We start from the raw sequence: 60,948 nt of genomic DNA, 5'->3' as shown, positions 1-60,948 counted from the left end.
AAACTCTTATTGTTCTGCCCCTAAACAAGGCAGAAAACCCACTGTTCCTAGGCTGTCATTGTAAATAAGAATTTGTTCTTAACTAACTTGCCTAGTTAACTAATGAAATATTAGTTTATTTGTCACATGCAGAGGATATAGAAGGTGTAAAAGGTACAGTGATAAAAGGTACAGGTCATTTGCATAGTGGTTTCTTTTGTTTGGACATGTAGCTAGCTAGCTAACCATAATCCCAACTAACGCTGCGTTCAAAACAATTAGGATTTGGAAAAAACTATTTGAACGGTCATCCAACTCTGGAACTCGGGCCTCTTTCTAGAGCTCTGACTTTCCCACCTGAAATTCACTGATGTCATGATTTGAACTCTTGTTTTTTCCCACTTGTTTCGAACGCGGCAATACTACCATGCATGAACCTGCAAGTAGCTAAAGCTAACCAAATAGGTTCAATTTTAGCTAGCCAACATTAGGCTATAACTAGCAATTCAAATGGCTTTCTGAGATACAAATAATATTACGACACAGAACATTCACAAAACGTTAGCTAGAGAGCCAGCCAGCTAACATTAGCTAGCTAGCTAACAGTATACTTTAACTTGCTGCATACTGAGCAGCTCATGTAATAGATAAGACCATGCTACATGGCAGACATATCCAAACTCATTTCTCGGCATGTCCAGCCCTTCCATTATCTCAGCCAATCATTGAAAGCAGGAATGTTCCTGTATTTTCTGCGTCAAAAACTACTATGCTCGTAATTTAACAATTTTATTTGTATTTACAGATGGCATACACGTGTATTATTAAGGCACAGGAAAGTTCACATGTTCCAGAAGACATTTTCTGCCAAAAGCCCAATGGAACTGTCTAAATGTTTTTGTGTTTTTTTTTTGCAGGATGATGATGTGTGGTGACCTTGAGGGAAAAAATTGTCAGATGTTTTAGAAATGCCTGAGTCAACTTCTGGTGCCTGGGATTAAAGTATTGTTACGCTACCTAATAATTGTTATCTTTTTCCAAGTAATAGGCAGACTCTGCTCTGTATCAAGCACAACTACAGATCCTAATATGACAACCGCAACAGAGGCACCTGCTACAACAACCACAGCTGTTAGTGCATCTCCTGCTCCAACAACCACAGCTGTAGGTGCATCTCTTGCTCCAACAACCACAGACGCAGCTCCTACAACAACAACAATAACTGAGGCTCTTACTACAACAACAACTGAAGCTCCTACTACGACAACCACAGATCCATTTTCTACAACAGCTCCTACTACGACAACCACAACTGCAGCCCCTACTACAACAACCACAACTACAACTCCTACTACGACAACCACAACTACAGCTCCTACTACAACAACCACAACTACAACTCCTACTACAACAACCACAACTGCAGCTCCTACTACAACAACCACAACTGCAGCTCCTACTACAACAACCACAACTGCAGCTCCTACTACAACAACCACAACTACAACTCCTACTACAACAACCACAACTGCAGCTCCTACTACAACAACCACAACTGCAGCTCCTACTACAACAACCACAACTGCAGCTCCTACTACAACAACCACAACTGCAGCTCCTACTACAACAACCACAACTACAACTCCTACTACAACAACCACAACTGCAGCTCCTACTACAACAACCACAACTGCAGCTCCTACTACAACAACCACATCTACAGTTCCTACTACAACAACCACAACTACAGCTCCTACAACCACAACTGCAGCTCCTACTACAACAACCACAACTGCAGCTCCTACTACGACAACCACAACTACAGTTCCTACTACAACAACCACAGCTCCTACTACGACAACCACAACTGCAGCTCCTACTACAACAACCACAACTACAGCTCCTACTACCACAATCACAACTGCAGCTCCTACTACAACAACCATAACTACAGCTCCAACTACAACAACCACAACTGTAGCTCTAATCACAACAACTGTAGCTCCTACTATGACAACTACAGCTCCTAATAAAACAACCACATCTCCTAATAAAACAACCACATCTCCTACTACAAAAACTGCAGCTCCTAATACAACAACTGCAGCTCTTAATACAACAACTACAGCTCCTACTACAACACCTACAGCTCCTACTACAACAACTACAGCTCCTAATACAACAACTGCAGTTCTTACTACAACAAGTACAGCTCCTAATACAACAACTACAGTTCCTAATACAACAACTGCAGCTCCTACTACCTCAACTACAGCTCCTAATACAACAATTGCTGTTCTTACTACAACAATTACAGTTCCTACTACAACACCTACAGCTCCTAATACAACAACTGCAGCTCCTAATACAACAACTGCAGCTCTTAATACAACAATTACAGCTCCTAATACAACTGCAGCTCCTACTACAACAACTGCAGCTCCTAATACAACAACTGCAACTCTTACTACAACAACTACAGCTCCTAATACAACAACCACTACTGAGCTACCAGACACTACACAAATGAGCACTATAACTCCACCTGCAGGACAGTACACCATGCATAGTAGGTCTGGTAAGTCTGATTTACTCTACTTAATATCTAATGAAATTGGTAATAGTGGTCAACCCTGTCAAGTCTCCTTTTTTTCTTATAGTACGGTACGTGTCTGTCTGTCTGTCTGTCTGTCTGTCTGTCTGTCTGTCTGTCTGTCTGTCTGTCTGTCTGTCTGTCTGTCTGTCTGTCTGTTTTGCTTAATGCTTGTTCGTATTACTGACTCATTGTGTCTCTACAGGATATAAGTTGGTACTGAGGGTGAAATTTACCATGACAACAGACCTTACCGATACTGAAATCTTGAAGCAGGTGAGAGTCACTGTCAAACGTATCATATAATAATGAATTATTATTAATCTCCAAAAATGATTATAGAATGAGAATAATCTCACTCAAAGGGATTTCAGTGTAAGGTTGCTTTAACAAATGAGGATACTGAGTAAAGATGGAAAGTGAAGCGAATAAGTGGAAAGGAGTTTGAAGAGGATAGGAATGTAGCGTTTACACATTTACTAAATGATGCAACCCCTTTGTTTATTCCAGCTTCAGTGGGAACTGATCAGACGAGGGATGCCAGAGACCTTTACACTGCATATGAGAATAATTTCTGGACAGAATACAAAGAGAGTTACAAACCTTAATGACGATGGCCTGTTGGGGGAGGCTTATGAACCCCATGTCATATCACTTAATCCGGCATAGCAAAGACACGACAACAGATACCTTACAATAGATTACCCTCAAGATTACACTCTTACCCCATGTCCTGCCGTAACTGGACCTAATGTATTAGGCAACTAAATATCTATAGTACCTTCAGAAAGTTCACACCTCTTGACTTGTCTCACATTTTATGTTACAAAGTGTCATTAAAAATTATTGCATTGTATTGTTTTGTCAACGATCTACACAAAATACTCTGTAATGTGGAGAGAAAAAGTGGAAGTGGACATTTTTTTCAAACATTTGTAAATTAAATATGATGTATTAATCAACAGTCAGTTGCTATGTTCTCACAGTGAAAGTCATTTAACTCAGAAACTTCAATGACCCAAAAACTTGTAACTGAACTCAAGGCCACTGATATTTTTTTTGTTGGTATTATACTAGGCTAAATAATTTGGAAAATGAGAGAGTTAACAGACTAAGGCAGGGTATAGGCTAACGGAAAACAACACGGTCATTGAGGTGAGAATCACCACAGGTCAACATCATACATGAACTTCTGTACTTGAACTCAACAAACACACATTCACCAGACTTTTGAGGATGAGACGGTCTTATCAACTGAGAGGGAAAATATAACAGAATCCACCAAAACTGCACCGAAATTATAGGTTCATCCAAGGCCACAATGTGGGGGGGGGGACATTATACATTTCATTTTGAATCATTATTATTTTTTAAATAATTTTTATCCAGTTTGATAAACACTCCAAACAGCCTACCCGACCGCTCGGAGGAGTCTGCATGGTCCTAAAGCAATCGTTTTGAAATACATTCCAATGATAAAACTGGTGGGGACAAAAATGCAATTTCAGAATGTGTGGAGGCATGTCCATCCCGAGTGAAAGTTGCGTCCCTGGTTTCATCCACTAGGAGTCGCCATTCCCTAGGCTATCAGTTCACATCCAAATGTGGACAACGCAGCAACAGTATTAATCAGGATATGTAATTAAGACTAACAGAAATACAATAATCAGTTACTGACACGGCATCACGCAAAAGGGAAATTCAATGCAACAATTTATTTATGTACATTTGAGTGTCGTCTGGTTTAGTTGAGGGTCCGTTATGACGCATTGGTACAAAGGGAAAAGAGTCGGTCAGGGGTCCTGGTGTTGGAGCTTTTGGTCAAAGGCCTTCGTCAGAACTCAAGCATAGAGTGTCTTTCTCTCTAAGTTTGTTAGGGTACTCTGTTTTAATATAATGTTGATGTGGGTCCCCTTTAGGGAGCGATGAAGACTCAGTGGTTTGTTGTGAGTAAACAGACATGTGGGTTCAGCGGAGTTCCTCTTTGGTGATTGTTCTGTATGAGTTGAATAAAGCTTCCTCTATCTGTGTTTTGGTTTCTAATGAGATGGATCATCAAACCTTCCAGGTACCGTCACTAACGGGACTGCAAATCTTGGCCCAGAGTGTGGGATCTCATGAACATACACTACATACACTACATAAAAGTATGTGGACACCTGCTCGTCAAACATCTCATTCCAAAATTATGGACATTAATATGGAGTTGGTCCCCCTTTTGCTGCTTTAACAGCCTCCACTCTAATGGAAAAGCTTTCCACTACACGTTGGAACATTTCTGCGGGGACTTGTTTCCATTAAGCTAAAAGAGCACTGATGTTGGACAATTAGGCCTGGCTCGCAGAAGGCATTCCAATTCATCCAAAAGGTTTTCGATGGGGTTGAGGTCAGGGCTGTGTGCAGGCCAGTCAGGTTTATCCACACCAATCTCAACCAATCATTTTTGTATGGACCTCGCTTTGTGCACGGGGGCATTGTCATGCTAAAACAGGAAAGGGTTTTCCCCAAGCTGTTGCCACAAATTTGGAAGCATTGTATGCTGTAGCGTTAAGATTTCTCTTCACTGGAACTAAGGGGTCTAGCCCGAACCATGAAAAACAGCCCCAGACCATTATTTCTCCCCCTCCAAACTTTACAGTTGAAACTATGCATGTGGGAAGGTAGCGTTCTCCTGGCATCCGGCAGACCCAGACTTTCCATCAGACTGTCAGATGGTGAAGCGTGATTCATCACTCCAGAAAATGTGTTTCCACTGCTTCAGCTTTCAATGGCGGCAAGCTTTACACCACTCAAGCCGGTGTTTGGCATTGCGAATGGTGATCTTAGGCTTGTTTGCAGCTGCTCGGCCATGGAAACCCAATTCATGAAGCTCCCGACAAACAGTTATTCTGCTGATGTTGCTTCCAGAGGCAAATTGGAACTCGGTAGTGAGTTTTGCAACCAAGGACAGACAATTTTTTTGGCCTACCACTTTGCGGCTGATACGTTGTTGCTCCTAGACGTTTCCACTTCACAATAACAGCACTTACAGTTGACCAGGGCAGCTCTAGCAGGGACAAAATATGACGAATTGACTTGTTGGATTGTTGGCATCCTATGATGGTGCCACATTGAAAGTCACTGAGCTCTTCAGTGAGGCCATTCTATTACCAATATTTGTCTATGGAGATTGCATGGATGTGTGCTATATTTTACACACCTGTATTTTACACACTGTGTTGCTGAAATAGCCGAATCCACTAATTTGAAGGGGAGGCCACATGCATTTGTGTATATACTTTTTCCACAGGTTACAGCCTTATTCTAAAATGTATTAAATTGTTTTTCCCCCTCATCAATCTACACACAATAACCCATAATGACAAAGAAAAAAAGGTTTTTAGAAATGTAGGATTTTGTTTTCTCCAAATAAAACTAATTTACATAAGTATTCATACCATTTGCTATGAGACTCGAAATTGATTTCAGGTACATGCTGTTTCCATCGATCATCCTAGAGATGTTTCTACAACTTGATTGGAGTCCAACTGTGGTAAATTATTTGGACATGATTTGAAAAGGCACACACCTGTCTTTTTAATGTCCTACAGTTGACAGTGAATGTCAGAGCAAAAACCAAGCAATGGGGTCAAAGGAATTTCCCATAGAGCTCTGAGACAGGATTGTGTCGAGGCACAGATCTGGGGAAGGACTACCAACACATTTCTGCAGCATTGAAGGTCCCCAAGAGTACAGTGGCCTCCTTTATTATTCAATGGAAGAAGTTTGGAACCACCAAGACCCTTCCGAGATCTAGCCGCCTGGCGAAACTGAGCAATCTAGGGAAAAGGGCCTTGGTCGACATCAATGATGTCGCTCTTGCTGCTGGTGATTCTCTGATCCACCTCTACGCAGACGACACCATTCTGTATACTTCTTGTCCTTCTTTGGACACTGTGTTAACTAACCTCCAGATGAGCTTCAATGCCATACAACTCTCCTTCTGTGGTCTCCAACTGCTCTTAAATAATAGTAAAACTAAATGCATGCTCTTCAACCGATCGCAGCCCACACCTGCCTGCCCATCCAGCATCACTACTCTGGACGGTTCTGACTTAGAATACGTGGACAACTACAAATACCTAGGTGTCTGGTTAGACTGTAAACTCTCCTTCCAGACTCACATTAAGCATCTCCAATCTAAAATGAAATCTAGAATCCACTTCCTATTTCGCAACAAAGCATCCTTCCCTCATGCTGCCAAACATGCCCTCCTAAAACTGACCATCCTGCCGATCCTCGACTTTGGCGATGTCATTTACAAAATAGCCTCCAATACTCTACTCAGCAAATTGGATGCAGTCTATAACAGTGCCATCCGTTTTGTCACCAAAGCCCCATATACTACCCACCACTGTGACCTGTACGCTCTCGTTGGCTGGCCCTCGCTTCATATTCGTCTCCAAATCCACTGGCTCCAGGTCATCTATAAGTATCTGCTAGGTAAAGCCCCAACTTATCTCAGCTCATTGGTCACCATAGCAGCACCCACCCAGGGCACGCTCTCCAGCAGGTATATTTCACTGGTCACCCCCAAAGCCAATTCCTACTTTGGCCGCCTTTCCTTTCAGCTCTCTGCTGACAATGATTGGAACGAACTGCAAAAATCACTGAAGCTGGAGACTCATATCTCCCTCACTAGCTTTAAGCACCAGCTGTCAGAGCAGCTCACAGATCACTGCACCTGTACATAGCCCATCTGTAAATAGCCCATCCAACTACCCCATCCCCATACTGTTATTTATTTTATTTATTTTGTGCCTTAGCACCCCAGTATCTCTACTTGCACATTCATCTTCTGCACATCTATCAATCCAGTATTTAATTGCTATATTGTAATTATTTCGCCACTATGTCCTATTTATTGCCTTACCTCCCTTATCCTACCTCATTTGCACACACTGTATGTAGACTTTTTCTATTGTATTATTGACGGTATGTTTCTTTATTCCATGTGTAACTCTGTGTTGTTGTTTGTGTCGCACTGCTTTGCTTTATCTTGGCCAGGTCACAGTTGTAAATGAGAACTTGTTCTCAACTAGCCTACCTGGTTAAATAAAGGTGAAATAAATAAATAAAATAAAGAAGGGCCTTGGTCAGGGAGGTGACCAAGAACCTGATGGTCACTCTGAAGGAGCTACGGAGTTCCTCTGTGGAGATGGGAGAATCTTCCAGAAGAACAACTATCTCTGCAGCACTCTACCAATCAGCCCTTTATTGTAGAGTGGCCAGACAGAAGCCACTCCTCGGTATAAGGCACATGACAGCCTGCTTGGAGTTTGCAAAAAGGCACCTAAAGACTCCCAGACCATGAGAAACAAGATTGTCAGGTCTGATGAAACCAAGATTGAACTCTTTGGCCTGAATGCCAAGCTTCATGTCTGGAGGAGACTTGGCACCATCCCTATGGTGAATCAAGGTGGTGGCAGCATCATGCTGTGGGGATGTTTTTCAGTGGCAGGGACTGGGAGACTAGTCAGGATCGAAGGAAAGATGAACGAAGTACAGAGAGATCCTTGATGAAAACCTGCTCCAGAGCGCTTAGGACCTCAAACTGAGGCAAAGGTTCACCTTCCAACAGGACAACGACCCTAAGCACACAGCCAAGACAACACAGGAGTGGCTTCGGGACAAGTCTTTGATTGTCCTTGAGTGGCCCAGCCAGAGTCCGGACTTGAACCCAATCGAATCTCTCTGGAGAGACTGGAAAATAGCTGTGCAGGGATTGCTGCCAAAGGTGCTTCATCAAAGTACTGAGTAAAGATTCTACATACATATGTAAATTGGATATTTCAGATTTTTATTTTTAATAACTTTGCAAACATTTCTATAAAGCTGTTTTTGCTTTGTCATTACTTGGAATTGTTTGTAGATTAATGTGTTAATACTACTTTTCTCCTCTTGTCATTTTGCTTTATCCCCCTTCTTTACGTCAATGTCCTTCCTCATTCAATATACTTTATTTGTCTGAGCAACTTTACCATTTAAAAGTTACAATTTGACATAGTGATAAAATAATGGATATGTTGAAACCTAATGATACAATAATTCCACTCTGAAACCTTATAACTGTATGAAATTGATTAGAATCATACAATTATAATCTGATGATGTGTGTAGTTTTAGTCTGAATTATATTAAGACAATGTATCTGTATAGTGGAAAAACACAGACTGTCTGAGCAAGGCGTAGCTTAGAATTTGAACTTGTATGTGGGGGCCGAAGAAAGATACGGAGAACAGTTCAACTGTATTTGAAACGACCTGGCTAGGCCTCTGAGGAACCTATGAGAGCATAGGGTGTACTTCTCAAGGTTTCCCTAATCTTAGGGGAATGGAACCGTGATATACAGTGGTGAGATAAAACTCACCTACTGTTTGTGTGGAAGTATGTGCGTAGGATACCTACTGTTTGTGTGGAAGTATGTGCGTAGGATACCTACTGTTTGTGTGGAAGTATGTGCATAGGATACCTACTGTTTGTGTGGAAGTATGTGCGTAGGATACCTACTGTTTGTGTGGAAGTATTTGCGCAGCTATAAAATGGATGTCTTTGTGTAATGGACTTTAGAACGTTCTCTGAATAAACTGTACTATCTTTTTGCATAAGCTGAGTCTTTGACTAATTATTATTAAACCCATGGTCTTACATACCTTAAGGGAACATTTTGACATTTGCCATATGGTTAGTGAGACCGACCACATTGCAAATGTACGGTCCCTTACTAGACGTCCGAAAACGTTTGTAAAATTCACGGACGGCGTCGGGCCGTGCGGCAGGGCCGGTTGTTCCGGGAAGTCATCAAACGAACTCTCTCGGACATTCGGTTTCCGTTTGATAAAATAATAAAATTTTGGTCATTTTTCCGCTGTCCCGGTAATTCCCACAAGAGGGCGAATGCAATAATATTGCAAATGTACAAAACATCACGAATCACGACGTGGCCTTATCTACAAAATGGAAAATATTTTGAAGCCGAAACTTGGTGAGCATAGGTTTGGCATAATGGGCAGTTGGCCCCGAACAAGATGGCGTCTAGGCCTCAACGGTTTTTGAGTTATGGCCATTTTTCTGGGATTAAAGGTCCAAAATGAAAACAGAGCAATTATTTTTCCGCTTCACGTCAAAGTCAAGGAACCTCCAGTTTCAATAAAAAGAGAACCAGCCATTTATCTATCGTCATTTCAGAGAAATCGTATACAATGTCAAATTGGTGATGTTTAAAAATAGGTGTTTTCTTTTTTAACAGTTACAGATCCAGTTGCAGCGTGTTCATACAAATCTTTTTAAAGTGTGCTTCGGAGCTCTGCGAGATTTCTGTGATATTCTGTGATTTTCTGAAATAACACACACTCACTAAACCCTCCGTAAATAAGTCCGTTCTTAACATAAATACTTAAAACTCAAAATTCTATAATTGCCTACCCCAAGGAGGATATGTGTTCACTTTCAGCTTCCTGTGTAAACCGGAAGTGCCTTAAAATGGTGTCATGGGTGCTACAACCCCCATGAACTGTAAGTCAGTCATTTCTCCCAACAGATGTCAAAGAAAAGCTCTCTCTCTCACACGGTCACACACACACACACACACACACACACACACACACACACACACACACACACACACACACACACACACACACACACACACACACACACACACACACACACACACACACACACACACACACACACACACACACACACACACACACACACACACACACACACACACAGCAAGGATGGAGTGACAAAGTGCGGTGCATAAAGACACACAGAGCCTGCAATGGCATTTCCATATTCTCTAGGCCGTGCCGAGTTCAACGAGATGCCCCGCTTGACCGTAGCTCGCTCTGACTGCAGCGACCGTGAAAAAAGTAGGCCCAAAATGAAGCCTGGCCCTAAATGTCATTTGCTTTTGGTTGACAGTGAGAGAACCGTTAGGGTGAGAAGCACAATTCGACCTCAGGTACGTTCCTGAGGTCCTCCCGATCTGTGCAAGCCTAACCTTGACCGTGTGGCATTAAACCTTAACAGTAAAACAGGGTTTTTTGATCTCACAGAATACAATGACATCTCTCCCCATAGGAATACATTGCCTGCTCCTCTAAAGTCAACCTGAAGCCTATGTGGGTTATGAATGCCTTATGAACCTGTCTTCAATGACAGTCCATCAGGACACTATGAGGTCTACCTGTGTCGATTCTAAGCTTCCTGAAGCAACCGGGAAGTGGTTAAAATCACCCTAAACGTGTTTTTCCATACCCAACCAGCAGTTTGTGATAAATAGTGCATTCAACCCTGTGTAAATCGGTCAGTTCTTAACGTAAACACTCAAAACTCAGGATTCTGTAAAGGAATACCCCAATGAGGATATGTGTTTACTTATAGCTTCCTGTGCCAACCGGAAGGGCCATAATTGGTGTTACAGGGGCTGTTTCGAAGGGTTAAAAAAACTTCATATGTGTGATTACGCAACCCCCATGAACTGTAAATCAGTCATTATTCCCATTAAATGTCAAAGAAAAACTAAATCACATACACACACAGCTTGGAAGGAGGGACACATTAGGGTGCGTAGTGACATACACTGCCTGCATTGTAGGGCGGCAGGGTAGCCTAGTGGTTAGAGCATTGGACTAGTAACCGAAAGGTTGCAAGTTCAAATCCCCGAGCTGACAAGGTACAAAATCTGTCGTTCTGCCCTTGAACAGGCAGTTAACCCACTGTTCCTAGGCTGTCATTGAAAATAAGAATTTGTTCTTAACTGACTTGCCTAGTAAAATAAAAAAAATTAGTTAACCTTCTTCAAACTATTAAAGAACCGTCAGACTGAGAGTTCTGAAACTTTAGAAACCTGTTCTAGACCTCAGGTCGATAGTGCGATAGTTACATGGCTCTAGAAGGTTCTCGGACCGAGAAACAGCCTAGTACATTTTCATCACGAAAATGACGACATTTAGAAATGTCCCAGAGTCGCAAGACTAGGTGCATTGCGACCGCCTCGGCCCATATAGACGGACCCCAACGTTTCTGTCCGATAGCTCATTCAAGGACCCCGTAGCAAAGCATGGAAAAAGTGGATTTTCAGCACCAGTCTTGCTCGGACACCAAATGACCTATCGAGCCGAAACTTGGGATTCAGGGTTGCCTCAGCTAGGCCTACACATAACATCAGAACTGGACCCGCAGCTAGAACGTAACTACGTGTTTTACGTTTTTATTATGGTTTGAACAGAAGGCGTTGTGAATTTTGGGCCAGCTCTGAAGTATGTGATAGTTGGCAACTAAACGATTTGGAAAAAATGGGTTTGGTGTCAGTTTGTATCAGTTTGGTGTCAGAATGATATCTAATTGACTGATGGACGGTAACTTGCTGGTGACTATTGTCCATTTGCAATATGTTTAAACAGTGAGGTACCATCACCAAAGTGACATTCTGAAATCAACCCTAACGAGCGATGGAAAGGAACAACTATCACTGCCCAGCCATCCCGAGTTCAGGCTAGTCAATTTCACTTTACTGCAGGATTTTTGAGCATGCCAAATTCGTGATGGTAAATGCCCATTGAAACATATTGCAAATTCACGTGCATTTGCAATATGATTCAATAGAGAAAAAACATCACCAAATGGACATGATGAAATCAACACAACGAGCGATGGAGAGGAACCACTATCACTGCCCGGCCATCCCGAGTTCATCAGGCCAGTCAATTTTGCATTTCTACAGTATTTTTGAGCATGTCAAATTTGTGATGGTACATGGCAAATGGACATAACATCCTGATTTGGCATTTTCAAATCTTTCATATTGCATTTGGACATTTCTTATGGCATTTGGCCCAAAAAAAGTGACTTTTGACTTTGACATTTGACTTCCTGTGAAATCATATTGCAAATGGACAAAACATATGCCTTATGCACAAGTAAAAAAAATGATAATAAAAGTTGACAAAAGTATAGGCTACAGTTCTTACACATGATTCATTGACAAAAAATCTAAAGAATTTTGAAAACGATCTAGAAAGAAGTTTTTTAAGGGGGTGATATGTTTTTGAAAAAAAGTTCACATTTTCGACTTTTGACTTCCTATGAAATCATATTGCAAATGGACAAAACATATGCCTTATGCACAAGTAAAAAAAACATGATGATAATAAAATCTGACTAAAATATGTTGATACAGTTCTTATACATGTGTAATTGACACAAAATTCGAAAGAATTTTGAAAAACGGTCCAGAAAGCACTTTTTTAAGGATGTGTGAAGTTTTGTCAAAATGTTTGCTATTTTTGACTTTTGACTTTTGACTTCCTATGAAATCATATTGCAAATGGACAAAACATATGCCTTATGCACAAAGTTAAAAAATAAATACAAATTATGATAATACATTTGGACAAAAGTATATTCATACAGTTCTTACACATATGTAATTGACAAAAAAAAATCGAAAGAATTTCGAAAAACGGTCCAGAAAGTACTTGTTTAAGGGGGTGATACGTTTTAGATTTTTTTTTTTCACTTTCAAAAGGTTACTTTTGGATGTTGACTTGTGTTACATTTGCAATATGAAAAACCACGGTGGAGCGCACTCGCCACCTGTTGGATTTTTAAAGTGTTACACCTGGCATTTGCCATATGGCATTTGCAATCAAATTTGAACGAAACGACGCCAAATTGAGTGGTATTGGACACCGTGTATATGGTTTGTCCAGTGCCAATGACTTCCCATTCATTTTTGTCCATTTCAGAGGGGTGTTCCCTTACAGATCTCGAGGATTGGTCAGAGCTATTGATGGTCAGTTATTACCATTGGGATTGAAAATTCTCGTGACACATAGACACTAACCTCCTTTAATTAAGACTTGCTGCTTGATTTCAGATTCGGTTAGCTCTGTCTTCGAGGTAAATTTCACCCTCAGTCCAACCACATATCCTGTAGAGACACAATGAGTCAACATTACAAACCAACATGAAACAAACAAACAGAATGTCAGACAGACAGACTGACAGACAGAGAGAGAGACAGACAAACAAACAGTGTATGTTAAAAGGAAGGGACAGGACAGGGTTGACCTCAATTACCAATTGGATTAGATATGAAGCACAGTAAATCACACTTACCAGGTCCACTGTTTGTGTCTGACAGTCCGGGCGGTTGGAGGTATTGTGCTCATCTTTTGAATGATTGGTTGTGTAGTTGTTGGTAGGTCAGGGTTTGTTGTGTAGTTGTGATTTCAGTAGTTGCAGTTGTAGTTGTTGTGGCTGTTGTTGTGGGAGAAGCTGTGGTTGTTGTAGGGGTCGATGTGGTTGTTGTAATAGCAGCTATAGATGTTGTTGGTGTTGCTGTGATTGTTCTAGAGCTGGCAGTGGTTGTTCAGGGGAAACCTGAGGTTGTTGTTGTTGCAGCAGGGGATGTTGTTGTTGCAGCAGTGGATGTTGTCGGAGCGGCTGTAGTTGTTGTCAGGGAAGAGGTGTTTGTTATAGATGCAGCGTTGGTTGTTGTGGCTGTAGCTGTGCTTGTTGTGGGAGCAGCTATAGTTCTGGTAGAAGCTATGCTTGTGGTAGCAGCTGTGGTTGTTGTGGGGAAAGGGGGGAGGTGTTGCTAACATTTATGACAGTAAATTTCAATTTACCAAGCCTGATAAAGGACTGCGTTTTTGTCTTTTGAGCTTCTAGTTATGTAATATATGCAGTTTACTCAATCACTTTGTATACCTATTGTTTACAGGCTTCCTAGGCCGTATACAGCGTTCCTCACTGATTTCCTTGAATTCCTATCAGACCTTGTAGTCATGGCAGGTAACATTCACAGTTTTGGTGACTTTAATATTCACATTTTTTTATTTATTTATTTCACCTTTATTTAACCAGGTAGGCTAGTTGAGAACAAGTTCTCATTTGCAACTGCGACCTGGCCAAGATAAAGCATAGCAGTGTGAACAGACAACACAGAGTTACACATGAAGTAAACAATTAGCAAGTCAATAACACAGTAGAAAAAATGGGCAGTCTATATACAATGTGTGCAAAAGGCATGAGGAGGTAGGCGAATAATACAATTTTGCAGATTAACACTGGAGTGATAAATGATCAGATGGGCATGTACAGGTAGAGATATTGGTGTGCAAAAGAGCAGAAAAGTAAATAAATAAAAACAGTATAAAAACAGTATGGGAATGAGGTAGGTGAAAAAGGGTGAGCTATTTACCTATAGACTATGTACAGCTGCAACGATCGGTTAGCTGCTCGGATAGCTGATGTTTGAAGTTGGTGAGGGAGATAAAAGTCTCCAACTTCAGCGATTTTGCAATTCGTTCCAGTCACAGGCAGCAGAGTACTGGAACGAAAGGCGGCCAAATGAGGTGTTGGCTTTAGGGATGATCAGTGAGATACACCTGCTGGAGCGCGTGCTACGGATGGGTGTTGCCATCGTGACCAGTGAACTGAGATAAGGCGGAGCTTTACCTAGCATGGACTTGTAGATGACCTGGAGCCAGTGGGTCTGGCGACGAATATGTAGTGAGGGCCAGCCGACTAGAGCATACAAGTCGCAGTGGTGGGTGGTATAAGATGCTTTAGTGACAAAACGGATGGCACTGTGATAGACTGCATCTAGTTTGCTGAGTAGAGTGTTGGAAGCCATTTTGTAGATGACATCGCCGAAGTCGAGGATCGGTAGGATAGTCAGTTTTACTAGGGTAAGCTTGGCAGCGTGAGTGAAGGAGGCTTTGTTGCGGAATAGAAAGCCGACTCTGGATTTAAGCATATCCCAGTTTAGGTCACCTAACAGAACAAACTCTGAAGCTAGATGGGGGGCGATCAATTCACAAATGGTGTCCAGGGCACAGCTGGGAGCTGACGGGGGTCGGTAGCAGGCGGCAACAGTGAGAGACTTGTTTCTGGAGAGAGTAATTTTCAAAATTAGTAGTTCAAACTGTTTGGGTATGGACCTGGAAAGTATGACATTACTTTGCAGGCTATCTCTGCAGTAGACTGCGACTCCGCCCCCTTTGGCAGTTCTATCTTGACATGGAGAATTTACACAGGGAGGCCTAATGTATTGATTGAAAAATTTCACTCGGAAAACCTTAATAAGATTAGAAAATGATTTGGTATCACTTTTAAATGCAACCAATAGCATAGGCCAATGAAAATCGTGGATAAACAGATTGTAGGTCTACAATATGAGGAGGAAATTATAGTCCAACAATTGTCCTGTTCCTGTTGTAGTCCACCAACTTTCCTGTTCCTGTTGTAGTCCACTAACTTTCCTGTTCCTGTTGTAGTCCACCAACTTTCCTGTTCCTGTTGTAGTCCACCAACCTTCCTCCTTTCCTAATTTCGAAATATTGCATGAGGCCTTTTAGCTGCTGTTGATTGTTGGGGCGGCAGCTAGACTACTACTTTGCGCGTTGGGCCAGTAGCCGAAAGGTTGCTAGATCAAATCCCTGAGCTGACAAGGTAAAAATCTGTCTCTCTACCCCTCAGCAAGGAAGGCAGTTAACCCACTGTTCCTAGGCTGTCATTGAAAATAAGAATTTGTTCTTAAAAGACGTGCCTAAATAAATATCAAATTGACAACCACACTCAAGCTGTTTGATATTTGCCCTGCAGGCTTCCTGTATGCGTAACAGATTCACAGCAATATTTTTAACGAAGCTATTGATTCTCTAGCTAAATTATGCTTTCTGGTGTAGTATTTTCAATGATTTATTTTATTAATAGTATTTAGTATAATAAGTCATTATAGATTTTGGAGTACCTCTAGCACCCCTTCCGTGTGCTGTGCTCTCCCTGTGGCCCCAAAAAATCAAGACTTCTTCTTCTTATTTTCCCAGCCAGAGATACATTTTAACAAGATATACAGATGGAGATTTAGTTCAACAAATTCATATTGATGGATTATCAGACAAGTCACAGGCTTTTGGTTGGTAGTAGCCTATAATAGTGAAGTGCAAAATAATCCACTGGGTCTCGGCTATGCATTAAATGGCCTCAAAATGTTCTGATCAGTTCTGCTAATAGATGAGCAACTAGACTAATGATGATGAACGCAACAGAGATTCAGTGAAAACAAAAATCTGACATTGATTGATTTATCAAGACAAGCCCCCATGCTTGTCTCAAGTCTCCCCCAATTTGTCTCAAAACAGCACAATGGCGCAGTCCCAATCAAAACCGTGCTGAAATTGGCATCTAACATTAGTTGACCACACACAGCAAAATTAGCTTTGAGTTTATGTTAATGGTTGAATTACTTTTGGAGTTTCACATAACCACGGCTCTATGAAACAAACCACCACACTAAGTTAATTTAAAAAATCAGTGCTGACCCAAAATGATTCTGGGCTAAAGCCCCAAAAGCCCGGTCCTGTGACGTCCCAGCTCTCAGCCAAAGCACCATAGAGTGCTTACAAGGTAAGGAAACTAATGTCTAAATCCATTAATTCGCTGAACTGTACTATTATGTTAGAGTTACTACCTTTAAAGGCCCAGTAAAGCAGTGGCTTGTATTCATGGATGCCAAGGGAAGCCAGTCCCCCCCCCCCCAAAATGAATCCCATCCTTCAGCTACCCTCAACCCCTCCGATCAATTTTTTATTTTACCTTTATTTAACAAGGCAAGTCAGTTAAGAACAAGTTCTTATTTACAATGACGGCCTAGGAACCGTAGGTTAACTTACTTGTTCAGGGGCAGAATGACAGATTTTTACCATGTCAGCTCGGGGATTCAATCTTGCAACCTATCAGTTACTAGTTCAACGCTTTAACCACTAGGCTACCTGCAACCCCTCTAGCTCTGAAGACCATCCAGTTTGATTTCTATTTAACATGCAACGCATTCGGAAAGTATTCAGACCCACTTTTTCTTACGTCACAGCCTTATTCTAAATGTATTATCCCTCATCAATCTACACACAATGCCCCATAATGACAAAGCAAAAACAGGTTTTAGACATTTTAGCAGTAAGGTAAAAATGTTAAAATTTTAAATAAAATGTACATTGTTTTTGTAGCTTCAAGAGCTCTTGAAACAGACTGTCTTGAAACAATTCCATAGAGCTTAGTAGAACAACACCCCCCTCCATTTGTTGGGTGAGAAATTACACTGGACACACAAAACATTTATAAAATATTTATAAAGTATAAATACCCCAAACTTTCGATGAGGCCACGCAAAAACACTTATCTAATGATTAGTAAATGGTTTATAAGGACCTATTTTAAACATTGTATGAATCCTTATTAAATACTTTAGAAGTTGTAAATTTGTGTGTGAATAACTAGGCTACTAACAATTACAAATGTGGGAGTAATGATTAATAAATGAGGAGTAAACAATTTACTATCCAATTATAAATGCTTTATTACGTAGAGTTATAATGAAGTGCTACCAAATTATTTTATTTATGAAGTTTTTCTGAGTGAGATTTTTCAATCAATAAAGTAGGCCTACCTGTAAGTGACAGTGTTCACTATTCCGTATATTTACATTCTGGAAAATAGTGCATGTACATTCGATGTATAAAGATTTAAAGAATAATAGAAAATGTCGTACCAAAATGGTTGCTGCTTGTCTTCTTAGGTGTTCATGCTTCTATGAGCTCCTCATCAAATGATCTATGTCTCTTTTCACTTTTATTTTGTTTCTCTGTCAGGATGTGTCCCAAATGGCACTGTATCAGGGTGCCATTTGGAATGTACACTCAGCAGGTATAGCAACTATGTAGGTCAACAAGAACAAAGAAACTACATTCCAATACTATCATCAGACAGACAAAGACATTCTGGCATTCTGGCATTATAATTTGAATGTTTTGCCATGACAGTAAGCAACTTCTAGTAACACTTCAAACAAATCAAACAAGTGTTCAGCGTTTACATGTAATGCATTCTGAGTAAGCTCCAGAAGTTATGCTCCCTGTTTGTGCCACATTAAGTCCTGTGGCAGTGGATGCAAATGGGGAAAAATATCAAAAATATATTCAAAACGGCAACACTTTGTCCTTATTGGTGTTTAGATAGGCACTTCTGATATTTGCAGTATTTCCCGGGACTCTCTGGATAAATATTAGCTAGTACAGGTATTGATAATTGATAGATTGTGGGTAAAATATGAATCCCTGTAAGAATGGTGGCAGGTAGCCTAGTGTTTAGAGCATTGGACTAGTAACTGAAAGGTTGCAAGATTGAATCCCTGAGCTGACAAGGTAAAAATCTGTCGTTCTACCCCTGAACAAGGCAGTTAACCAACTGTTCCAAGGCTGTCATTGAAAATAAGACTTCTGTTCTTAACTGACTTGCCTAGAAAAATAAATAAAATGACAATACCTGTTGTACTGCACTATTTTCATTACCAATGAAGTGAGATTGGTTCCTTGCTGGCTACATGTAGCTATAGGCCCCAGTAGGTGTGAACTTCAGGTCACTTTAGAAAGTAGTGTATGTTAAACAACCATATACAGAAAACACTGTACTGAGATTTCAAGCCTAAGGCTTTTGCATGTCATTCTCCGATAACACACTCACAAAAACATAACATTTTGGAATGCTACCATCCAGGATGTAATTTTACCTCAGAAACCCTTCAGGGCTTTGGCTCTCTGTTCCTTACCAGGCGTTCCCTTGTAGTTGTTTAGTCACTGATTGCATCCCAAATCACACCCTATTACCTACAGTACATTTGGAAAGTATTCAAACCCGTGGCATTTTCCACATTTTTTTACGTTACAGACTTATTCTAAAACTGCTTGAATCAATACCCCATAATAACAAAGCTAAAATATTTTTTTAGATATTTTTGGCAAATGTATTAAAAATAAAAAACAGAAATACCTTATTTACATAAGTATTCAGACCCTTTGCTAAGGGAACTGAAATTGAGCTCAGTTGTATTCTGTTTCCATTTCTCATCCTTGATGTTTTTACAACTTGATTGGACATAATTTGGAAAGGCACACACTGGTCTATATAAGGACCCACAGTTGACAGTACATGTTAGAGCAAAAACCAAGCAAGGAGGTTGAAGGAATTGTCTGTAGAGCTCCCAGACAGGATTGTGTCGAGGCACAGATCATGGGAAGGGTACCAAAAGGCCTCTTTGAAGGTCCCCAAGAACATGGAAAAAGGTTGGAACCACCAAGACTCTTCCTAGAGCAGGCTGCCTGGACCACCTGAGCAATTAGGGGAGAAGGGCCTTGGTCAGGGAGGTAACCAATAACCTGATGGTCACTCTGACATAGATCCAGAGCCTCTGTGGGGATGGGAGAACCTCCCAGAAGGACAACCATCTCTGCAGCACTCCACCAATCAGGCCTTTATGGTAGAGTGGCCAGACGGACGCCACTCCTCAGTAAAAGGCGCATGACAGCCTGCTTGGAGTTTGCCAAAAAGCACCTAAAGGACTCTCAGACCATGAGAAACAAGATTCTCTGGTCTGATGAAACCAAGAATGGGAATGTTTTTCAGCGGCAGGTACTGGGAGACTAGTCAGGATCGAGGGAAAGATGAATGTAGCAAAGTACAGAGAGATCCTTGATGAAAACCTGCTACAGAGCGCTCAGGACCTCAGACTGGGGCGAAGTTTACACTTTCAACAGAACAATGGCCCTAAGCACACAGCCAAGACAACACAGGAGTGGCTTCGTGATGAGTCTCTGAATGTCCTTGTGTGGCCCAGTCAGAGCCCCAACTTGAACCCGAACAAACATATCTAAAGAGACCTGAAAATAGCTGTGCAGCGAGGCTCCTCATCCAACATGATAGAACTTGAGAGCATCTGCAGAGAAGAATGGGAGAAACTCTGCAGTACAGGTGAGCCAAGCTTGTAGCATCATACCCAAGAAGACTTGAGGCTGTAATCGCTGCCTAAGGTGCTTCAACAAAGTACTGAGTTAAGGGTCTGAATACTTACGTAAATATGTTTTTTTTTTAAAAATAAAATGGCCAAAAATTCTAAAAACCTGTTTTTGCTTTGTCATCATGGGGTACTGTGTGTAGATTGATGATGGAATTTAAACAAAATCAGTTTTAGAATAAGGCTGTAACGTAATAAAATGTGGAAAAAGTAAAGAGGTTTAAATACAGTTGAAGTCGGAAGTTTACATACACTTAGGTTGAAGTCATTAAAACTTGTTTTTCAGTCTCTCCACAAATTTCTTGTTCACAAACTATGGTTTTGGCAAGTCGGTTAGGACATCTACTTTGTGCATGACACAAGTAATTTTTCCAACAATTGTTTACAGACAGATTGTTTCATTTATAATTCACTGCATCACAATTCCAATAGGTCAGAAGTTTACATACACTAAGTTGACTTTGCCTATAAACAGCTTGGGAAATTCCAGAAGATTATGATATGGCTTTAGAAGCTTCTGATTGGCTAATTGACATAATTTGAGTCAATTGAAGGTGTACCTGTGGATGTATTTCAAGGCCTACCTTCAAACTCAGTGCCTCATTGCTTGACGTGATGGGAAAATCAAAAGAAATCAGCCAAGACCTCAGAAAAAAATTATAGACCTCCACAAGTCTGGTTTATCCTAGGGAGCAATTTCCAAATCCCTGAAGGTACCACATTCATCTGTACAAACAATAGTACGCAAGTATAAACAGCATGGGCGCACGCAGCCGTCATACTGCTCAGAAAGGAGACGCGTTCTGTCTCCCATAAATGAACGTGCTGTGGTGTGAAAAGTGCAAATCAATCACAGAACAACAGCAAAGGACCTTGTGAAGATGCTGGAGGAAACCGGTACAAAAGTATCTATATCCACAGTAAAACTAGTCCTATATCGACATAACCTCAAAGGCCGCTCAACAAGGAAGAAGCCACTGCTCCAAAACCGCGATAAAAAAGCCAGACTACGGTTTGCACATGGGGACAAAGATCGTATTTTTGGAGAAATGTCCTCTGGTCTGATGAAACAACAATGGGGGAGGCAGCATCATGTTGTGGGGGTGCTTTGCTGCAGGATGGACTGGTGCACTTCACAAAATAGATGGCATCATGACGAAGGAAATGTATGTGGATATATTGAAGCAACATCTCAAGACATCAGTCAGGAAGTTAAAACTTGGTCGCACATGGGTCTTCCAAATGGATATTGACCCAAACATTCTTCCAAAGTTGTGGCAAAATGGCTTAAGGACAACAAAGTCAAGGTATTGGAGTGGCCATCACAAAGCCCTGACCTCAAACCCATGGAAAATGTGTGGGCAGAACTGATAAAGCATGTGTGAGCAAGGAGGCCTACAAAGGCAATGCTACCAAATACTAATTGAGTGCATGTACACTTCTTGCCCACTGGGAATGTGATGAAAGAAATAAAAGCTGAAAGAAATCATTCTCTCTACTATTGTTCTGACATTTCACATTCTTAAAATAAAGTGGTGATCCTAACTGACCTAAGACAGGGAATTTTTACTAGCATTACATCTCAGGAATTGTGGATAACTGAGTTTAAATGTATTTGACTGAGGTGTCTGACTTCAACTGTACTTTCCGAATGCACTGTAGTGCACTACTTTTGTAAAATTATTCTTTAAGGACATCTGGGACACATATAAGGCATAACACAGTAAATCGCTTCTAACTTTCTCATGATATAACATTTAAGATATTCTAATAGAAAAATCTGTCACTTCAATCAAGAGATATCACTTTTTTTGCGTGAGTTGCGTCTCAATTCACAGGTGGAAGAGCTACAGTGGTATTTGTGAGATCATGAGACAGATCGAAAATCTGTATTCTCACGGAAACATCTGTAATGTCTGAACGGTTATGAATCTATGGAAACGGGAGACTCTCGTGAACACTATGGTGTTCTCCGTTTTGCTCTACGACCCCCACAAGTGTCACGGGACTCATTTGAAGTTGGTAACACTGATGTGCCAACTTCTGTCTGTAGTGGACGAGCTACAAACTAATATTACCCCACTAATGAAACTCCTGGGAGACTCTCCTGAACACAAGTGTCACTTGACTCGGCTGAAGGTAACCCATACAAACAAATTAATGTATGGAGGTAGTTTTGTGTCCCAAAAAGTTTGTGGACACCAGCTCATCGAACATCTCATTCCAAAAGTTGGTCCCCCCTTTTCCTGCTATAACAGCCTCCACTCTTTTTTAAAGGCTTTCAACTAGATGGTGGAGCATTGCTGCGGGGACTTGCTTCCATTCAGCCACAAGAGCAATAGTGAGGCACTGATGTTGGGCGATTAGGCCTGGCTAACAGTCGTGTTTCAAATCATCCCAAAGGTGTTTGATAGGGTTGAGGTCAGAGCTCTGTACAGGCCAGTCAAGTTTATCTACACCAATCTCGACAAACCATTTCTGTATGGACCTCGCTTTGTGCACAGGGGCATTGGGGCGGCAGCGTAGCCTAGTGGTTAGAGTGTTGGACTAGTAACCAGAAGGTTGCGAGTTCAAACCCCCGAGCTGACAAGGTACAAATCTTTCGTTCTGCCCCTGAACAGGCAGTTAACCCACTGTTCCAGGCTGTCATTGAAAATAAGCATGTGTTCTTAACTGACTTACCTGGTTAAATAAAGGTAAAATTCAAATTAAAAATTGTCATGCTGAAACAGAAATGGGCCTTCCCTAAACTGTTGCCACAGAATCATCTTGAATGTCATTGTATGCTCTAGTGTTAAGATTTCCTTCCACTGGAACTATGGGGCATAGCCCAAACCATGAAAAACAGATGCATACCATTATTCCTCCTTCACCAAACTTTACAGTTGGCACTATGCATTGGGGCAAGTAGAGTTCTCCAACCACTTGTAGAGACAGGATCAAACAGCAGGTCTGGGACAAGGTAGTACCTCTGGTGAGCCTTGAGCAGGTCAGGGTTCCATAGCTGCAGACAGAAACAGCAGAGCCTGGATCAGCAGCACGACTAGGTGGACTGGAGACAGGGACAGCCAGAAGTCGTCAGGCCAGGTAGTCCTGAGGCATGGTCCTAGAGCTCATGCCTTGCATCCTTTATTTAACTTGAGTGTCGACTACGCCATAGAGGTGTGTAACTTCACATGATTTAGTCTACTTGTCAATCCAGACCTGAATATTTGATCTCCTTTTTGCTGTACACTGTTAGTCATTTTTCCCAAAGCTAATCACTGAATGGCCTACTACAAAGATGTGGTCAGGTTGACACTTCTAAGTCATAATAACACAGAACACACACATATCAGATTGCAAGTACAATGAGGAAAATTAAAACTGTGTTTTTGCATTATTTAAACCAAATTGAACATGTTTCATTATTAATTTGAGAGTAAGTTGATTTTTATTTATGTATTATATTAAGTTAAAATAAAAGGGTTAATTCAGTATTGTTGTAATTGTCATTATTACAAATATATATATTAGTCAGCATCAGCTTTTTTTGGTTCTCCAATAATTGGTATCAGCGTTGAAAAATCATAATCTGTCGACCTCTACCTCTGACATCGCCAAAACATCAGCTATGCGGGTGTCAGCTATCACCGCACTTGATCTGTTTGAATCCAGGCCTTACACTCATTGTCTTTTTAGTTGTATGATTATTGTCAGTTAAGAAAATTGTGCCTCTTTATTTGAGGAAAATATCTGCAATAAAGTACATTCACACTTAAAGCAATTTTTTTGGTTTATTGGATATTTCTCCGACTACAATGTGTGACCAGAAGTAAGGTCACAAATTTCCATTACTGCTATACACGACTGGCACACAACATGGATTCTTTAGCTAAATATCCCAGTACTGTTGCCTACTCCCGACCATCACGTTGTACAGCGCCATATTTTCCATTCCATCCTAACAGAAACCCAGAGTTTTTCTTGGACTATAAACACCATATAAAATTAAGCAACATTTCTTAAAAGCAGTCCCATTTACCATGTTCTTGCAAAAAGGTTTTACATTCTCCAGTACAGCCACTATTGAAAGCTATCAAATGCTTCTCAAAGATGTCCTCTGGTGGTCAAACTAGCTAGCTGGCATTAATGGCTAACACTTAAATAATGTGCCATGGAATTCTCCGGCCCCATGCAAGCTGTGCTGCAGTATGCTACAACTTTTTAAACCACTGTACCAAAAAATTATGTAACAAGTGTTACCAGAAGTTGCTTACTGACATAATAGTGTTGGAATGTAATTTATTCTTCCTTGTTCAACTGTAATTACTGTAACTGCCAGAGACTGAATGTACATCCCAAATGGAACACTATTATTTTATCTTTAACTACGCAAGTCAGTTAAGAACAAATTCTTATTTTCAATGATGGCCTAGGAACAGTGGATTAACTGCCTTGTTCAGGGGCAGAACAACAGATTTTTACCATGTCAGCTCGGGGATTCAATCTTGCAACCTTCCGATTACTAGTCCAACACTCTAAGCACTAGGCTACCTGCCGCCCATATTCTCTATGGGCCCTAGTCAAAGTAGTGCACTATATAGGGAATAGGGTGCCATTTGGGATGCCAGCTGACACAGATAAAATCAAAAGAGAAACACATGCATATCATTTGAGGAGCTCACAGAAGCCTGAACACTTAAGACAAGCAGCAACCATTTTGGTAAGACATTTTCTATTATTCTATAAAATATTATACATTGAAAGTAAATGCACTTGCACATTTACAGAATGTAAATGTACGGAATAGTGAACACTGTCACTTACAGGTACTGTAGGTCTACTATATTGATAGAAGAATCACTCTCAGAAAAACCACTTACAGTTTAGGCTAACTTTTGTGTAGAAACTTAACATGATTCAAGTTGTATTATTGATTATTATTTAAATGTATATTTTAAATGAATAATTGTTTAATTGATTTAGAATTTGATTCATAATTTTCTCCCATGTATTAGGGAATAACAATACAACCATGGAACTTTGGCTGTTACTCATAATGTTTTCAGGTTAGTATCAATCTCCTGTTTAGTTATTGTTGTAAAAATATATTCAATGTGAAGCTTAAGCAGTAATCTGACTCACCACCTGAATTCGGTCCTATGCAGCAAATTTTAAATTGTTTTTTTTTTTTACATTGGAGAAAAGTAGAGACTCAGACCTATACAACGTTGTATCATACACTGCACAGTTGATGAGCAATGGGAAAGCAATCCTGCTTTGAATGTTGATAAACTTGTAACCCCACCTTTAAGAAAATGTAGTACACCTACTGGAGAGCTCTTCTTTGTCTACACCCAGCATCATTCACACACTCTCAAGCCTTAGTCCCACCCATCTCTTTAAGGATTCACAGTGCAGTAAACTACGCGAGAAAGATAGCTAACAGTACACTTTAACTTGCAATGAAAAATGACTTTCTGACCAAATTAGAAACTTATACAATCTGGTAATGTAATTAGACTATTAGCCATATACATGGATGAACAATGCTTCTTCCTCTATGTCATGGTTGCCCTTAGTTAGAAAATGTGATCAGAAGACAAGTTTTATACAACAGCCTTCTGTGTTCCCATTTGGACTCTCAGCATTTGGCAATCATCTCTCTGCTTCCACTGATTTCATAAATCCGCTCAACTTCTTTCGTGACAACGACACAGTTTCTTCCCCACCACTGTCATCAGAAGACAATAATGTCTGGTTCAATGAAAATGTTTTGACCTAAGTCAGGAATTTCCTCATTGTCTGATTCATTTTCAGAATCAGAGAGATTCAGCATGGCATGGTCATCCTCCAGAAAGTAGTCCAGCAAAGCATTTTCAGTTCATGATATCTTTTTTATTTTAAGTAGCCGTAGAAATTATTATCCACACATACTGAGCAGGTCATGTTATAGATAGAAGCAGGCTTCATGGCAGACCAATCCAAACTCATCTCTCAGCATGTCCAGCCCATCCATTATCAATTATTGCTAGTGGGAATGTGCCTGTATTTTACTAAGCTGGTAATTTACATGTTTTATTCGTATTTAAAGATGCCATATACATTAATAATTATTGCACATGAAAGAACACGTTCCAGAAGGCATTTCTACCACAAAAAAATGTGATAATAAAAAATACAAAAACATTTAAATGCCTCTCCTGTGAAGTAGTGCCATGCGACATAAGCCCAGCTTCTTGAAGCGAGTCACAAAAGGAATGGATATATGGAATGTCAGGCAAATGCCAGATGGGCTGGTCCATCTTCAGGCCTTGAGGGACCTTGAGGGAAAAACATGGGCTGACGTTTTGGAAATGCCCATTTCTGATGCCTAGGATTAAGGTATTGTCATATTTACTAATAATTGTAATATTTAGTATTTTTTTCCAGAAATATGCAGCCTTTGCTCTGCAACAAGCACAACCTTAGATCCTAATATGACAACAACAACCGAGGCTCCTACTACGACAACCGCGGCTGCTACCACGACAACCGAGGCTGCTACCACGACGACCGCAGCTCCTACCACAACAACCGAGGCTGCTACCACGTCAAGCGCAGCTCCTACTACGGCAAACGCAGCTCCTATTTTGACAAACGCAGCTTCTACAACCGCAACTCCTGCTACGACACCCGCAGCTCCTACAATCACAGCTCCTACTACGACAACCGCCGCTCCTACTACGACATCTGCCGATCCTACTACGACATCTGTGGCACCTACTACGACATCGGCAGCTCCTACTACGACATCGACAGCACCTACTACAACAACGGCAGCTCCTACAGCGACAACCGCATCTACTACAACCGCAGCTCCTACTTCGACAACCACAGCTCCTACTGCGACAACGGCAGCTCCTACTACAACATCTGCGGCTCCTACTACGACATCTGCGGCTCCTACTACGGCAGCTCCTATAACAACAACTGAGGCTCCTACTACGATAACCGTGGCTCCTACTACGACAACCGCGGCTCCAACGACGACAACCTTAGCACCTGCTACGACAACTGCAGATCCTACTACGATAACCGCAGATCCTTTTATCATAACCGTAACTCCGACTACGACAACCGTAGCTCCTACTACAACAACCGTAGCTCCTACTACGACAACCACAGCTCCTACTACGGCAACCATAGCTCCAACTACGACAACCGCGGCTGCTACCACGACAACCGAGGCTGCTACCACGACGACCGCAGCTCCTACCACGACAACCGAGGCTGCTACCACGTCAAGCGCAGCTCCTACTACGAGAAACGCAGCTCTTACTACAACAACTGCAGCTCCTACTACGACAACCGCAGCTCCTACAACCGCAGCTCCTATTTCGACAACCGCAGCTTCTACAACCGCAGCTCCTACTACGACAACCGTAGCTCCTACTACAACAACCGTAGCTCCTACTACGACAACCACAGCTCCTACAACCGCAGCTCCTATTTCGACAACCGCAGCTTCTACAACCGCAGCTCCTACTACGACAACCGTAGCTCCTACTACAACAACCGCAGCTCCTACTACGACAACCACAGCTCCTACAACCGCAGCTCCTATTTCGACAACCGCAGCTTCTACAACCGCAGCTCCTACTACAACAACCGCAGCTCCTACTACGACAACCACAGCTCCAACTACGACAAATGCGGCTCCTACTACGACATCGGCATTTCCTACTCCGACATCGGCATCTCCTACTACGACAATGGTAGCTTCTACTACGACAACGGTAGTTCCTACTACGACAACGGTAGCTCCTACTACGACAACTGTAGCTCTTACAACCGCAGCTCCTACTACGCCAACCGCGGCTCCTACTACGACATCCGCGGCTAGTACAACAACCTCAGCTCCAACTACGACAACCGCAGCTCCTACTACGACAACCGCTGATCCTACTACGACAACCACAGCTCATACTACGACAACCGCAGCTCCTACTACGACAACCGCTGATCCTACTACGACAACCACAGCTCCTATTACGACAACCATAGCTCCTTCTACGACAACCATAGCTCCTTCTACAACATCTTTGGCTCCTACTACGACATCGGCATCTCCTACTACGACATCGGCATCTCCTACTACGACAACCGCAGATCCTTCTACGACAACCGCAGTTCCAACTACGACAACCGCAGCTCCTACTAGGACAACGGCAGCTCCTACTACGACAACCGCAGCTCCTACTACGACAACCGCAGCTCCTACTACGACAACCACAGCTCCCACCACGACAACCACAGCTCCTACTACGACAACCACAGCTCCTACTACGACATATGTGGCTCCTACTACGACATCGGCATCTCCTGCTACGACATCGGCGGCTCCTACTACGACAACCGCAGCTCATACTACGACAACCGCAGCTCCTACTACGACAACCGCAGCTCCTACTACGACAACTGCAGCTCCTACCTTGACAACCGCAGCTCCTACTACGACAACCACAGCTCCTACTACGACAACCACAGCTCCCACCACGACAACCACAGCTCCTACTACGACAACCATAGCTCCTACTACGATATATTTGGCTCCTACTACGACATCGGCATCTCCTGCTACGACATCGGAGGCTCCTACTACGACAACCGCAGCTCCTACTACGACAACTGCAGCTCCTACCTTGACAACCGCAGCTCCTACTACGACAACCACAGCTCCCACCACGACAACCACAGCTCCTACTACGACAACCATAGCTCCTACTAAGACATATTTGGCTCCTACTACGACATCGGCATCTCCTGCTACGACATCGGCGGCTCCTACTACGACATCTGTGGCACCTACTACGACATCGGCAGCTCCTACTACGACATCGACAGCACCTACTACAACAACGGCAGCTCCTACAGCGACAACCGCGTCTACTACAACCGCAGCTCCTACTTCGACAACCACAGCTCCTACTGCGACAACGGCAGCTCCTACTACAACATCTGCGGCTCCTACTACGACAACCACAGCTCCTACTACGACAACCATAGCTCCAACTACGACAACCGCGGCTGCTACCACGACAACCGAGGCTGCTACCACGACGAGCGCAGCTCCTACCACGACAACCGAGGCTGCTACCACATCAAGCGCAGCTCCTACTACGAGAAACGCAGCTCTTACTACAACAACCATAGCTCCTACTACGACATATTTGGCTCCTACTACGACATCGGCATCTCCTGCTACGACATCGGCGGCTCCTACTACGACAACCGCCGCTCCTACTACGACATTTACATTACATTTACATTTACATTTAAGTCATTTAGCAGACGCTCTTATCCAGAGCGACTTACAAATTGGTGCAAACACCTATGACAACCAGTGGAACAGCCACTTGCATCTAAATCTTGTTGGGGGGGGAGAAGGGGGGTGAGAAGGATTACTTACCCTTACTTACCCTATCCTAGGTATTCCTTGAAGAGGTGGGGTTTCAGGTGTCTCCGGAAGGTGGTGATTGACTCCGCTGTCCTGGCATCGTGAGGGAGTTTGTTCCACCATTGGGGGCCAGAGCAGCGAACAGTTTTGACTGGGCTGAGCGGGAACTGTACTTCCTCAGTGGTAGGGAGGCGAGCAGGCCAGAGGTGGATGAACGCAGTGCCCTTGTTTGGGTGTAGGGCCTGATCAGGGCCTGGAGGTACTGAGGTGCCGTTCCCCTCACAGCTCCGTAGGCGAGCACCATGGTCTTGTAGCGGATGCGGGCTTCAACTGGAAGCCAGTGGAGAGAGCGGAGGAGCGGGGTGACGTGAGAGAACTTGGGAAGGTTGAACACCAGACGGGCTGCGGCGTTCTGGATGAGTTGTAGGGGTTTAATGGCACAGGCAGGGAGCCCAGCCAACAGCGAGTTGCAGTAGTCAAGACGGGAGATGACAAGTGCCTGGATTAGGACCTGCGCCGCTTCCTGTGTGAGGCAGGGTCGTACTCTGCGGATGTTGTAGAGCATGAACCTACAGGAACGGGACACCGCCTTGATGTTAGTTGAGAACGTCAGGGTGTTGTCCAGGATCACGCCAAGGTTCTTAGCGCTCTGGGAGGAGGACACAATGGAGTTGTCAACCGTGATGGCGAGATCATGGAACGGGCAGTCCTTCCCCGGGAGGAAGAGGAGCTCCGTCTTGCTGAGGTTCAGCTTGAGGTGGTGATCCGTCATCCACACTGATATGTCTGCCAGACATGCAGAGATGCGATTCGCCACCTGGTCATCAGAAGGGGGAAAGGAGAAGATTAATTGTGTGTCGTCTGCATAGCAATGATAGGAGAGACCATGTGAGGTTATGACAGAGCCAAGTGACTTGGTGTATAGCGAGAATAAGAGAGGGCCTAGAACAGAGCCCTGGGGGACACCAGTGGTGAGAGCGCGTGGTGAGGAGACAGATTCTCGCCACGCCACCTGGTAGGAGCGACCTGTCAGGTAGGACGCAATCCAAGCGTGGGCCGCGCCGGAGATGCCCAACTCGGAGAGGGTGGAGAGGAGGATCTGATGGTTCACAGTATCGAAGGCAGCCGATAGGTCTAGAAGGATGAGAGCAGAGGAGAGAGAGTTAGCTTTAGCAGTGCGGAGCGCCTCCGTGATACAGAGAAGAGCAGTCTCAGTTGAATGACTAGTCTTGAAACCTGACTGATTTGGATCAAGGTCATTCTGAGAGAGATAGCGGTAGAGCTGGCCAAGGACGGCACGCTCAAGAGTTTTGGAGAGAAAAGAGAGAAGGGATACTGGTCTGTAGTTGTTGACATCGGAGGGATCGAGTGTAGGTTTTTTCAGAAGGGGTGCAACTCTCGCTCTCTTGAAGACGGGAGGGACGTAGCCAGCGGTCAGGGATGAGTTGATGAGCGAGGTGAGGTAAGGGAGAAGGTCTCCGGAAATGGTCTGGAGAAGAGAGGAGGGGATAGGGTCAAGCGGGCAGGTTGTTGGGCGGCCGGCCGTCACAAGACGCAAGATTTCATCTGGAGAGAGAGGGGAGAAAGAGGTCAGAGCATAGGGTAGGGCAGTGTGAGTAGAACCAGCGGTGTCGTTTGACTTAGCAAACGAGGATCGGATGTCATCAACCTTCTTTTCAAAATGGTTGACGAAGTCATCTGCAGAGAGGGGAGGAGGGGGGAGGATTCAGGAGGGAGGAGAAGGTGGCAAAGAGCTTCCTAGGGTTAGAGGCAGATGCTTGGAATTTAGAATGGTAGAAAGTGGCTTTAGCAGCAGAGACAGAGGAGGAAAATGTAGAGAGGAGGGAGTGAAAGGATGCCAGGTTTTCCTCCATTTCCGCTCGGCTACACCACGACAACCACAGCTCCTACTACGACAACCACAGCTCCTACTACGACATATGTGGCTCCTACTACGACATCGGCATCTCCTGCTACGACATCGGCGGCTCCTACTACGACAACCGCAGCTCATACTACGACAACCGCAGCTCCTACTACGACAACCGCAGCTCCTACTACGACAACTGCAGCTCCTACCTTGACAACCGCAGCTCCTACTACGACAACCACAGCTCCTACTATGACAACCACAGCTCCCACCACGACAACCACAGCTCCTACTATGACAACCATAGCTCCTACTACGATATATTTGGCTCCTACTACGACATCGGCATCTCCTGCTACGACATCGGAGGCTCCTATTACGACAACCGCAGCTCCTACTACGACAACTGCAGCTCCTACCTTGACAACCGCAGCTCCTACTACGACAACCACAGCTCCCACCACGACAACCACAGCTCCTACTACGACAACCATAGCTCCTACTACGACATATTTGGCTCCTACTACGACATCGGCATCTCCTGCTACGACATCGGCGGCTCCTACTACGACATCTGTGGCACCTACTACGACATCGGCAGCTCCTACTACGACATCGACAGCACCTACTACAACAACGGCAGCTCCTACAGCGACAACCGCGTCTACTACAACCGCAGCTCCTACTTCGACAACCACAGCTCCTACTGCGACAACGGCAGCTCCTACTACAACATCTGCGGCTCCTACTACGACAACCACAGCTCCTACTACGACAACCATAGCTCCAACTACGACAACCGCGGCTGCTACCACGACAACCGAGGCTGCTACCACGACGAGCGCAGCTCCTACCACGACAACCGAGGCTGCTACCACATCAAGCGCAGCTCCTACTACGAGAAACGCAGCTCTTACTACAACAACCATAGCTCCTACTACGACATATTTGGCTCCTACTACGACATCGGCATCTCCTGCTACGACATCGGCGGCTCCTACTACGACAATCGCCGCTCCTACTACGACAACTGCAGCTCCTACCTTGACAACCGCAGCTCCTACTACGACAACCACAGCTCCTACAACAGTAGCTCCTACTATGACAACTGCATCTCTTACTACGACAACCACAGCTCTTACTACGACAACAGCAGCTCCTACTACGACAACCGCAGCTCCTACTACGACAACCGTAACTCCTACTACGACAACCGCAGCTCCTACTACGACATCCGCAGCTCTTACTACGACAACCGAAGCTCCTACTACGACAACCGCAGCTCCTACTACGACAACCGCAGCTCCTACTACGACAACCGCAGCTCCTACTACGACAACCGTAGCTCCTACTACGACAACCGCAGCTCCTACTACGACAACTGCAGCTCCTACTACGACAACCGCAGCTCCTACTACGACAACCGCAGCTCCTACTACGACAACAGCAGCTCTTACGACGACAACTGCAGCTCCTACAACCGCAGCTCCTACTACGACAACCGCAGCTCCTACTACGACAACCGCAGCTCCTACTACGACAACCGCAGCTCCTACTACTACAACTGCATCTCTTACTACGACAACTGCAGCTCTTACTACGACAACCGCAGCTCTTACTTCGACAACTGCAGCTCTTACTACGACAACCGAAGCTCCTACAACCGCAGCTCCTACTACAACAACCGCAGCTCCTACTACGACAACCGCAGCTCTTACTACGACAACCAAAGCTCCTACTACTACAACTGCATCTCTTACTACGACAACTGCAGCTCTTACTACGACAACCGCAGCTCTTACTTCGACAACTGCAGCTGCTGCTACGACAACCACAACTCCTACAACCGCAGCTCCAACTACGACAACCGCAGCTCCTACTACGACAACTGCAGATCCTACTACGACCACTGCAGACCCTACTACGACAACCACAGCTCCTACTACGACAAACGTAGCTTCTACTACGACATCTTTGGCTCCTACTACGACATCTTTGGCTCCTACTACGACAACGGCAGCTCCTACTACCACAACCGCAGTACCAACAACCGCAGCTCCTACTACGACAACTGCAGCTCCTACTACAACAACTGCAGCTCCTACTACGACAACTGCAGCTCCTACTACGACAACCGCAGCTCCTGCTACGACAACCGCAGCTCCTACTTCGACAACCGCTGATCCTACTCCGACATCCACAGATCCTACTACGACAACCATAGCTCCTACTACGACATCTTTGGCTCCTACTATGACAACGGAAGCTCCTGCTACGACAACCACAACTCCTACAACCGCAGCTCCAACTACGACAACCGCAGCTCCTACTACGACAACTGCAGCTCCTGCTACGACAACCACAACTCCTACAACCGCAGCTCCAACTACGACAACCGCAGCTCCTACTACGACAACTGCAGATCCTACTACGACAACTGCAGACCCTACTACGACAACCACAGCTCCTACTACGACAAACGTAGCTTCTACTACGACATCTTTGGCTCCTACTACGACATCTTTGGCTCCTACTACGACAACGGCAGCTCCTACTACCACAACCGCAGTACCAACAACCGCAGCTCCTACTACGACAACTGCAGCTCCTACTACGACAACTGCAGCTCCTACTACGACAACTGCAGCTCCTACTACGACAACCGCAGCTCCTGCTACGACAACCGCAGGTCCTACTACGACAACCGCAGCTCCTACAACAGCAGCTCCTACTATGACAACTGCATCTCTTACTACGACAACCGAAGCTCCTACAACCGCAGCTCCTACTACGACAACAGCAGCTCTTACTACAACAACCGAAGCTCCTACAACCACAGCTCCTACTACGACAACTGCAGCTCTTACTACGACAACTGCAGCTCTTACTACGACAACTGCAGCTCTTACTACGACAACTGCAGCTCTTACTACGACAACCGCAGCTCCTACTACGACAACCACAGCTCTTACTACGACAACCGAAGCTCCTACAACCACAGCTCTTACTACGACAACTGCAGCTCTTACTACAACAACCGCAGCTCTTACTACAACAACCAAAGCTCCTACAACCGCAGCTCCTACTACGACAACCGCAGCTCCTACTACGACAACCACAGCTCTTACTACGACAACCACAGCTCTTACTACGACAACCGCAGCTCCTACTACGACAACCGCAGCTCCTACTACGACAACCGCAGCTCCTACTACGACAACCGTAGCTCCTACTACGACAACCGTAGCTCCTACTACGACAACCGCAGCTCCTACTACGACAACCGCAGCTCCTACTACGACAACCGCAGCTCCTACTACGACAACCGCAGCTCTTACTACGACAACTGCAGCTCTTACTACAACAACCGCAGCTCTTACTACAACAACCAAAGCTCCTACAACCGCAGCTCCTACTACGACAACTGCATCTCTTACTACGACAACTGCAGCTCTTACTACGACAACTGCAGCTCTTACTACGACAACCGCAGCTCTTACTACGACAACCGAAGCTCCTACAACCTCAACTCCTACTACGACAACCGCAGCTCTTACTACAACAACCGCAGCTCTTACTACAACAACCAAAGCTCCTACAACCACAGATCCTACTACGACAACAGCAGCTCCTACTACGACAATCACAGCTCTTACTACGACAACCACAGCTCTTACTACGACAACCGCAGCTCCTACTACGACAACCGCAGCTCCTACTACGACAACCGTAACTCCTACTACGACAACCGTAGCTCCTACTACGTCAACCGCAGCTCCTACTACGACAACCGCAGCTCCTACTATGACAACCGCAGCTCCCACTACGACAACCGCAGCTCTTACTACGACAACTGCAGCTCTTACTACAACAACTAAAGCTCCTACAACCGCAGCTCCTACTACGACAACCGCAGCTCCTACTACGACAACCACAGCTCCTACAACAGTAGCTCCTACTATGACAACTGCATCTCTTACTACGACAACCACAGCTCTTACTACGACAACAGCAGCTCCTACTACGACAACCGCAGCTCCTACTACGACAACCGTAACTCCTACTACGACAACCGCAGCTCCTACTACGACATCCGCAGCTCTTACTACGACAACCGAAGCTCCTACTACGACAACCGCAGCTCCTACTACGACAACCGCAGCTCCTACTACGACAACCGCAGCTCCTACTACGACAACCGTAGCTCCTACTACGACAACCGCAGCTCCTACTACGACAACTGCAGCTCCTACTACGACAACCGCAGCTCCTACTACGACAACCGCAGCTCCTACTACGACAACAGCAGCTCTTACGACGACAACTGCAGCTCCTACAACCGCAGCTCCTACTACGACAACCGCAGCTCCTACTACGACAACCGCAGCTCCTACTACGACAACCGCAGCTCCTACTACTACAACTGCATCTCTTACTACGACAACTGCAGCTCTTACTACGACAACCGCAGCTCTTACTTCGACAACTGCAGCTCTTACTACGACAACCGAAACTCCTACAACCGCAGCTCCTACTACAACAACCGCAGCTCCTACTACGACAACCGCAGCTCTTACTACGACAACCAAAGCTCCTACAACCGCAGCTCCTACTACGACAACCGCAGCTCCTACAAGAGCCATAACTGCTGCTTCTAATATGACAACAACCATTCATAACACAACAAAGACAGCTCTTACTACGGCAAAAGCACTTCTAAGTATGACAACTAGTGTTCCTACAGCAACAACCGCAGCTCCAGCTATGACAACCACAGCTCCTACTACGGTAACCACAGCTCCTACTACGGCAACCACAGCTCCTACTACGGCAACCACAGCTCCTACTACGGCAACCACAGCTCCTACTACGGCAACCACGGCTCCTAATAGAACAACCACAGCTCCTAATACAACATCCACAGCTCCTAATACAACAACTACAGCTCCTAATACAACAACTACAGCTTCTAATACAACAACTACAGATCCTACTACAACAACAATACATTCAGTTAATTTCACAATGGTACCTAAATTCACAATGGTAGTTCTAACTAAAACAACTGCAACTCCCGCTACAACATCCTCTACTGAGCTACCAAAAACTACACAAATGAGCATTACAACTCCACCTGCCGGACAGTCAACCACGAATAGTGGGCTTAGTAAGTGTGATTTACTTTACTTAATATCTAATGAAATTGGTAATAGTGGTCAACCTTGTCAAGTCTCCTTATTTTCATGTATTACGGTACGTGCCTGTCTGTCTGTCTGTCTGTCTGTCTTACTGTCAGTCTGTTTGTTTTGTTTCATGTTTGTTTTTATCATTTCTCATTGTGTCTCCACAGGATATAAGTTAGTACTGAGGTTGAAATTGGACATGACAAGATACCTAACCGAATCTGAGATCTTGAAGCAGGTGAGAGTCGCTCTCAAACACTTCATTTTATAATGAATTCATTTAATCTCCAAAAATGATTATAGAATGAGGAAAAACCTCACTCAATGGGATTTAAGCGTAAATTTGCTTTAACGAATGAGGATATTGAATAAAGATGGAAAGTGAAGTGAATGAAGGGAAGGAGCGTGAAGAGGATAGGAATGTAGCGTTTACACATTTACTAAATGATGTAACCCCTTTGTTTTTTCCAGCTTCAAGCAGAACTGATCAGACGAGGGCTGCCAGAGACCTTTACACTGCAATTGAGAATCATTCAGAGCTAGTTGACCGGGGGAAGAGGAGGACGACACTGGAGATAAAACACAGACAGATTATAATGCAAACCTGATCACAAAGATAGCTTACACACATACCTTACAATAGATTGTCCTCAATACTACATTATTACCACATGACCGACGGTAACTAGACCTAATGTATTAGGCAACTAAATTTCTACAGTGCCTTCAGAAAGTTCACACCCCTTGATGTTTCCCACATTTTGTTGTGTTACAAAGTGGGATTAAAATGTATTTAAATGTATTTTTTTGTCAACGATCTATCTACACTAAATATAGTTGAAGAAAAATTATAATATTGTAAAAAATGTATACATGAACAATAAAACACTAATATATCTTGATTAGCTAAGTTTTCACCTTTCACCTTTGACAGTGATTACAGATGTGAGTCTTTCTAGATACAGTGGGGAGAACAAGTATTTGATACATGGCCGATATTGCAGGCTTTCCTACTTACAAAGCATGTAGAGGTCTGTCATTTTTATCATAGGTACACTTCAACTGTGAGAGACGGAATCTAAAACAAAAATCCAGAAAATCACATTGAATGATTTTTAAGTAATTAATTTGCATTTTATTGCATGACATAAGTATTTGATACATCAGAAAAGCAGAACTTAATATTTGGTACAGAAACCTTTGTTTGCAATTACAGAGATCATACTTTTCCTGAGGTCTATCTGCAGTCTCAGACAAGTTCTGTATCACCAGGTTTACAAAGTGGGAGCCATTGTCGCTGGTTACTTTAGATCGTAACCCCCACCTTGGGATGATCTCCCTAAGGAGATTATTGGCTACTGCCATAGCAGTGGAATGTCGACATGGGAATGCCTCTACCCACTTGGAGAAGGCATGCACGATCACCAGACAATATTTGTAACCTTGACAAGGAGAGAGTTTCCCATGTTGTAGTCATACAAATCACACATTTTGCACAACATTGTTCAGCAAACACAGAAAATCCAGGTGCAAACTAAAATGTATTTACAAAATCAACAACTCCCCCCTTTGACACATGATCCCTTCCATGTGACAACATAGCTAAGTAGGGGAAACAGCCAGAGTTACTGCACCTGGTCATATGTACATAGTCGTTTCCACTTCCTCAACTCAACAGGACCTACAGAGGATTGCAAGTCAGAGATATCAGTGGGAGACAAGAGGTTATGATCAGGAAGTAAATCCATCTGTAACACAGGGGCCTCCAAGGAGACAGCTGCTGCCTTAGCTGCCAAGTCAGCCATAGCATTACCTTTGGAGACAGGGTCGGAAGAGTTAGTATGTGCAAGGCACATACAAACAGCAATTTCAGAAGGGAGCAAAATAGCTTTTAGCAAGTTATCAACAAGTTTTGAATGAGAGATCGTCTTACCAGATGAGGTCAGGAAGCCGTGCTGTTTCCACAGAGTACCAAAATCATGTAGCAGACTGGCCTTTAGCTAACATGCAAGCTCTAGTGAGAGCAAAGAGTTCTGCTGCTTGAGCAGAAAGGTGGGAGGGTAATTTAGCACTTTCCAGTGTGGTTGAGGCAGTAGTAACCGTAGTAACCGTATACGCAACCAATGGTTCTCCTTTCTCAGAACTCTGAGAAGAGCCATCTACAAACAGTTCCAAATGTGCATTTTGCAAAGGGACATCAGTTAAATCCGATCTTGGTTTAGAGACAAGCTCCACCAGTTCAGCACAGTTGTGCGGCTCTCCATCATCCTCGGTGGGCAACAAAGTAGCAGGATTTAACACAGTGAACCTCTTCAGGGTCACATGACACATTGTCAGAAGAACATTCTGATAATGGAGCAGTCGAGCTGGTGTTAGATGGGCCGTCTTTGCCTGTGAAATAAGAGCATGTACAGCATGAGGAACGTGTACAGTGAGTTCACACATGGCAACAATGTCTGCACAAGCCAACACAGCTTCAGTAGCAGCAGCCACAGCTCTCAAACAACAAACCAGACCTCTGGCCACACTGTCCAGCTGTTTGGAATAATACCCAACTGGGCGCTGCTTTCCTCCATGTTCCTGTGTTAAAACAGATGACATAAAACCATTTTTCTCACAAACAAAGAGGTTAAAAGTTTTAGAATGGTCAGGGAGCCCCAAACAGGGAGAAGTAGTCATGAGTTGTTTCAGTCTGGTCAGAGCAGTCAGACCCTCTGGTGTCCACTTAATTTTGTCATTCATAGCTATTTTGTGGCCATAAATAAGGTCAGCAAGCGGCTGCACCACCTCAGCATAGTCAGGTAACCACGCCCTACAATACCCTGCCATACCAGTCAATGACATCATGTGTCGTTGAGTAACCGGCTGTGGGACAGAGAGAATCGCCTGTATCCTCTCTTTACCCAGCTGCCTGCCATTGGGAGAGATGTCATAACCCAAATACCTCACTGTCTGTGAAACCAACTGTAACTTTTTCTTTAAAACTTTGTGGCCATTCTTAGCGAGAAATATCAACAGAGCCCGAGTATCAGTTTCACAAGTTTCCATTGAGCTGGAGCATAACAACAAATCATCCACATACTGAATCAGAGTGCTGCCCTCAGGGGGTATAAAACCCTCCAGATTTTGTGCTAAAGCCGCTGAAAAAAATTGAGATTCTGGTGCCACTGGAATACTGAAAAATGCATTTGTCAAATCAATCACAGAGAACCACTCTGCTGTGGGTGGTACCGCCCCCAACAGTGTAGTAACATTAGGAACCACCGGGGCACGGGCAAAAACTGCATCGTTCACAGGCCTTAAGTCCTGGGCCAATCTCCAATCACCTGAAGGTTTTCTAACAGGCAAGATAGGGGTGTTACAGGGTGATTCTGGACAGGGAATTAAAGCACCATTAGCTAACAAGGATGCATGAACAGAAGTAATACCTGCTATTGCCTCCTTACTGAGTGGATACAGTGCCCTAGATCAGCGCCTGGTATCTTTAGGAGTGACTACCATTGGCTCAGCTCCCTTTATTCTCCCAAAATCATACTTGTCCCTTGCCCATAGGCATTCAGGGACCCCTCTCAGGAGGGGTGAGTCTTCACTCAACAACATGACATTGGTAGAAAAAGAAACCTGATCAACACCATGCACACCCCTCTCAGTTGGTGTTCCCCATTCTACTCTGTCTGATTTTGCCAGGGACACATGTGGTGCGCTATCCTCAAACAGGTAGAGCTCTTTCTGTGCAGGGGTTAGATTAACCCCTAACGCACAGAAATCACTGCTACAGTATAAACCCTCACACTGCACTGACTCATTCTGTAATGTATCACACAGCCATTGTTTCTCATAATGGAGATCTCTTGTCAATGGTGAAAAATGGGAGGTGCATTGTAAGCCTGCTTCAGACATGAAACTGCCCTCTTGGCCCAATGGGTTTTGGCCATTGTGAAAACACGAGCAATATTGGGCACCTCGTCATCAACATCCCATGCATAATACCAGTCACAACACTCAGACATTAACATCAATTGCTCCACCACTTCCTCCTCTTCCTCATGAATAAAAGTTAAACCGGTTCGGCCTCATGTTATGTTGATGCCAAGTTTACACAGGAGGTCCCTGCCCATCAGATTGTCAGGACAGTGATCAGAGTAGAGAAATTGATGTTGACACTTCTCCTCACAAAAGGAGACAGGCAGAGGCATGCTTACCTGCTCTCTGAGTGGGAGGCCTGAAGCCCTTACAGTTTTGACTATTTCATTAGACATGGGAGGTTTTATCATAGCCTTGCAGTTAATGACAGACATAGCAGCCCCAGTATCAACAAGAAATATTAATGACTCACCATTGACGCAAGCCTCCACTGTTGGCTCTACTCTCGGAAGGGTGTGACACTTTAAAAACAAATGCTCTTGTTGCTCTGAGGATTTTAGTACAACTGTCCCTGTCTTCTCATCATGTCAATACTCCTCCCCCTGTCCCTTTCCTGGATTGTACAGAGGCGTCTGTGCCGACGGCCCCGTTTGCCAGGCTCCAGGTTGTACTCTGCCTGGAGGGACTCCTTGTGGTCCCCACTGTTGCTGTTGATGGACCCCGTGAGGTGGCCCGATCTGCCATTGTTTGGGAGGTGGCTGCCACGGCTGTTGTTGGAATGGGGCTGTCCATGCATGTGCTCCTTTTCCTCCTCCTCTTGCCCCCTCCTCTCGGGCCCCTCTTCTCGGTCCACCCCTGCCTTTGTTCCTCTGTGGATTCGTTGGCTCGGAGCAGTCAGCAGAAAAATGACCCGGCTTCCCACAGTTGTAGCACCTGCGCACGCCACCTCCTTGTCCTGTCCCTGCCGGGGCTGCTCCCTGGTAAAACGTCATCTGGGCAGCCTGTAGTTTCTGTGTCTTTACTTTTTCTTCCTTTATTTTTTCTTCCTTCTGAGCACTTTGTTGTCTCTTAGCATGTTTGCAGTGCTGTACCACCGTTGCTAATGTCTCCTAACGGATGCAGGTAGTCCTCACAGCCTTCTCCAGGCCCGGTGTCAGACCCCTCACCAGGGCGTCTTTCAGCAGATCCCCATATGCATGTTCGTTTGGTCTGATACCGCTGTGTAGCCTGAAACAGGTCTCAAGTCTCTTTCTGAAAGCCTCCAGGCCCTCCTCTTTCTTCATAGTGCATTCTCTGATAGCAGTCCAGTCGGTCTTAGTTGGATACATCTCCACAATCCTGGCCAGCAGCGCCGTTATCTGGTCCTGATATGCGCCATTCTCAGCCCACAGGTAGTTGCAATCAAACTGTCCCTGTACATCCGCCCACCTGAGTCCCAGTTTATTTTTACAGATATGGGCTATCTCAGCAGCAGATGGTTTGTACTGACCCACCACCAATACCCTCATCTCTGCTGAATATTTCACAGCGTCCTTACTTGGCTCTGGTAGGTCCTCTACAATGTCTTTGATTTCATCATGTCTCCACGTCCTCTGGACATACACAATGGGGTTCCATGCTGCGGGAGCAGCAGCATTAGCATCATCAGGTCGAAGCTGAGGGTTGGGACAGGCCATCAGAGGGTATTGATGATACATGTCTGATGCTGGGTCGTGTGGGAAGGGGGTAGAGACACGCCTCTCCGTCCTGGCCCGTAGACAGTCCTTCAGCGGGGGATTAAGCTGGGGTGCCCCTTCGTCCTCACTTTCCTCACTGGAGCTGAGTGGAGGAGCCTCGAGAAAAGGATTGTTGATTTGTTTACCCTTCTGGCGTGCTCCCCCCACTGCGCCTCCAGCGAGCCTCCAGCGAGACTGGCCGGAGTCAGGACTTCAGCCAGGCTCCGTGCCAGACGATCAATCACCGTGGTGTTGGGAGAGACAGGGGGTGGGGCTGCAGGTTGTAGTGGTCTTGCATCCAGCGGATCAGCAGGAGGCGGCTGAGGAGGAGGGAGGTCCGGGAACACTGGGTAGAGAGTTTGAGGAGTACAGTAAGGGAGGGAGACAGTCTCTGTCATCATCATCCTTCCTATTCCTTCTCACTGTTTCATCTTTCCCCTCCTTTTCTCCTTCCTCAGTCTGAACTATCATATTCTGAGAGGGTTTTCCCCGAAATGTGTCCTGTCTTTTCTTCCATTTGTCAGCTTCCCTTTCACATTTCCTGAATTTCACCCAGTCAATTTGATCCTTTTTTCGTAGTTTACCTTCCTTCTCTACCAATCTCTGTCTTATCTCATCTAACAGCGTCACACTTAGTGTCCCTGTCAAAGGAAAACCACCCTCTCTGTGCCATAGAAGTACCTGTTCCAGAACATCCCTACACCATTTATCTACCATAACCTTCAAGGCTCCAGTAGGAGGGTCCGGAATGCCTTGTTCTTTGCACTCGCACACGCCCATGGCTCCTTAGTTACACACACACACACAAACACAAAATCTCTCTCACACACACACACACACACACACACACACACACACACACACACACACACACACACACACACACACACACACACACACACACACACACACACACACACACAGGGAGAGAAAAACCGTTATAACAGGAATTCCTTAAGTACTCACACAGAATTTTAATGATCACCCACACAGGATTGGTCAGATGCTCACACAGAACTGGCCAGATGATCACACAGAACATCAGAACATAAAAAGGTTACCCACACAGAGTCAACCTACCGCGCCTACACAGAACGCTCCTACAAAACAAAATACTCACACAGAGTAACCCAGGGCATACCTGGCTAGCACATTTAAAATAATTGGAATTCACCACCTCTGAGGGTCACTTAGACAGTCACACAGACACCTTCAGAATGAGGTCCTTCTTCCAATAGGGCTTCACCAAGTACCGTGTTTCACACAGAACACACAGTCACCTTGGCCCCTCACCCCCACAGACCGCACCAATCCCCACTGTGATCAATTCAGTGTCAGGACGGCTCTAAGTCCTATCCAACTCAACTTCAAGTGTGGTTTGCTCACCTCACCTCACCTGTTTTTATTTGATTTTTTACTATGTTTGGGATGTGGTATCCACTCGGCTCGCTGCCTCTCCGATCTTAGGTTGGTCCATCTTCTCCGTTCCCGAAGTGTGGTCTCCCTGAGATCCCGAGTTTTAGGGATCCCTTGTGCACGATTACCTAGGTCGTCGGGAGCGGTCACCGAGTGAAGATTCACATCCCATCCCCATCGCCAAATGTCATGGAAATTTCATTAATTACCAAATGATGAGAGAGCAAATCACACACCAGTCAGAGTTATGCTTAATAACCTTTTGTGACTAGGGGGCAGTATTTTCATTTTTGGAAAAATAACGTTCCCATAGTAAACGGGATATTTTGTCAGGACAAGATGCTAGAATATGCATATAATTGACAGCTTAGGATAGAAAACACTCTAAAGTTTCCAAAACTGTAAAAATATTGTCTGTGAGTATAACAGAACTGAGCGAAAGCCTGAGAAAAATCCAATCCGAAGGTGACTCATCTTTTGAAAGCTCTGCGTTCCAATGCGTCCCTATTGAGCAGTGAATGGGCTATCAACCAGATTACTCTTTCTCCAAATTCCCCAAGGTGTCTACAGCATTGTGATGTATTTTTACGTATTTATGTTGAAGAATACCCGTAAGCTGCTACTTTGCGCAACTGGTCACCTGATAACTCCCAGAGTGATTCTCGCGTAAAATACAGAGGTAGCCATTATTCCAACCGGTCCTACTGAAAAACCGATTGTCCCGGTGGATATATTATCGAATAGATATTTGAAAAACACCTTGAGGATTGATTATAAACAACGTTTGCCATGTTTCTGTCGATATTATGGAGCTCATTTGGAATATTTTTTGCCGTTTTCGTGACTGCAATTTCCGGGCAATTTCTCAGCCAAACGTGAAGAACAAACGTAGCTATTTCGCATTCAAAAAATAAAATTTTGGGAAAAAATTAACATTGGCTATCTAACTGGGAGTCTCGTGATTGAAAATATCCGAAGCTCATCAAAGGTAAACAATTTAATTTGAATGCTTTTCTGATTTTCGTGACCAAGTTACCTGCTGCTAGCTGGAAAAAATGCTATGCTAGGCTATCGATAAACTTACACAAATGCTTGTCTAGCTTCGGCTTTAAAGCATATTTAGAAAATCTGAGATGACAGGGTGATTAACAAAATGTTAAACTGTGTTTCAATATATTTCACTTGTGATTTTCATGAATAGGAATAATTTCTAGGAATATTTATGTCCGTTGCGTTATGCTAATTAGTGTCAGTCGATGATTACGCTCCCGCACGCGGGATGGGGAGTCACCAGAGGTTAATCTTCACCTTTAATAATAATTAAGCTTTTGCAATCGCATTTTGACTTTCAACATTTCAGTATCTCTAATGAAATGTTGAGAGTTGTCAACATTTCGCAACTGAGATCTTTTATAGCAAAGATCCACCCCCCAAGTCGACATGACATCTTAGGTCCCAAGATGGCATAGCAGTCGAACGTCTTGTCGTGTCGTGTCCCTTGTATATATCGTTTTTTATATTTTTAAACATATTTTCTTCGCATATCTTTTAAAACATTTTGTTAAACCTCAACTTCTAAATACTCTCCTGCAACCCGCCTCACCCAATGTAGCTATTTTCTTCTAAAGTACTTATATCTACTTTGGATCTGAAACCCCTCAACTGAAGCTAGCCAGCTAACTACCAGCTAGCTACCAGCTATCAGTCAGCAAACCATTGCTAGCGGTCTTCAGCTAACCGGTCATCAGCTAACCTTTAGCTCGGAAAGCTCTCGCCAGTTCGAACAACGCGACTCTAACCAGAGCATAACGGACCTATTATTTTTTATCCCCGGATTCCCACCGGATTCCCACCGCAAATGGAACATTTTCAGCTGGATTCTTCACAACTAGTTATCTAGCTAACCGCAACCCCGGATGATTACTCCTGGCTAGCGTTTCCACCCACTTAGCTTGAAGCTATCCCGGCCAGAGCTCCTGTGCTACCACCGAAGCATACTCCTGGGCTACAATATCCGGACCCTCGACCGGTATATCGATGTCACCGCATGAAGAGGAATAAACAGACTCACCCCATCGCAACGTCCTTGCTTGCTTGCTAATTCGGCCTGCTAACTGCTACCTTGTTTAGCCCTGTTCTACTAACTGTTAGCTTGTTAGCACAGGCCTGCTAACCGTCTGAATCGCCGCGTCCCAAACACTCACTGGACCCATATTTACTTTCTCTTTTCGATTTTTAATCTGTTTATACCTTCCGGTAACCTGCCTCACCCAATGTGATACGGAATCGCCATTATTTTTAATTTTTAGAACACACTCAAGAACCTCCAGAAGCTAACCAGCTAACTAGCTACAAGCTATTTAGTCATTGTTAGCCACTGCTAACTGTTTTTAACCTGGATAACACTCGCCAGTCCAGCTTCCCTGCCCCATCCACCGCTGCGCCCCTGGACACTGATCACTTGGCTACATAGCTGATGCGTGCTAGACTGTCCATTAATCACGGTATTCCATTCTGCTTGTTTATGTTTTATCTGTCGGCCCCAACCGCACTCAGGCTCTGTGTGTAGTTAATCCGTCCCCCCCTGCCTAGCCTACGCCATTTTACCTGCTGTTGTTGTGTTAGCTGATTAGCTGTTGTTGTCTCACCTACTGTTTTAGCTACTGTTTTAGCTAGCTCTCCCAATTCAACACCTGTGATTACTGTATGTCTCTCTCAAATGTCAATATGCCTTGTATACTGTTGTTCAGGTTAGTTATCATTGTTTTAGTTTACAATGGAGCCCCTAGATCCACTCTTCATACCCCTGATACCTCGTTTGTCCCACCTCCCACACATGCGGTGACCTCATCCATTACTGCCAGCGTGTCCAGAGATACAACCTCTCTCATCATCACCCAGTGCCTGGGCTTACCTCCGCTGTACCCGCACCCCACCATACCCCTGTCTGCGCATTATGCCCTGAATATATTCTACCATGCCCAGAAATCTGCTCCTTTCATTCTCTGTCCCCAACGCTCTAGGCGACCAGTTTTGATAGCCTTTAGCCGCACCCTCATACTACTCCTCCTCTGTTCCGCGGGTGATGTGGAGGTAAACCCAGGCCATGCATGTCCCCAGGCACCTTCATTTGTTGACTTCTGTGATCGAAAAAGCCTTGGTTTCATGCATGTCAACATCAGAAGCCTCCTCCCTAAGTTTGTTTTACTCACTGCTTTACCACACTCTGCTAACCCTGATGTCCTTGCCGTGTCTGAATCCTAGCTCAGGAAGGCCACCAAAAATTCCGAGATTTCCATACCCAACTAAAACATCTTCCGTCAAGATAGAACTGCCAAAGGGGGAGGAGTTGCAGTCTACTGCAGAGATAGCCTGCAAAGTAATGTCATACTTTCCAGGTCCATACCCAAACAGTTCGAACTACTAATCTTGAAAATTACTCTCTCCAGAAATAAGTCTCTCACTGTTGCCGCCTGCTACCGACCCCCCTCAGCACCCAGCTGTGCCCTGGACACCATTTGTGAATTGATTGCCCCCCATCTAGCTTCAGAGTTTGTTCTGTTAGGTGACCTAAACTGGGATATGCTTAACACCCGGCAGTCCTACAATCTAAGCTAGATGCCCTCAATCTCACACAAATCATCAAGGAACCCACCAGGTACAACCCTAAATCTGTAAACAAGGGCACCCTCATAGACGTCATCCTGACCAACTGGCCCTCCAAATACACCTCCGCTGTCTTCAACCAGGATCTCAGCGATCACTGCCTCATTGCCTGTATCCGCTACGGAGCCGCAGTCAAACGACCACCCCTCATCACTGTCAAACGCTCCCTAAAACACTTCTGTGAGCAGGCCTTTCTAATCGACCTGGCCCGGGTATCCTGGAAGGACATTGACCTCATCCCGTCAGTTGAGGATGCCTGGTCTAAAAGTAACTTCCTCACCATTTTAGATAAGCATGCTCCGTTCAAAAAATGCAGAACTAAGAACAGATATAGCTCTTGGTTCACTCCAGACCTGACTGCCCTCGACCAGCACAAAAACATCCTGTGGCGGAGTGCAATAGCATCGAACAGTCCCCGCGAAATGCAACTGTTCAGGGAATTCAGGAACCAATACACACAGTCAGTCAGGAAAGCTAAGGCCAGCTGCTTCAGGCAGAAGTTTGCATCCTGTAGCTCCAACTCCAAAAAGTTCTGGGACACTGTGAAATCCATGGAGAACAAGAGCACCTCCTCCCAGCTGCCACTGCACTGAGGCTAGGTAACACGGTCACCACCGATAAATCCATGATTATCGAAAACTTCAACAAGCATTTCTCAACGGCTGGCCATGCCTTCCGCCTGGCTACTCCGACCTCGGCCAACAGCTCCGCCCCCCCGCAGCTACTCGCCCAAGCCTCTCCAGGTTCTCCTTTACCCAAATCCAGATAGCAGATGTTCTGAAAGAGCTGCAAAACCTGGACCCGTACAAATCAGCTGGGCTTGACAATCTGGACCCTCTATTTCTGAAACTATCCGCCGCCATTGTCGCAACCCCTATTACCAGCCTGTTCAACCTCTCTTTCATATCGTCTGAGATCCCCAAGGACTGGAAAGCTGCCGCAGTCATCCCCCTCTTCAAAGGTGGAGACACCCTGGACCCAAACTGTTACAGACCTATATCCATCCTGCCCTGCCTATCTAAGGTCTTCGAAAGCCAAGTCAACAAACAGGTCACTGACCATCTCGAATCCCACCGTACCTTCTCTGCTGTGCAATCTGGTTTCCTAGCCGGTCACGGGTGCACCTCAGCCACGCTCAAGGTACTAAACGATATCATAACCGCCATCGATAAAAGACAGTACTGTGCAGCCGTCTTCATCGACCTTGCCAAGGCTTTCGACTCGGTCAATCACCCTATTCTTATCGGCAGACTCAGTAGCCTCGGTTTTTCGGATGACTGCCTTGCCTGGTTCACCAATTACTTTGCAGACAGAGTTCAGTGTGTCAAATCGGAGGGCATGCTGTCCGGTCCTCTGGAAGTCTCTGTGGGGGTGCCACAGGGTTCAATCCTCGGGCCGACTCTTTTTTCTGTATATACCATCGATGTTGCTCTTGATGCGGGCGATTCCCTGATCCACCTCTACGCAGACGACACCATTCTATATACTTCCGGCCCGTCCTTGGACACTGTGCTATCTAACCTCCAAACGAGCTTCAATGCCATACAACACTCCTTCCGTGGCCTCCAACTGCTCTTAAACGCTAGTAAAACCAAATGCATGCTTTTCAACCGTTCGCTGCCTGCACCCGCACGCCTGACCAGCATCACCACCCTGGACGGTTCCAACCTTGAATATGTGGACATCTATAAGTACCTAGGTGTCTGGCTAGACTGTAAACTCTCCTTCCAGACTAACATCAAACATCTCCAATCGAAAATCAAATCAAGAGTCGGCTTGCTATTCCGCAACAAAGCCTCCTTCACTCACGCCGCCAAACTTACCCTAGTAAAACTGACTATCCTACCAATCCTCGACTTCGGCGATGTCATCTACAAAATTGCCTCCAACACTCTACTCAGCAAACTGGATGCAGTTTATAACTGTGCCATCCGTTTTGTCACTAAAGCACCTTATACCACCCACCACTGCGACTTGTACGCTCTAGTCGGCTGGCCCTCGCTACATATTCGTCGCCAGACCCACTGGCTCCAGGTCATCTACAAGTCCATGCTAGGTAAAGCTCCGCCTTATCTCAGTTCACTGGTCACGATGGCAACACCCATCCGTAGCACGCACTCCAGCAGGTGTATCTCACTGATCATCCCAAACAATGCCAAGAGTGGGCAAAGCTGTCATCAAGGCAAAGGGTTGCTCCTTGGAAGAATCTCAAATATATATATTTGTTTAACACTTTTTTGGTTTCTACATGATTCCATATGTGTAATTTCATAGTTGCTATATCTTCACTATTATTCTACAATGTAGGAAATTGTACAAATAAAGAAAAACCCTGGAATGAGTAGGTGTGTCCAAACTTTTGACTGGTGCTGTATATATACATACATATTGCATTCGAAATGTATTCAGACCCCTTTACTTTTTCCCCATTTTGTTATGTTACAGATTTATTCTAAAATGGATTAAAGAAATTACAATTATCATCAATTTCACAAAATACCCCATTAAGCAAAAACAACAGAAAATCTGTCACTGTCCCAATACTTGAATATACAATGAGCTCCAAAAGTATGTACATTTACAGAACATTAATTATGGTTATTACAAATTTAAGCAACTAAAATCAGGTATATATTTAGTTGCTAATACATTAGGTACAGTTACCGTAGGTCATGGGGTAAGAATATAATCTTGAGGAATCTAATCTATCTAATCTAATCTATTGTAAGGCATGTGTGTAAACCACAGTATCTATGTTGTGACTTTGGATATTCAAGATAATTTATTTAATAATTATTTGATCAAATGTATTATAATTAACTTAGTTATCCTATCCAAACAAATCCAAATGAAATGTTTTATATAGAGATGCCTTTAATGAACTCTATCAGTAGTTATCTTAACTGTTGTACCAGTCCCATATCAACAATAGTATTGTAACCATCCTGGGTAGTGTAACGACCCTGGGTTTATTAATGCGGAAATCTACTCTGCCGCACGAGCATGCTTTTGCGGCACAGTCGATAGCGCACCGGACTTCGGGCTCGAAGGTCGATGGTTCGAGACCTGCTCCCTGCTGTTTCATTACAGTATTAAATCAACAGTCAGTGGCTATGTTCTCATTCTGAAAGTCATCTAATTCGGAAACTTCAAGGACCCAAACACTTGTAACGGAACTCAAGGCTACAGATAATTCATTATTTTGGCTTTATTTACTTGACTAAATAAGTTGGAAAATTAGGTAGTTAACAGAGTAAGGCAAGGTAGCGTCTAATGGAATACTACACGGTTATTGAGGTAAGAATCGCCACAGGTAAACATACCTGAACTTCTGTACATGAACTCAGCAAATACAACTGTACAGTACCAGTCAAAAGTTTGGACATACCTACTCATTCCTGGGTTTTTCTTAATTTGTACTATTTTCTACATTTTAGAATGTAAAAAGCGAAGACATATGAAAGAACACATTCTTTCAAAACTATGAAAGAACATATGGAATCATGTATAAACAAAAAAAGTGTTAAACAAATCCAAATGTATTTTATCTGTGAGATCCTTCAACGTAAACACCCTTTGCCTTGACAGCTTTGCATACTTTTGACTGAAACAGCGGTCCACCCTGTTTGAAACAGGATTGGGCCTTCCCCAAACTGTTGCCACGAAGTTGGAAGCACAGAATTTTCTAGAATGTGCTGTAGTGTTAACATTTCTCTTCACTGGAACTAATGGACCTGACCTGAACCATGGAAAAAAGCCCAGACCATTATTCCTCCTCCACCAAACTTTACAGTTGGGCCTATGCATTCGGGCAGGTAGCGTTCTCCTGGCATCCGCCAAACCATGACTTGTCTGTCAGACTGACAGTTGGTGAAGCGTGATTCATCATTCCAGAGAACGCATTTCCACTGCTCCATAGTCCAATGGCAGCGAGTTTTACAGCACTCAAGCCGAGTCTTGGCTTTGCGCATGGTGATCCTAGCCTTGTTTGCAGCTGCTCAGTCATGGAAACCCATTTCATGAAGCTCCCGACGAACAGTTCGTCTGCTGACGTTGCTTCCAGAGGCAGTTTGGAAATCGGTAGTGAGTGTTGCAACCAAGAGCAAACCATTTTTACAGGCTATGTGCTTCAGCAATCCTGTTCTGTGAGCTTGTGTGGTCTACAACTTTCTACCACTGAGCCGTTGTTGCTCCTAGACGTTTCCACTTCACAATATCAGCACCTAGAGTTGACCAGGGAAGCTCTTGCAGGGCAGAAATTTGAAGAACTGACTTGTTGGAAAGGTGGAATCCTATGACGGTGCCACGTTGAAAGTCACTGAGTTCTTCAGCAAGGACATTCTACTGCCAATGTTTGTTAAGGAGATAGCACACCGCCATGCAATCTTTTACACACCTGTCAGCAATGGGTGTGTCTGAAATAGCCGAATCCACTCATTTGAAGGGGTGTCCATGTATACTGTGACAATTCTCCTCAGGTTTAGGAGAGTTTGTACACAAATGCAGTGGGAGACCTACACAAAATAACACCAGAGAGAGTTCTATCAAACAGGATAGTGCTTTAATGTTTGTTTCTGGAGCACCCCAGGTCGCAGACTTGGTCGAGGATAGCAGGGTTCGGTACACAAATCGGGTTCTCGGTAGATCCGAGTCCAAAACTGCCAACAGGTAAGTCCAAACAGTCCAGGGGTCTCATTTATAAAACTGTGTGGAGGATTCAAGTTAAAAGGTGGCATATTGACAAAACACAGAAAGTACTTACTCACAAAAATATTCTGATTGGTAACACAGTGCGCACACATGTCCCATGCAGGTTTCCCTTTCTAAATCAGAATCAACTGTAAATTTGGAACACATGAGCAAGCGTCTTGTCCCACCCTTTTAACGGCCATAGTTGTTTGTAAATAGTCAGTGAAACGCCCATAATTAATATTCATCCATACTGACTGCATGATGACAATGACTGCAAATCCTGACAGAAAGGCAGGTGAAATGAAAGTTCTTGTAGGCGAGGTTGAAGCAAGAAAATATATATTGTTTGGTGGACACAGTGTGGGCATTACAAATGACAAAAAGGCGTTAGAGTGGCAGCCAATGTGAAAGAAGGTCGGACCCTTTACAATTTTTTTTTTTAAAGAGGCCAAAAGGTGCATAGCCTTATACAGACAAAGTGTTGGTGAAACAGTCGGGGAAAGAGGACACCGGAACTTAAAACCCCTTGATGAGCAACTTGCCAGTATTATAGGAGAATCCCTCCTGAATGGAGTAGTGACTGAGGTGGGGGGGACACGGGCATGCAAGACACACCGGATGATCCAGGTATGTAATTACTATTCCCTTGTTTGAAAAGAGGTCAACCAAATGCATTCAAGTTGTGTTTAAACATTTATTTACACAAACAATTGTGACATTTTCTATTGTTTTTAGTCGCTTGCTTGTTCCAGCAGGGTCAGTGGTGCTGCAGCTGAGCAGGAGCTGAGTGCGCCCATCCCCGCGTCACAACCCTCCAACGGCCGTGTCCTCACAGATTCTGTCCTGCAAACGCAAAGAGACACCATCAACGCTATTAACGAGGTTGCCAAGGAGTTGAAGTGGGACAGGCACGGCTTGGTTTCTGCAGGTGCTTCTCTGTAAAGCTGGGCCTACTACAGCACAGAGATCCAAGAGAACAGTTTGTCCTACTTAGTTTGTCCTACTGTTGTCACGCCTTGGTCTTAGTATTTTGTGTTTTCTTTATTTATTTGGTCAGGCCAGGGTGTGACATGGGTTATTGTGGTGTGTTTTTTGTCTTGGGGTTTTGTGGGGTGTCTAATTAATCTATGGCTGCCTGAGGCAGTTCTCAATCAGAGTCAGGTGATTATCGTTGTCTTTGATTGGGAGCCATATTTAGGCAGCCATATTCTGTGAGTGTTTTCGTGGGTGATTGTTCCTGTCTTTGTGTTTTCACCAGATAGGGCTGTTTCAGTTTTCACTTTTCATTATTTTGTAGTTTCCGCTTGTATTGTTTTTTCCTTCATTAAAATTATATCATGAATCATCATCACGCTGCATTTTGGTCCGATCCTTGTTCTACCTCTTCATCAGAGGAGGAGATAGAAGAACGCCGTTACAGAATCACCCACCACAAATGGACCAAGCAACGTGGTAACAGGCAACAGCGGCAGCAGGAGCAGCGCGACAAGAATTTCTGGACTTGGGAGGAAATCCTCGACGGGAGAGGACCCTGGGCTAAACCAGGGGAGTGCAGCCGCACCAAGGTGCAGCGAGAGAGGGACTGGACATGGGAGGACGAACTGGACGGTGAAGGACCTTGGGCTCAACCTGGAGAATATCGCCGCCCCAAGGAAGAACTGGAGGCGGGGAAAGCGGAGAGGCGTTGGTATGAGGAGGCAGCACGACGACGCGGATGGAAGCCTGACAGTCAGCCCCAAAAATTTCTTGGGGGGTGGCTCACAGGGAGTATGGCTATGCCAGGTAGGAGACCTGCGCAAACTCCCTGTGCTTACTGGGGGGCTAGAGAGACCGGGCAAGCACCGTGTTATGCTATGGAGCGCACAGTGTTTCCAGTGCAGGTGCATAGCCCGGTGCGGTTCATACCAGCTCTTCGTATTGGCCGGGCTAGAGTGGGCATCGAGCCAGGTAAGGTTGGGCAGGCTTGGTGCTCAAGAGCTCCAGTGCGCCTGCAACGGTCCGGTCTATCCAGAGCCACCTCCACGCACCAGTCCTCCGGTGGCAGCTCACCGCACCAGGCTTCCTGTGCGTGTTCTCTATCCAGTTCCACCAGTGCCAGCACCACGCATCAGGCCTACAGTGCGCCTCACCTCTCCAGCGCTGCCGGAGTCTCCCGCCTGTTCAGCGCTGTCGGAGCCTTTCTCCTCTCCTGCGCTGCCGGAGTCTCCCGCCTGTTTAGCGCAGCCAGAGCCTTCCTTCTCTCCAGCGCTGCTGGAGTCTCCTGCCTGTTCAGCGCAGCCTGAGCTGCCAGTCTGCATGGAGCAGCCTGAGCTGTCAGACTGCATGGAGCTGCCAGAGCTGCCAGTCTGCATGGAGCAGCCAGAGCTGTCAGTCTGCATGGAGCAGCCAGAGATGCCAGGTTGCATGGAGCAGCCAGAGCTGCCAGTCTGCATGGAGTTGCCAGTCTGCATAGAGCAGCCAGAGCTGTCAGTCTGCATGGAGCAGCCAGAGCTGCCAGGTTGCATGGAGCAGCCAGAGCTGCCAGTCTGCATAGAGCTGCCAGTCTGCATAGAGCAGCCAGAGCTGCCAGTCTGCATGGAGCAGCCACAGCTGCTAGTCTGCATGGAGCAGCCAGAGCAGCTAGATCCACCAGTCAGCCAGACTCTTCCAGATCTGCCAGTCAGCCAGACTCTTCCAGATCTGCCAGTCAGCCAGACTCTTCCAGATCTGCCAGTCAACCAGACTCTTCCAGATCTGCCAGTCAACCAGACTCTTCCAGATCCGCCAGCCAGCCAGGATCTGCAAGAGCCAAGTACCTGCCTGAGCTTCCTCTCAGTGCTGAGCTTCCTCTCAGTGCTGGGCTTTCCCTCAGTGCTGGGCTTTCCCTCAGTGCTGGGCTTCCCCTCAGTGCTGGGCTTCCCCTCTGTGCTGGGCATGCCCTCAGTGCTGAGCTGCCCCTCAGTGCTGAGCTGCCCCTCAGTCCCGAGCTTCCCCTCAGTCCCGAGCTACCCCTCAGTCCCGAGCTACCCCTCAGTCCCGAGCTGCCTCAGTCCCGAACTGCCCCTCAGTCCCGAGCTGCCCCTCAGTCCAGTGGGGTCCTGGGTGAGGACTATTAGGCCATGGTCGGCGGCGAGGGTGGATTATCCCAGGACGCGAGGGGGAGCAACTATAACATTAATGGAGTGGGGTCCACATCCCGAGCCGGAGCCGCCACCATGGACAGACGCCCACCCAGACCCTCCCTATGGTTTTTCTCTATCCAGGCCTGCGTGAACTCTTTTTTTTACTTCCGGGTTGGAGCGAGCGGTCGCATTCGCACTTCGGTCCGCAGGTAGTATTACTTTTCATTACATTTCATTATAGTACAACGGTTTGATTTGTCTAATCTTAGCAATTTCTTCTTAGCTAGCTACATAGCCGTCTTTGTATCAAAGATAATTGCGTAATTATCGTATTTCGTCGTCCTAACGTAGTCTACTGCCCAGCAGCTAGCCAGCTAGCTAACGTCCTAGCTAACGTCCACCGTCTACCGAATAGCAGCACTGTAGAAACTATTACACTCAACTGAACGACTTGATTAGTGTAGTGTTAGCTAGCTACATAGTTGTCTTTGCTGTCTTCGTATCCAAGATAATTATGTAGTTTAGAGTGTGTAGTCTTAGAGTGATTATCTTAATTTACCGAGGTTAGCTAGCCAGCTATTTGTCGTCCTTAACGTAGGAGACACTGCTAGCTAGCTAACAGCTAGCCAACATCTACCGAATATAACTTCCCACTCAACAACCCGGTCGCATTCCGCTTCGCTCCACAGGTAGTATCACATTTTCATTTCATTTCATTACAGCACAACGGTTTGATTTGCTTGATCGTAGCTAGCTACATAGTACAAAGATAATTGTGTAGTCTAGAGCGATTTTCTAGGTTAGCTAGCCAGCTATTGTCGTTCTTTTAACGCAACGTAACGTAATCAACACTGCTAGCTAGCCAGCTGGCCCCCGAATAGCTGCACTGTAGAAACTATTACACTCAACGGAACGACTTGATTAGTGTAGTGTCAACAACGCAGCCACTGCCAGCTAGCCTACTTCAGCAGTACTGTATCATTTTAATCATTTTAGTCAATAAGATTCTTGCTACGTAAGCTTAACTTTCTGAACATTCGAGACGTGTAGTCCACTTGTCATTCCAATCTTCTTGCATTAGCGTAGCCTCTTCTGTAGCCTGTCAACTATGTGTCTGTCTATCCCTGTTCTCTCCTCTCTGCACAGACCATACAAACGCTCCACACCGCGTGGCCGCGGCCACCCTAATCTGGTGGTCCCAGCGCGCAGACCACCAGGTATCGCGCCGTCCCAACCTTCGCTCTCTCTCCCCCGCTACTCTCTCCTCTTCCATCCTATCATCTCTTCCCTCTGCTCAAACCTTCTCCAACCTATCTCCTGATTCTGCCTCCTCAACCCTCCTCTCCTCCCTTTCTGCATCCTTTGACTCTCTATGTCCCCTATCCTCCAGGCCGGCTCGGTCCTCCCCTCCCGCTCCGTGGCTCGACGACTCATTGCGAGCTCACAGAACAGGGCTCCGGGCAGCCGAGCGGAAATGGAGGAAAACTCGCCTCCCTGCGGACCTGGCATCCTTTCACTCCCTCCTCTCTACATTTTCCTCCTCTGTCTCTGCTGCTAAAGCCACTTTCTACCACTCTAAATTCCAAGCATCTGCCTCTAACCCTAGGAAGCTCTTTGCCACCTTCTCCTCCCTCCTGAATCCTCCTCCCCCTCCCCCTCCTCCCTCTCTGCAGATGACTTCGTCAACCATTTTGAAAAGAAGGTCGACGACATCCGATCCTCGTTTGCTAAGTCAAATGACACCGCTGGTTCTGCTCACACTGCCCTACCCTGCGCTCTGACCTCTTTCTCCCCTCTCTCTCCAGATGAAATCTTGCGTCTTGTGACGGCCGGCCGCCCAACAACCTGCCCGCTTGACCCTATCCCCTCCTCTCTTCTCCAGACCATTTCCGGAGACCTTCTCCCTTACCTCACCTCGCTCATCAACTCATCCCTGACCGCTGGCTACGTCCCTTTCGTCTTCAAGAGAGCGAGAGTTGCACCCCTTCTGAAAAAACCTACACTCGATCCCTCCGATGTCAACAACTACAGACCAGTATCCCTTCTTTCTTTTCTCTCCAAAACTCTTGAACGTGCCGTCCTTGGCCAGCTCTCCCGCTATCTCTCTCAGAATGACCTTCTTGATCCAAATCAGTCAGGTTTCAAGACTAGTCATTCAACTGAGACTGCTCTTCTCTGTATCACGGAGGCGCTCCGCACTGCTAAAGCTAACTCTCTCTCCTCTGCTCTCATCCTTCTAGACCTATCGGCTGCCTTCGATACTGTGAACCATCAGATCCTCCTCTCCACCCTCTCCGAGTTGGGCATCTCCGGCACGGCCCACGCTTGGATTGCGTCCTACCTGACAGGTCGCTCCTACCAGGTGGCGTGGCGAGAATCTGTCTCCTCACCACGCGCTCTCACCACTGGTGTCCCCCAGGGCTCTGTTCTAGGCCCTCTCCTATTCTCGCTATACACCAAGTCACTTTTCTCTGTCATAACCTCACATGGTCTCTCCTATCATTGCTATGCAGACGACACACAATTAATCTTCTCCTTTCCCCCTTCTGATGACCAGGTGGCGAATCGCATCTCTGCATGTCTGGCAGACATATCAGTGTGGATGACGGATCACCACCTCAAGCTGAACCTCGGCAAGACGGAGCTTCTCTTCCTCCCGGGGAAGGACTGCCCGTTCCATGATCTCGCCATCACGGTTGACAACTCCATTGTGTCCTCCTCCCAGAGCGCTAAGAACCTTGGCGTGATCCTGGACAACACCCTGTCGTTCTCAACTAACATCAAGGCGGTGGCCCGTTCCTGTAGGTTCATGCTCTACAACATCCGCAGAGTACGACCCTGCCTCACACAGGAAGCGGCGCAGGTCCTAATCCAGGCACTTGTCATCTCCCGTCTGGACTACTGCAACTCGCTGTTGGCTGGGCTCCCTGCCTGTGCCATTAAACCCCTGCAGCTCATCCAGAACGCCGCAGCCCGTCTGGTGTTCAACCTTCCCAAGTTCTCTCACGTCACCCCGCTCCTCCGCTCTCTCCACTGGCTTCCAGTTGAAGCTCGCATCCGCTACAAGACCATGGTGCTTGCCTACGGAGCTGTGAGGGGAACGGCACCTCAGTACCTCCAGGCTCTGATCAGGCCCTACACCCAAACAAGGGCACTGCGTTCATCCACCTCTGGCCTGCTCGCCTCCCTACCACTGAGGAAGTACAGTTCCCGCTCAGCCCAGTCAAAACTGTTCGCTGCTCTGGCCCCCCAATGGTGGAACAAACTCCCTCACGACGCCAGGACAGCGGAGTCAATCACCACCTTCCGGAGACACCTGAAACCCCACCTCTTTAAGGAATACCTAGGATAGGATAAGTAATCCTTCTCACCCCCCCCCCCCCCTAAAAGATTTAGATGCACTATTGTAAAGTGGCTGTTCCACTGGATGTCATAAGGTGAATGCACCAATTTGTAAGTCGCTCTGGATAAGAGTGTCTGCTAAATGACTTAAATGTAAATGTAAATGTAAATGTAAATGTTTTGAGGTGCGTCCGGGAGTCCGCACCTTAGGGGGGGTTCTGTCACGCCTTGGTCTTAGTATTTTGTGTCTTCTTTATTTATTTGGTCAGGCCAGGGTGTGACATGGGCTATTGTGGTGTGTTTTTTGTCTTGGGGTTTTGTGGGGTGTCTAATTAGTCTATGGCTGCCTGAGGCAGTTCTCAATCAGAGTCAGGTGATTATCGTTGTCTCTGATTGGGAGCCATATTTAGGCAGCCATATTCTGTGAGTGTTTTCGTGGGTGATTGTTCCTGTCTTTGTGTTTTCACCAGATAGGGCGGTTTCGGTTTTCACTTTTCATTATTTTGTAGTTTCCGCTTGTATTGTTTTTTCCTTCATTAAAATTATATTATGAATCATCATCACGCTGCATTTTGGTCCGATCCTTGTTCTACCTCTTCATCAGAGGAGGAGATAGAAGAACGCCGTTACAACTGTTCACATAATTTATGAGAATACATTTCAAAACATGCAAGTATTGTTTAATAATTACAGATCCAATTAAATATGATTCCCGATTAACTGTACAACATATTTGAGGGGTTCTTTTGCAAAAACAGATATCTCCGTTTGTATTTATTTATCTAAATCATGTTTTTTTGTGGGGGGTTTTGTCTGCAATCTAGGGAACTCTTCATATATAATACGTGAGAGGTAATATTTTGATTTATTTTACACAATGTTATCAATTTCAAAGCGTTTTTAAAGTTTCATTCTTCTGCCATAGAAGTCGCAGTTTCTCATTTCTCCAGTTTATGTGTGTACCTATGGGTCAAAGTGTCCATGGAAGACCGCACATTCTCCCATCAAGTTTGTTTTTTGTAAATTTGCTTAGAAAGTGGCGTAAAACTTATTTTGTGCATACGCAAAGTTTATAAATGAGGCTCCAAGGCATACACGGTAAATCCAACAGATGTAATATCACTTTCTCATTCTCAATGGTTCACAGCTCCACAGCGCCTAGCTTTTTCTTCCTGGTGTGGCTTAACCCCTTATATGTGGTTCGCCCCTCCTTGAGAGCATTCTCTTTGTTGCGGCTTGGTTGGGTTGTGTATCGGAGGACGCATGACTTTCAACCTTCGTCTCTCCCGAGCCCGTACGGGAGTTGTAGCGATGAGACAAGATAGCAGCTACTAAAACAATTGGATACCACAAAATCGGGGCGAAAAAGGGGTCAAATTCACACACAAAATAAAAAAAATAAAAAATAAAGAATAACAAAATATATTTATTAACTGAAGTAAAGTAAACACAATTAACAATGGTGTGTGTGTAGTCATTAGTGTAAGTGAGTGGTTGCGTATACATGTGATATACATGTGATAATGAGGGGTGTTGAAAGGTGCCAACGCAAACAAACAAAACAGCCACAAAAATGCCACAAACAAAATCTGTCTGTGTCTGCATGGAGAGAGTCTCTTCGATGAAAGGTGAAGAGTTGCATTTATCCTGGGACACACCCGAGCCCAGGTGTGTTCCATTTCGTTGATGACATTCCCGGCTCCGCCCACCGACATCCTATTAAGGAAAACAAGAGAAAAGAGAAAGAATTCCGCAGACAGAATGGGAGGTTTGTCACAATGTCGAAAGAGCACATTCCACATTGTCAACTCACTCAAAAAAAATTATTTTTGGGGCAGCTAAAATCCTAATTTGGTATAACAGCAATGTGCATTATCCTCATGATTCCTGTCACAAAAGTGTCTGCCTTTCCCCTGTACCTGTTTCTCTGTGATGAGCGAGTCAAATGTGTTCTGATCGTACAACATTTCAAAATGCAATTGCGGGAAAAACACAGCTTTGGAAGATTCATCCTCGTGTCCCTGAGTAGGGTCCAGCTTTCTGTAGGGTCTCAGCTTTCTTTATTTCTCAACATATAGCATAATACCAACTATTCTACAACCAAGATATGATATGGCTTTGAGATTTTTTTATTTTACCTTTAACTCCCCATCCCGCATGAGGGAGCGTAATCATCGCCTGACACTTATTAGCATAACGCA

General features: G+C 45.0%; 1 protein-coding gene and 1 long non-coding RNA gene across 2 annotated transcripts; both read left to right on the top strand.

Annotated features, from left to right (window-relative positions):
- Nucleotides 1-410: 410 nt before the first annotated feature.
- LOC118368964 (probable serine/threonine-protein kinase clkA) lies at nucleotides 411-3,540 on the top strand. The gene is made up of 5 exons (XM_052495694.1): nucleotides 411-422; nucleotides 897-910; nucleotides 1,232-2,557; nucleotides 2,778-2,848; nucleotides 3,083-3,540. The coding sequence occupies exons 1-3, from the start codon at nucleotides 411-413 to the stop codon at nucleotides 2,007-2,009; spliced, it is 804 nt and encodes a 267-aa protein (XP_052351654.1). The 3' UTR covers nucleotides 2,010-2,557; nucleotides 2,778-2,848; nucleotides 3,083-3,540.
- Nucleotides 3,541-25,063: 21,523 nt separating this feature from the next.
- LOC118369197 (uncharacterized) lies at nucleotides 25,064-27,275 on the top strand. Its single transcript, XR_008093641.1, has 3 exons — nucleotides 25,064-25,182; nucleotides 25,478-25,528; nucleotides 26,892-27,275. It is a non-coding gene; the product is annotated as an uncharacterized LOC118369197 (long non-coding RNA).
- Nucleotides 27,276-60,948: the final 33,673 nt, after the last annotated feature.

This window comes from Oncorhynchus keta, chromosome 35, assembly GCF_023373465.1.
Source record: "Oncorhynchus keta strain PuntledgeMale-10-30-2019 chromosome 35, Oket_V2, whole genome shotgun sequence".
Lineage (NCBI taxonomy): Eukaryota > Metazoa > Chordata > Actinopteri > Salmoniformes > Salmonidae > Oncorhynchus > Oncorhynchus keta.
This window is presented reverse-complemented; position numbering and strand designations above follow the sequence as displayed.